Genomic DNA, 72,089 nt, shown 5'->3' with positions numbered 1-72,089 from the left:
ACACAAAAACTTAACACTGAGCAATGAACCGTGAAAATGAGGTCAAGGTCAAATAAAACTTGCGCGACTGACATATTGATCATAAAATATTTCCATACACCAAATATAGTTGACCTATGGCATATAGTATTAGATAAAAAGACCAAAACTCGCAAACTTAACTTTGACCACTGTACCATGAAAATGAGGTCAAGGTCAGATGACATCTGCCTGCTAGACACGTACACCTTACAATCATTCCATACAAAAAATATAGTAGAACTATTGCATAAAGTATGACTATAACCACTGAACCATAAAAATGAGGTCAGCCGCCGTGGTGTAGTGGTTAGTGCATCGGACTACTAACATAAAGGTTCCTGGTTCGATTCCCGTCTGGGATGAAAATTTCAGGGACTGAATTTTCGGCGCTACCTTGACACCATTTGCGAGTATGGTCTTTAGGAAACGATGATAGTCCATCAGAAGGGGACGATAAATGGCTGACCCGTGTTAAGTGAGAGCCATATCTCTTGCACGTTAAAGACACCCTTGTAGATTTCGAAAAAGAGCAGGCTAATGCCGCTACAAGGCAGCACTCGCACCCGCAAAGTGGAAAGGGATTAATATAAGTTGCAAAACTTGTTTCCCAATCCACTATAATTAAATATGTTTAAACTAAACTAAGGTCAAGGTCAGATGACACCTGCCAGTTGGACATGTACACCTTACAGTCCTTCCATACACCAAATATACTAGACCTAATGCTTATAGTATCTGAGATATGGGATTGAGCACCAAAACTTAACCTAGTTCACTGATCCATGAAATGAGGTCGAGGTCAAGTTGGTTTATACAGTATATACTCACGTCCAGATATTTTTGCGCCTTCATTTCTTAGTTCTACAAATTCAGCGTAGAGGTCTTTCATCTGTTTTCCAGTAGCATTCCTCCATCCTTTCCATCCTGCCACTAATTCATCATAATTACGACTTTTTGCCATGAGAGCTGTAAGCCCTGGTTCCATCTGTAAGCAACCATGGCCAGGGATGTTACACACCTCTCCTGAACTGTAAATTTTCTGTAACTCTGCTTGAACATTATTGAGCTGAAAATAGAATAATCCTGTTTAAATTCTATGCACATTTACTTATATATTTCATTTTTTTTCAAACCTTAGATCTAAGTAATCTTTTATCCTAACTACATGTTATGTTTTGCATAATTTTATACCTTATCAATGAATGAACCACAGCACACAAGCACATACACAAGACATGCATACAGAACTTACCAAGGATCTTCTAGCAATAAAGAATCCAAAGATTTAAATAATTTTGAAACATGATTATGACAGTTCATTCAGCAGTTTCTGTGATTACTTTTAAATAAAGTATATTTTACATGTATAAATCCAGTTCTACACAGAATGGACCTATACATACATGTGTATATTGGAATTGCAGTCTCAGCACCCTAGTTAAGTGGTGTTGAAAAATATTCTGAATTAGATGCATACTATTTGATAATTAGACTTGATAAAAGGCAAAAAACACAAACTGCATCAGTATCTCAGCCTGATTCATCCTATCATATTTGTTTACAGTTTGATTAAAAGTTCTTTAGGAGGTCTAGCTTTTCTGGTTTTCCTTATTCAAACATGCAGTTCTTGGCATGTATGTCATCTTCAGCATTATGATTATACATGTATAAAGGTTGCCTTACTACTCCAAACTTTCTTTCAACATAATATTCAATAGCAAACAAAATGAAAGAGGTAAGAAAATGTTATGTTTAAGTTAATCAGTACCTTACTGATAGTAAACTGACAGTAAAGCATTTTAGGTTCTTTATTATTGAGAGGTGTAGATCATAATAAGCTGCAACTGATATCGATAAATAACTTTGCATCTCTGAGGCCAAGTGAGCTAAACTGGGCAGTTTTTCTTCCATTACAGGGAACACTTTATAGTTATACTACCGGTTGCCAATTATGAGTTTTACAAGGACACAAGCATGGATTTTGATACACAACACTACATAGCCTTGACCAATATCCTCGATATGGAATCTAGGGGTATTGAAGGATAATATATTATTGCTGTTTTGTTACTGAGGTATAATTAAAGTTTACATAGTGAGATATGGTAAGATTTAAATGCACATGTACTTCTAATGGGATTTAGAGGCTTTAAATTTCACCAATATAACAAAAAATACATAAATCTAATGATAAGGGTATTTTATAGAAGTGATTATCCTAATTATACTACAATCTTTCAACACCCATTGGGAAACAGACAAACAACTGATATTTTTCATCTGTATACTATTATCAAACATATGATAGAACAAGATAAATATTTAACATTTATGTTTCTTCTATCAGATCATGTTATCAAAATAAACTTTGATTTCTAAAGCAAGAGTGAGAGAATCAATCAAAAATATGGCAGCAGAATAGTTCACACATTCTTTGTTGCTGCAAATGATTTCATCTACAATGTTAGAAAATCATTTTCATCTTTAAAGTATAAAAATACAAAGATTAGTTAGTTTTTTTTCATATCAGCATAAGGTTGAGTTAAAATTTTCTTACTGAATTAGGCTTTTAATTTTCTCCTGGAAAACATCTGTCCTTTTTTAATAAAGTCAAGGGTATGTTCTAGGTTGTCTTATGGGCACAAATTGTACTCCTTTAATAGCAGACTTGTTTCAGGTGTTTTATGTCTTGATTCATTTCAAGCCATATCTAGTTGAGCATGGCACTTAGCATTTTTCTTTTAGTCAACATCAAAAACATTCTAGCAAACCTCTTTGAAACATATTTATCTATTTTCAAAGTTAATTTTTCAAATTTGAACTAATCTTTTGAATGGGTAAATATTGCAGTCAACAATTTGGTGTGGTAGAAACTAATTTCTCTAATTGTTGGTACATTTTAACTGGTTCTAATCTGTTTAACAAATTTTAAAATCTTTACTTAATCACACACTGATTAAATTGCAATGTGTTTTTTCCCACCTAATATATATAATATAGTTTCATTAAATCATGACAAAAACATATCTAACCACCTTACCCTAAATCATTCTCTCTAAAATAAAATTTTGAGAGCTAGAATAGATATCATAATCAAAAGGGGAATTTTGGTAGAATATATGATTTCTGTAAAAATCTATAATTTGTTTCTTAATTTCTGTGAATACAGTTTAAAGAAAGGACAAATTACAAAGAATCAAAACACTGTAAATTTGGAGAATTGACAAAAAAGTGATTTTAAATATTACTATTTCAGGCAAATCTGCATAATAATGTTTGTATCATATATTGCATGGAATATGAGTTCTAATTCGCCGGTTCAGAATCTATTGCATTCAGGGTAATATTTTCAAAAGCATACACCAAAACGTTGTGGTTGGTTTAAAACAGGATAAACAATAGAAATTCAACCAATGACGTAACGTTATTTTCATTTTGGTGTACAAACAAATAACTATTTCACAGTAGATAGAACCTTTCACAAGAAACAGTATAACAATGTATAAAGAAGACTTTAACAAACAAAAAACGCTCAAATTTACCATGTTAAAAAGGGGCATAACTTTAGAAAAGCAAATGACTCACTAATGGTTCTTAGCATTGTGTATGAGTGCACCAAATTTGGATGTGGAAACGGAAAAAATTGCAATTTTCCAAGCTATAAAGGGCATAACTCTAGAACTGAAAGTGGCTGACTGTCCAAATTTGAACTCTGTTTGCAAATATTGGGTTCTTGGTTCTTAGCTATGTGTATGATTTTGATAAAACTTGGATGAGAAACACACTTAAGTAAGAGTGTGGAAATTAAAACATTACCAATTTTCCAAGTTATAAAGTGACAAATCTAAAGAATGTTAAGCAACTCATTGCCCAAATTCTAACTCTGTCAGCAAGTTATGGTTATGTATGAGTCGTGAAATGTGCATGAGGCAAACTTAGGCCATAAAAAAGAAAAGGTTTGTTTGCCCTAAACCTACCTACCCAGAAAATAGCTGCCTACTCAAAATCTTTTATTGTCCTGATGTGAAAATATTTTGTTTTATTCAAAAAGGCATGAAGTCTAATGAACATCTGATACTTAAATTTCTCTTTGCCAAAAAAGAAAAGAAAATGCCTGCCTGCCTACCCACTATCTTAATGTTGGGTAGGGTTTGGGCAAACCAAAATATTTTTAAGTGTGTCCTTATGTTAGAGTTCTAAAACAGAAATGGTATGGATGAAAGGACAGAGAGAAGGTTGGAAGCATGGATGGAAGGAAGAACAGACAAAAGGATGGAAAGACAGACGGTAGGAAGGATAGACAAAAGGACAGAAAGATGCATGAAGGACATTGATAATAGCATGGAGAGTATAATAAGGTAAAAATAATGTAACCTTAAAGTAATGAAACAGCCAATTTTTTGTAGTTTCCATAATAACTGAACATGCTGAAGGGAATATATGCAGGTTGAAGAAAATCTGACCCATTATAGATAACTCATTCCATAGATTTCATCACTTGTTTATCACACTTGTAAGTTATAAATTGTATTATATTTAGAACTTTAAATTATCTCTTATTAATACTGTGAAAACAAAATAAGAAAGTCAAAAGTTCATAACCATAGAATGGTTTGACAGTTTTAAGATTTTCAGTGAAAAAGATAATGCTTTTCATTTAATGTATAAATGGGCCAAAGAATTAACTCCATTTGGAGGTTAGACAAAATATAGATACATGTAAACTAATGAACTATGGGAAAGGCATTGATTTGTTATGTTTGTCAAACTGACTAAAAATCTAATTGTGTTTTGATAAAGATAACACCAATACATTATATTTTCAATGATATATATTTACATGAAAACAATGATACTTATATCAGCTTGTATTTAAACATAGTGTTATATCCAAGTTATATTACCATTTAACCTTACATTGAATTGTTGACTAGGATCTTCTTATTAACATATTCGACAATCCTAGTGATTAGTGAATTGCAGATGACTATGTTTATTCAAACCAATCTTAAAATGTTCAGACTGTCTTCAAATTTGCAACCTAAAATCTAAGTACATTTGTACATGTATAATGACATACATAGATTTTTTACTTTGATAAAACTTTGGTCTTTTCATTTTTTTAAGGATTCAATTACTGTAAATTCAGAAATTATTAATATTTGTGTGCATTTATTATTGCAATTTTTCAAGAATGGACAAAAATGTCAGTTGAATCATTGCGATTTCAAAAAAAAAATGCACACAGATGTTTGTTTCATTTATCAGAATGTGTGTTCTTATTATTGCGATACCCATTCAATTGCATTATTAGCATTAATAAAAACCTTGCAATTGTTTCAGAATTTACAGTAATTTTGTTTCAGGAAAAGATATAACATATCCCTTCCTTCTTTTAAATTTAGGATATCTACATGTACTGAATACATTTTTGTATCATGCAATTACTATTGCTATTTTGTCTGAAAGATTACAGAACAGTTGATCTTTTCTTGTTTTTTTATTTTCCATGTAAATAATGTTAGGACTGGGTGTGACACAGCGGTGATGGCCGATCAAGGATCTTTAGAATCTCATGAAAACTTTTATATCTTGTAAAATAGGAAGTTTGTCAGCACCAGGTAATTTCTAAGATCAAAAGTGTTGTATTCTATATAATCAATTCAATTGAGCAATCTTTACATGGAATTGCTTTGATTTAATTAAACCTTCTTTTATATGCATGTATTCAGCACTTTAGCTAAAAATGGTGATTTTCTCCAAAAACAACTGATTACTATTTAATTCATAAAATCTGCTTTTAATATGGTTGTTTAAATTAATAAGATTAATCATATAGTCCTTTTCTGTGTTGGATCATAAAAGGTGGGCGAGAAAAATCAATATAATTCATTTCAATTTTTTATTTGAAAATTATGGTTCTATCCCAAAAATTTAATCTTTGGCTGCTAAAATGTGACAATATCTCTTATCTTCCGAGGAGTATAACATGCATGAGGGTGGTAATGGGGGTACCTTCATGAGGAATGACGGTAAACTTTCTTGCAAAATGACATTGACGATAATATTTGGTGCATGAGGCCACACTTAAAAATATTTTGGTTTGCCCAAACATTACCCAAAGGTTGAGACAGTGGGTAGGTAGGTGGGAATTTTCTTCTTTTTTTTTCAAAAAAAGAAATTGAAGTATCAGATGTTTATTAGTCTTCATGCCTATTTGATCATAAAAAAAAATTCTTCAAATCAGGACAATAAAAGAATTTGAGAAGGCAGCTTTTTTTCTGGGTAGGTAGCGTTTGGGCAAACAAACCTATTATCTATTAAGGCCCGAAGATAAAATGAGCACTTTTTTTCTATGATAAAATTATCAAAAGATTTTGATAAATTACGTTAAGTTTTTCCCAAAAGTAATACTTACAACAATTATTTGAGACCTCTGACGAATCACGATAAGGATATTTTGACAAATCACGGTACAATTTTAACCAATTTGACGCTAACAGTAGCTGAAAATGACTGTTTAATGCCTGACAGTAAAGGGCATTACTAAAGTCATGTATGACTGTAATAATAAAATCAAAGATTTTCCATGTTATGCATAATGTTATATTCAAAAGGCATGGTTTTACACAAAAATATCAATTTTTGCAATCAATGACAAGCAATAAAGTTCAGATCAATTGTAGACATGTTCACTACCTCAGAAAATAATTAAAATTATACATTTATTCAAATTCCATTTTAGTAATGTTACATAACAAAAACAATTCATCAGAACATATCTATTTTCAAAATAATCAATCTGTAGGTATGCACCCATCAAATCATCATCATCATAGGTGCCAGTCTGGAAATATTTGACTCTGGTTAAAATGGCTGCATTTGATTTTATTTATCTAGGGCATGCTATGCCTTAAAACTCTTCCAGATGCACAGATTTATCTGTTCTCAGAGTAAATTTTGCGGTAAAACGCATCCATTTTAGCTGTTTAGCCCCTGAGACTACTGTGTTATAGTAGTCTCAGTTAGCCCTTAGAATCCACATTAGTCCGAGATTACTCTGACGTCCAACGGCTGTTTTTTGTCTGGCAAAACAGCCGTTGGACGTCAGAGTAATCTCGGACTAGATCCACATGAACCTTAATTGTATAAATCAAAACCCTTCTTGAAATGAGATTGGTACTTACACATAGGATTTTTAATAGTACTAATCGTTTGCTAAAAGGCGTTAACTATAAACAGAGACATAGTATTGTATGTCTCAGACTCTCTGCTATAAATGAATCGCTGTGAAATGCATGGCAATACAAGCCGGGGATCTTTGTGTAAGGGAAGTGAAACATATAAATCATCGTGAAAGCATCTCTAATGGTAGTCAAAAAGAAACAAACAGAAGGTAGTAAGTTACTGTTTGAACTTTCCGCCAGAATAAAAAAAAAAAACTTTACAAATGCAAATTACTGGTAAAAAAATGTTTAACCTATCGAATATAACCCTATTTTTTCATATAAAAACACATTTTTAAATAAAACTTAATAATACCGTGACGAATTTCTTGTAGATACAAACTAATGAAAGTATTGTTGATCATTGTTCCCTTATGAGAAAAATCTGGACTTAATAACAAAATAACTGTTATAGCAGAGACATGTCTCTGGTTATAGTAATCTCAGGGTTATCTTTTATATAGTCAGAGACATAAATTATGATTGCGTAGATGTATATTTCGGAATTAAGGTTAGAGGTAAAAAAGAAAAGTTCGTGCAAGTCTATTCATGTAACCGTTATATCAGTAAAGTATGTTTACCCTCTCTAGCTTTGATTTGTCCAGAGCACTTGTTTCAAGATCCGTGACCATATTAAACTGGCGTTTCACATCTTCATCATTAAAGTCTTCCCAGTGGTATTTGGACGCGTTTTCTGCAGCCATCTGCGTAAACTTCGACGATTCTAATGATACATGAACCTGTAATAAAGTATAGATGCAAATGAAATGTCACGTATAAACAACAACAAATGATATGCAGATGTCAAGGAGCACAGGCGCGGATCCAGAGGGGGGGGGGGGTTCCGGTGGTTGGAACCTCCCCCCTTTTTTTTGGCCGATCAATGCATTTGAATGGGAGCTTATAGCTGGAACCCCCCCCTTTTACTCTGGGTTGGGAACCCCCCTTTTTAAAATGGCTGGAGCAATAACAACATAGGCGGATCCAGGGGGCCTGGGGGCCCGCCCCCGCCCCCCCCCCCCTTTTCGTGGGAAAAATTTGGTTGATTATATAGGGAATCATTGTAGCATGACTGGAGCGCCCCCCCCCCTTTTTAGGTCAGTCAGTGCCCCCCCCCCCCCCCCCCCCCCCCTTTAGGAAAAGTTCTGGATCCGCCACTGAACAAATTGGTCACACACCATCACGTGACCAGGAGAAAACTGAGAGACGAGGTTAAAACAAACAATCATCCATAAAACAGATCAACTGTCTTTGAACATTAAACCAGATGCTCCGCAGGGCGCAGCTTTATACGACCGCAGAGGTTGAACCCTGAACGGTTGGGGCAAGTATGACACAACATTCAAGCTGGATTCAACTCTAAATTTGGATTGTGATTAAATAGTTGACACAGCATAGGTTTCTGACACAGAATGAATGTGTTCTAATGAACTTAAAATTTTTGTTTTGCCTTTGAGCAATTCACTATGCTGTTGAATATATTTTTCACATCCCCCTTTCCCTTATTCCAAAACTGATCTCAATTCAAATTTCTAATGGAGTTTGCAACAATAACTACTAATTTAAATACATCATAAAATATTAAAATGTAAAAAAAGTGCTTGTTATCACTGATTGTTTTAATTTATCAGTTGGTAGTAAAAGTGAATATACATTGTATATTGTATAAAACAATGATTTAAGTTGATTCAACTACTATTCTGGACAAAGAAAGATAACTCCAATTAAAAAATTTCTTGCTATTGCACAATATTGTGCAATTAGATATTTCTTGCTATTGCGCAATACTGTGCAATTGAAAATACTTGCTATTGCACAATACTGTGCAATTGAAGATTTCTTGCTATTGCGCAATACTATGCAATGGAAAATTTCTTGCTATTGCACAATACTGTGCAATTGAAGATTTCTTGCTATTGCTGAATACTGTGCAATTGAAAATTTCTTGCTATTGCACAATACTTAATATAATAATTTTGGATCCTGATTTGGACCAACTTGAAAACTGGGCCCATAATAAAAAATCAAAGTACATGTTCAGATTCAGCATATCAAAGAAGCCCAAGAATTAAATTTTTGTAAAAATCAAACTTAGTTTAATTTTGGACCCTTTGGACTTTAATGTAGACCAATTTGAAAACGGGACCAAAAATTAAGAATCTACATACACAGTTAGATTTGGCATATCAAAGAACCCCAATTATTCAATTTTTGATGAAATCAAACAAAGTTAAATTCTGGACCCCGATTTGGACCAACTTGAAAACTGGGCCAATAATTAAAAATCTAAGTACATTTTTAGATTCAGCATATCAAAGAACCCCAAGGATTCAATTTTTGTTAAAATCAAACTAAGTTTCATTTTGGACCCTTTGGACCTTAATGTAGACCACTTTGAAAACGGGACCAAAAATTAAGAATCTACATACACAGTTAGATTCAGCATATCAAAGAACCCCAATTATTCAATTTTTGATTAAATCAAACAAAGTTTAATGTTGAACCCTTTGGGCCCCTTATTCCTAAACTGTTGGGACCAAAACTCCCAAAATCAATCCCAACCTTCCTTTTATGGTTATAAACCTTGTGTTTAAATTTCATAGATTTCTATTTACTTATACTAAAGTTATGGTGCGAAAACCAAGAAAAATGCTTATTTGGGCCCCTTTTTGGCCCCTTATTCCTAAACTGTTTGGACCTCAACTCCCAAAATCAATCCCAATCTTCCTTTTGTGGTCATAGACCTTGTGTTTAAATTTCATTGATTTCTATTAACTTATACTAAAGTTATTGTGCGAAAACCAAGAATAATGCTTATTTTGGCCCTTTTTTGGCCCCTAATACTTAAACTGTTGGAACCAAAACTCCCAAAATCAATCCCAACCTTTCTTTTGTGGTCATAAACCTTGTGTCAAAATTTCAAAGATTTCTATTTACTTAAACTAAAGTTATAGTGCGAAAACCAAGAAAATGCTTATTTGGGCCCTTTTTGGCCCCTAATTCCTAAACTGTTGGGACCAAAACTCCCAAAATCAATCCCAACCTTGCTTTTGTGGTCATAAACCTTATGTTAAAATTTCATAGATTTCTATTCACTTTTACTAAAGTTAGAGTGCGAAAACTAAAAGTATTCGGACGACGACGACGACGACGACGACGACGACGCAGACGACGACGCCAACGTGATAGCAATATACGACGAAATTTTTTTCAAATTTTGCGGTCGTATAAAAAGTAAAAAGATTAATATAAAAAATAAGTCTCCGACAGAGTGACCAGATTGACGTACAAGTAAGCTAGTTTCTAAAATAAGAAACTTCGACTGGTTTGAATTAACATTTAATAGTGGTGGGGTATTGTTATGGTAATAGTATTAATTGGGGGTTTCTTCATCATTGCAACGAGGTATAGCTCTGTCATAGTCTTTCATTATACAGTGAGTCAAAATGGTTAACGCTCAGTAACTGTCATTTTTACAGTATTTTAAAAAAATAAACGGAGGCATGGATACAACGGATTGTTTAACAGAGAACAATTCTTTTGACTACACTGTACATGTATTGCGAAGGAAAATTTACAGATCTAACATTGTTGGGTTGATGTTTAGACGAGTTGTATATATATTTTATACATATATACATCCCGTCTAAACATCAACCCAACAATGTTAGATCTGTTTTGTTCTGAAGACTTCCCTCGCCAGATTCGAGATTCTGAGATATCCGGCGTGGCAGTGTGGCACCAAATCGCATTTTGAATTTCCAGACCTTTACTGATTTTTTGTAGTTTTCGAAGTCTTAAAGAATATTTGATGTGGTCACTTGCTTCGGACATTTTATAGAAACTCAAATTATAGATTTGTCCTCAGCCTGTTTCACTACTCAGCTCTTCATAAAATTTCACGTCAAACCGTAGAGGAAAAAAAGGAAAACTATTGATTCTATCATGAAAACAAAAAAAATTTTACACGCTGCACACACTCAAAAAACGCTTATTTTTTTAAATAAATTGTACAGTAACCGAATAATTGGCACATAAATACATGAAACTGTGACATAATGGATTCAACCAATTAAAAGTTTAATGGCTCTGAAAATATCACAGGTGTTAAAATGAACTCAGGAAAAATTGGCAATACTTCTGTAATTGTTATTCAATGAGTAAGATAATAGATATTAATGTCATTGGAAGTATGTTGATATCATAGTTAAATACCCTTCCTAGTCATGTGTTCAATGCATAAACACTTGTTTAATTTGGCGACATGCATAAAAACGAAAATATTTTGAATTGTTATTTATAAAATACTTGACTGCATAATTTAATAGAACGACAACCAGAAACTTCGAATAAAATCTTGTCAAACAGTTACTACATATGAACGTTTATCTTAACATGATGTAAGATATTCTACAACTTTAAAATAAAGGAAGATTAAGAATACTATTTTCTAATTTATTAATGCAAATCGAGGGAAAAAATCTAACTTACAGATACATTTTGGTTGTAGTCAGTTATATTGGTATTCCAATTCCAAGCTGCAACAGAGTCACGGTAATAAATTTCAGATGCCCTTTTATTATACTCCACTAGCCATAATTTAGCTTGTTTTTCGTCATCTGAAGAATCTGATGGGGCACCTGAACACACAGCAATTAAGTATACGCCTAGGGCCAGAAGACGTGCGAAATTCATAGCATCTCGCAATTGGAACAAGTTATATAGAGACATTGTTGAATGAAACTAAACTCCGATTTTCTTCACAAAAACATAACTATATTCCCTTTGTTGATAAACTTTTAGCGATATACCCAATAAAGCACTACAATCAATTCTGAACACGTTGCGTAAAAGTTCAGTCCAGTCGAAAGTTCTGTCAGTAATATTCAACCCGAAGCTAAGATGTGATAACAGAAACCGTGATACAAAACACATCAGAGTATAGTAGATAATAAACTTAGTAACCAACGATAAGATCTTTTTATTTCTTTTGACAAGATATTTACTATAGGATAGTACTAGTCAAGTCTGATTTACACTCGGGTATTCTGTTGTACTATTAATATTGTAAATTCAGTTTATAGAATTTTTACCCGACACTAGATTTTTTTCTTAATTGTTAACAGTTACATTCAGTATTCGACAGGTATACGAAGTTTGTTCTTCTGCGCACCACCCGATACGATTTGATATGGTAGTTAATTTCACAAGACGTTGAACAATAATCTACACATTTTACTGTATTTTAATATTTCTCAAATTCTATCAACAAAAGGTTTCCCTCTCGGTCCCTCACAACTAGATAAGATTATAACTGAAATATTAATTTAAAGTGATTTTTAATCGTATAGACATCATAAAATGTTTCTTTAATTTTCGTAAAAACCGCAGTGCTATAAAAACTGACTTCGAGTTTCTAATTATGACTGACTTAACATAATTTTATCTTTTTAAATCATTCACAAAAAAACGCGTTCATGTGGTATCGTCTAGCAAAGCACATATTGCGCTTTGATAACTTTGGAATTGATACGGAAATTTTTACACAGTAAAAAAGTACAATTGTTCTAAAGATTTATTCACATTTGAGGTAATTAAAAAGTCCTACTTGTTAAAAAAAAAAACAAAACCCGTAGCAACAACCTTGGATTATATTATATCCCAGCCACGACAAAATAGGCACCAAAGAGAGATGTGGTTAAGGTCAATGTCGTCAAGTCTAACTGACTATTTTAAAAACAGCATGCACACTATTGTACGTAAGGGCATAATAATACGAACACGGGTTATCTCAACTCAACACAGTTGCTTAATACAGCACATTTTCTCTTTAAAATGATCATTGTCCCGTCATCATGGTGCTCATTGTTTGAAAAATACGGCTTGTTCATACAATATCAAAATGAAATCAGTTCGTCTTTTTTTTCTATGATATTGATCTGCGAACACAAAAGGTTTTTTTCAGCTCATACATTCACACAACACTGCAATAAAATTGAGATTGGAAATGGGGAATGAATCAGAGATAACAACCTGACCAAAGAGCAGACAACAGCCGAAGGCCACCAATGGGCCTTCAAAGCATCCAGAAAATCCAGTACCCAAAGGTGTGCTTCAGATGACCCCTAAATAAAAATGTATAAATGTACTTGTTCAGTGATAATGGACGTCATACTAAATCTCCGAAATATACAAAAGAAACTAAAATTAAAAATCAAACAAGACTAACAAAGGCCAGAGGCTCCTAACATGGAATAGGCGCAAAAATGCGGTGGGGTTTAAACATGTTTTCTGAGATCTCAACCCTCCCCTATAACTCTAGCCAATGTAGAAAAAACAAACACACAACAATACGCACAGTAAAACTCAGTTCAAAAGAAGTCAGAGTCCGATGTCAGAATAGATTAAACAGAAGAAACTAAGCAAAAAGACAATGATACATAAAGCCTGGTTAAGACTGGAAATGTTTTAAAAATTGTCATGATTTTTTGTTGATGATGACGATGATGATGATGGAGTTGTGCATAGCACCAAGCGGCAAATATTACATGTGTGCAGAACAATAACGTGTTAAAAAGTGTTATGAATATGAACCTTGATTTGTACTTGACCAACTGAGTCTGTTTGATAGTGCTAGTTCCCACGAAAAAGTCTGCGGGAAGACATGCCATCATATCCGGTCACATTTTTAGACTCCGAGCAGACCAGTTCTAGATGCCGCGTGCTTACAAGAAAAACAGAAAATACTGACTTAAAGCCTTTATAGTTTGGCTCTGCCTATGAACGAATCCGCGACTTTCCACACTTGACTCGATCATGTAATACCACGAGACCAGCGAGGTGAAATAGCAGATTAAATAGGGGGGACTGTTTACAAAATCAACGTCCTTTATTATTTATATATAAAAGATAAGTGAAATAAACAACAACTTAAATATTTGCCAATTTAAATGAAGATGAGAAACCCCCAAAATAAAAAAAATATACTATGTTAAAGATCATTGAGTTTTCAAAAGAAGAAATCCAAGGTATGGTATTCGTATTCGGCAGCATTTCAATTAGTAATTAACTATTCATTGAATTAGTTGGGAATTTCTATTTTCTTGTTTAAAGGAGAAAACATCTCGTCACTCTGACGATAGCTTTTCCGGAATAAAAAGAAAAATGTCCGTTCTCATCGATTGGAGTCAATCTTTCACTTTTCAGAGAAAGTTAGTTTACAAAGCAATAAATGAAAGATATACATTGGTTAATTATGATGTTGCAAATGCATTTGTTATCATTTACTAATTATATATCCTTTCAGTATCTTAAACAATCTGTTTAATTATCGTCCAAAATAATCTTTAGATATACAGCTCAACAGCTGTAATTGTAGAATAATCTGATTTATTTATACTGATATATATAAGATTTATGGGTGGAGTTTCTAAGAAAATAAATACTTATCAAATTCACCATTGATATCACTGTAATGGGCAGTTGGTCTAATTGTTTTACGCTGTTATCGTGAAATTATTGTATTCCAGATATAAAATTAATTCATTTAGATTATTCATTTGATTCACTGAAATATTACCAAAAAAAACCATAATGAATCAAAATGCATCGAACAGCATGAGTTGCATGAAAACAAAAAAAAGTCGTGAGTTTGTAACAAAGTTCTCTTTAAGAGATCTATGTAGCATTTGGCAGATAAAAATATCTAGAGATCTTCAAATTGTTGGTAAAGACAAACTTTGATTTAATTTTGAATTCTCCAAATCTGAATCAAATGCTCCAGTTATAAAATTTTGCTCTAGACCTCTTATGGAGCTCCTATTTTAATTGTGGAAGAATTTGCCAAACCATATAACCTCTTTCGATATAAAAGACCAATACCAAGCTGAGAAACATGATTCCGAATACAAAACGGACAACATATAAATATGACAAAAATACAAGCTTTGCTTTATTAAACCATCAATTGTGAAAGGTCTTTTTTTTATCAAACTTTTATAAATATTTAAGCATCTCCTTTTTTTCAATTAATTTGATATGCGGAATGATGTGATGATGCTGTGAATCGTAACCAGTCTTTCCGTTGTTTTCTCGTTTAAATTGTTTCATATTTTGTCATATCGAAACCTTTTTATTATAGTTACTGGTATTGTTTATTATAACCTAACGGGGAAATATAGTTGTTTACATCCACGGCATTTTTTATCTGGTGGATAGTTATATAAAAAAAGTCTATCGGTTGTTGCCAATGAATTGAATTTTGTGTCTCGCGTTGATTTCAGTGGCATCAATTTGGCTTAAATAACCTGCTTTAGGGTTGTTGATGCTCATGTATACACAATTATAGCTTTACGACACTGATTTCGTAGATTGACAACAAACTGTCTTAAAAGTACGAATTATAAAGTTGAATCCTTTTTTTTTTTTACGTTTGATGGATCAGGACAAATGACAATGAACTTTGGGTATACAAACCTTGCGCAATTCTTTTCCTAATGTTATTTTAATTGTATAATTTTCAAAATAGGTTTATGTATTTATACCGCAGAACTGACTGGGAAAATTGCAATTAACATCTTATTAAAATCAAATCTTTATATACTATAATTATAACGTTACTGATCCAATACGACGATCCAATCGGGCCGATCATTTGAATACATCCCTGTTGTATAACGTCATAGAGATCTTCGAAGAACAAACGTCGTCAACGGTGATAGTCTAATTACAAAGAACAGTGAAAGAGGTAAGATGGAGTTTAGTACAGAGAAGAATTTTCTTCGTTTCTTTCTTCATAAATCTCAGTAAAATTGTCATTCTAACATGTAGCAATAAGGAAATGTTTGTTTTTTATATGTTCTTCAGTTCTCCCTGCCAATTTTGGATAAGCAGGCAAATAATATAAATGTACTTTTGCAGTGTCATTTTTCAAACCCTGTCAAATCTCTTGCGTATCTTATTGTGAACAAAATTGTTATTTGACTAAGCGTGTAATATATAGTCAGTTAAATCAGTTAGTATGTCTCAAAAGTAGTTTAATAGTCAATAACCCTTATGGCAGTACAAATGACAACTAACAACATGAACAAAGATAAACATATGATGGTTGCTAAAAAGTTGTGTAATTTTGTTTCCAATTTCTGTACATGGATAACCTAACGAACAAAAAAGTTCAATTTACTACTTTGTTTAACCTTGAATAACTCACTATACACGGAAAATAAAATGGAATTCCACTGACTTTTGTTAGAACAGTTTTATTTAGATATCGGTCATACAAAATCAAAGAAATACGGTTATCAAAATATCAACTTACTGTTAACTCAAACTTGTAGCAGAGTTCCTTGGTCTTTCGTGGGCATTGTGATATATTTCTCTGTAGAAAAGCCCTGGTGTTGTTGGCTTTTCTTACTACTTGGTCTATGTGAGTAGTCCAGTTTAGTTTGTGGTGGATGTTGGCCCCCAGATATTTTGCACATTCTACTTCCTCTAAGACGTGACCATGGATGATATATGGCTGTCTGATTGGTTTCCTCTTGTTGGTAATGTGAATGACTTGGCACTTTTTGGGATGAAATTCCATGAGCCAATCATTCTCCCATTCTTGTAGGGTTTCCAGATCTTGTTGAAGTAGTTCTGCATCTTTGGTGTTTTTTATTTCCCTGTACAATACGCAGTCATCGGCAAAGAGTCTAACTGATGATTTGTTGACTGTGTAATCTGGTAGGTCGTTAATGTAAAGTAGAAAAAGGATGGGTCCAAGGACACTGCCCTGAGGAACTCCTGATTGGACAGGTGCAGTATTGGATTTACCGTTTTCGAGAACGACATGTTGTGTTCTTTCGTTGAGAAAGTCTTCAATCCAGCTATGGAGACTACCCCGTATTCCGTAGTGATGTAGCTAATGCATAAGTCGCTTATGAGGAACCTTGTCGAAAGCCTTGGAGAAGTCCAGGAGGATGACATCTGTTTGTCCGGTGTTATCGACTGTTTTGGCTAGATCCTGGATAGTGATTATAAGTTGAGATTCACAGGATCTGTGTTTACGGAAGCCATGCTGTGCGTCTGTTAGTATGGTGTGTTTCTCTAGGTGTTTCATTATGCTGCTCGTGATTATATGCTCCAGCATTTTACAGGTGATGGATGTGAGCGAGACAGGTCTGTAGTTTTCAGGGCGGTTCTTAGCACCTTTCTTAAATATAGGAACTACGTCTGCCTTCTTCCATTCCTTTGGGATCGCTCCTTGGTTAATGGATGCCTGGAAAAAGACTGTGAAGACTGGTGCTATTTCAGAGCCTACGAACTTCAACAGTCTAGCTGACAATCCATCTGGCCCAGTAGCTTTGTGGATTTTAAGGCCTTGTAGTAGTTTTAATACTCCTGGTTCTGTGATGTTAATGTTAAACATATTCGGGAACTTCTGTTTACCCATTGGTTTGATGTTGTCTTCTGGTTCGTTGGAATTAAATACCGATGAAAATTGGTTGTTCAGGATGTTCGCTTTTGCCGTTGGTTCTGAATATGTAAGGCCATCTGTTGCTTTAAGAGGTGCCACTCCACTGCTGTCCTTGTTTTTACTGTTAATAAAACTCGTTCACTTTTAGAAAAAAAATACATGATTTGCTTTTCGATAATAAGTAAATCTATATCATCTTTTATTTTATTAGTTTGTATAACTAAAGTGACACTCATTACAAAGAAGGAAAAAAAACTAACAAGTATAAAACAATATATCTGATTTCTTTTCAGATTCATTCCTTAGATATGTCAGATTTTGACTTTGAATTAGAAAACATCAATGCCTCTTCAGATTTAGTAACCTTTCGACCAGTAAGGGATTGTTATTCGAACGATTACAGAATAAGATTACAGTGGGATATTGGAGATTGTTTTGATCCAGAAGAATTGGATTATGTAGGACTTTTTAATACCGAGTGGAATTCAGTAGATGATTTCTTGGCATATAAATGGGCACCCCTTATTCCCCGACATGCTTACACACTCAGGCGAAGAAGTGTCCAATTTACGGATGCTGATCTTGATGTAAGTATCAAATTGACTTTATTATTTAGTATATTCAGTTTTATTTGTTCAAGAAAAAGTACATCATATATCATGTTTTAGTGTTGTTACGTCTCTCGTCAGATTTTAATTCCTCAGTCTTCTCCTGTATTCAAATGGACAAGATGAACACATTTCGTCCGATACTAGATCTATTCTGCCATTAGACTTAATGTATAAATGATAAATTTATTTATGTATGATACACTTTAATATAAAAAGAATGAGCTTTTGGGTATAAACGTCAGTCAATATAACAGCAAACCATCGACACATAAACGAAAGCATCTACGCATTACCATACTGAACAACAATCGTATGTCTATAATAGCTCTGATCTATAGAAACAGATACTACAGAAGAGCATCGATATATACATAAGACTTTTACGGACTAGGTTTCTGACTTCTAGGACACAATGAAATCAGTACAGAATAATACTCAAATTTTATTAAGGTTCAATAGACCAAAAACATAAGTACAAATTAAGGGGGGAGAGAACCATTACCGTATATGAACTGATGTTTACACGTATGACAAGCAGGCTCGACATGCTCAAAGTACTTCAAACTACTTATATGAAGTCTTCTTCTTCCCGGTTCCAGTCGAACTCTATTAAAGTGTAATTGACTCGGGCGCATCTCAAACAGAAAGATAAAGTTGCTGACTTTAATTGGTTATATAAACTTCATAAATTAGACTGTTAGTTTTCTCGTTTGAATTATTTTACATTGTCATTTAGGGGCCTTTTACAGCTGACTATGCGGTATGGGCTTTGATCATTGTTGAAGGCCATACGTTGACATATAGTTGTTAATTTCTGTGTATTTTGGTCTCTTTTAGAGAGTTGTCTCATTGCCAATCATACCACATCTTCTTATTTATATTCATGATGAGTACACGACACAATCTAGGCTCAAAACAAACAAGGCATTTGATAGTTAAGTCTTGTTTCAAATAATAACGTTAATACATGTATACAAGAGTCAAGACGCAAATATTGAACAGCATACACAGCCAATAACAATTGACGATTCTTAGACTTGTTAGTCTTTTAAATGATACAAAAGCAAAATGCTTTGCATGAATCAAATTCCTACAGATGGAATCATACTAATAATTACTATAACAAATAAGTCTATAAAATATATATAAATATTTCTCAATATTTATATATGGGGTAGTAAAGCATAAATATTAGAGAAATCAAAATTGTCAACAGGGACAACCTTACTGAGAACTTTCAACGTATCGTATCCAAGACTTCAAAGACCTTTTCGCACACATTCGGTATTGTTTTTCTTCAGCTGATACAAAAACTTACCAGGAGTAATGCGTATGTAATTTTTATCTGTATAAATATGTAATAGAGTATTTTCTTCTTTCTTCTGTATTTTACTTCATATACTCTCTTGGTCTTTAATAATGTAACTGCATTTTACTTGTTTACTAATTATTGAAAGTTCAACCACCTTTATAGAGCTGAGTCAACATTATGAAGCAAATTAATTTCCAAAAGTTCAATAGACCAAAAACATAAGTACAAATTAAGGGGGGAGAGAACCAGTACCGTATATGAACTGATGTTTACACGTATGACAAGCAGGCTCGACATGCTCGAAGTACTTCAAACTACTTATATGAAGTCTTCTTCTTCCCGGTTACCAGTCGAACTCTATTAAAGTGTAATTGACTCGGGCGCATCTCAAACAGAAAGATAAAGTTGCTGACTTTAATTGGTTATATAAACTTCATAAATTATACCGTTAGTTTTCTCGTTTGAATTATTTTACATTGTCATTTCGGGGCCTTTTACAGCTGACTATGCGGTATGGGCTTTGATCATTGTTGAAGGCCATACGTTGACATATAGTTGTTAATTTCTGTGTATTTTGGTCTCTTTTAGAGAGTTGTCTCATTGCCAATCATACCACATCTTCTTATTTATATTCATGATGAGTACACGACACAATCTAGGCTCAAAACAAACAAGGCATTTGATAGTTAAGTCTTATTTTAAATAATAACGTTAATACATGTATACAAAAGTCTTATTTCAAATAATAACGTTAATACATGTATACAAAAGTCAAGACGCAAATATTGAACAGCATACACAGCCAATAACAATTGACGATTCTTAGATTTGTTAGTCTTTTAAATGATACAAAAGCAAAATGCTTTGCATGAATCAAATTCCTACAGATGGAATCGTACTAATAATTACTATAACAAATAAGTCTATAAATATGAAAAAATATTTCTCAATATTTATATATGGGGTAGTAAAGCATAAATATTAGAGAAATCAAAATTGTCAACAGGGACAACCTTACTGAGGACTTTCAACGTATCGTATCCAAGACTTCAAAGACCTTTTCGCACACATTCGGTATTGTTTTTCTTCAGCTGATACAAAAACTTACCAGGAGTAATGCGTATGTAATTTTTATCTGTATAAATATGTAATAGAGTATTTTCTTCTTTCTTCTGTATTTTACTTCATACTCTCTTGGTCTTTAATAATGTAACTGCATTTTACTTGTTTACTAATTATTGAAAGTTCAACAACCTTTATAAAGCTGAGTAAACATTATGAAGCAAATTAATTTCCAAAAGTTTTTTGTCAAAATGTTTATGAAGATAATGTAAATATATGATATCTGTTAGTGGCACGTGACACGTGTCAGGTATGCACGAGAATATATAAATCTCTAAGAATTCAATGTAACAACAAAACGTCCTCTGCAGAGCAGTCAAAATAATCTAAGGTCAAATTTTCCTGAAGAATTGTAACCTTTTTTTAGTACAGTTTGGAATGTAATTCGTAAACTGAAAGTGACCAACAGAATACTTTAATCAATTAAGAGTTTTTCAAACTGACGAAAACTCTATACATAAAATTATAATCAAGCAGCTCAATGTCTTGACCGCAACGAAAAGGACTCAAATAATTGAAATGTTACACCAGATTTTCTGCCACTTATAATGAATTCTGTTAATTCATATTTGCATGTTTTTTTTTTAAATCTAAAAATAATTTTGTTAAATTAGCATGTGAGGATGCCTGGAGTAGATTTTGTGTTTCTGTATGTGGCTAAAGGGGACCACGTGGTTGGCATCAGTAACACATTCCAGTTCCGTGGAGTGGCTGGCTATGATGAAGACTTCTGCTTTGATACATTAGAGAAATCAGCAGGTGCAAATTCAACAACAGAATCAAGGAAACGACGTATGTAATACAGGAATTCATATTCAATATCACGATTTCATTTAACGGTAGTTTTACTTTTTTCCACAAAATGATGTGCGCAAAAAAGGGTAAACATCTGATATTATCTATACTATATATAGAAGACCTTATTTTGTGTGTCGCTTCTCTTCCTTCCACGATAAATTAATCACCATGTGTCTGTGTTCTAAAATTTATGTAACATGCATAGTCGCATTTGTCATCCATTCTTATGATTATTCAGATTGAGTTATTTTAGGAGAAAAACGATAAAAAGGTGTCAGACCACCAATTAAAAATCCCTATCTGTTCAACCAAATTTTGCAATTTTCACAGCTTTCTAAATATTTTACCTTAAGTTTAACTTCAAGGAAACCAGGTATATCCTGAATTGTACATGTATCACCTTCCTACATGCCAATTTTCAACCAATGTTTAAAGTCTTGTAACAAATTTCTGATTTTGAAAAGACAGGTACTACCAAAATAGCTCCCGGTTAATTAGTGTACTATGTAGCGCATTAATCCTGAATTTTTAATGCAAACTCATAGACAAGTGAATTTTGGCTCAAAATGGTCTAAATATATTTTCCTTTCACCAAAAGTTTCATTTCTGCAAATTTGTTGGTTAGTTTAAGTAAACAATGACATCAAAAGCACTATTTTGTGTCAAAGTAGGACTACTTTTACATACGTTCTAAATTGGAGGGAGTAATTGGTGGTCTGACACCAAAAGTAGCCTGGATATTAGTTCCGTCATCAGACTGACTTTAAGTCATAGATAAGACTTCCGGTTTGAAACATGCACAAATACAACCAATCGTATGATAGATAACAAAAATGAAAAATAAATAAGCCAATCAGAGCGTTCTCCATATTATGGTGTTTAGGTCGCAAGAACCACAACTATTATACCTCCTTAGAGAGGACAATTATTTTTCGCGTTTATCTACATATGCCTTCGAGTAGAGAGGACAGTTATTTTTCGCGTTTATCTACATATGCATGTTAACTACGATTATACTACTTTAATATATAGAGACGTTCTCTATTCTGTCTACTGTTTTCTTTGAAATATTTACTATTTAAGGGGTCATACCAGTTGCATATATATTAAAATAAGTAAAACATGTGAAAACAATTAAGAATGTGTCCATAGTACACGGATGCCACATCGGCATTATATTTACTAAGTTTCGAGTTGATTGGACTTCAACTTCACCAAAAACTTTAACCTGAAGCGGGACAGACGGACGAACGAACGCACGGATGCACAGACTAGAAAACATAATGCCCATAAATGGGAGGGGCATAACAATTTATTGTTGAAAGTGAAAGTAGTGATTTGGCAAAAATAAAAGTAGGGTAGAGATTAGAGGGAGGGAAGACCTTTTTCGGGACGTCGGGGTCGGGTATTTTTAACGCACGGATGCACAGACTAGAAAACATAATGCCCATAAATGGGGCATATAAATCTATTGTTGAAAATAGTGATTTGGCAAAAATGAAGTAGGGTGGAGATTAGAGGGAGGCAGGACCTTTTTCGGGACGTCGGGATCGGGTATTTTTAAGCTCGGGATTTGGGGATTGATACTTACGGTATCCGGGAATATATTTTTCAATTTCGGGATTTCGCGATATGAATTTCTTTTAATTCTGCATCTCAGGATTTCATGTTTTAAGTCCGGGATTTCGGGATCAGGACCCCTCCGACCACCCCTCAAATAAGCCTGAGTCGGTCTTAGTCATTAATATAAGATTAATATCTTACCAATGGCATGTTAATAAGGCTCTCAAAAGAAAAGGCACTGATGGATTGTCCTAAAACCATTTTTTATTATACTAATAATGGTCTACAGATAAGCAGTTACATTTATTTCATGTTTGAAGCGGTGCGGCAAATTTTTAATTTAAATTGACTTTTAACAAAAGTTGCATTGTAGCAAAGAAGAAAAATAATTGTGGTCTGAGGCCAGAAACACGAAAATAGTTGAATTTAACAGAAAGGAAACACATATCTGACTTTGGAAAAAGGGAGAGGGCTTTTGATACCTTTTATGAAATTCCCCATACATAATTTCTATTACCAAAAATTCATCCTACAACAGTTCACAAGATGTTTATGCCCGCGATTTCGCGGGTGTGTTCTAGTAATATATTAAAGTACTTCCCCATATTTTTTTTATAAAAAAGAATCAAATAAGGTGGTATTTCTAAGACTTTTAGAGGATTATGATGAATCGAGCGGTAAATTAAAAGCATATTCAGGACGTGAACATGTAACGGTAATATAAATATTATCCCTGCTTTGTACTAGACCGACATGTTGAGTTGAATTTTGAACGTAACAAGGTATTAGTCCACAGAAAGACATGTCACCACTCGGGACACATTATTCTGACTCAGACCAATCTATGTTCTTCCGCCTTCATGCCGCTTGCTTAGCAAAGAAGCAGCAAATACCAATTGTCCAGTCTTTGGCTTAACCGCAAGGTATTGAATTAACGATCACCCGCACTCGAAGGGAACACGTGACCTAGAGACAACCGCGGCCATGGAGGCGATATTAAAACAAACAGGAATGGTCGATAAAAAGAAAATCTTTCGTTCAAATGGTCATTGTTAAGAACCTTCCAGCAAAAATATATATTTAAAACAATAACACATTAAACAATCGTTGTACTATATTGAAAACTTCCCAGTATAAGTGTAATTGTTCGTCATATATAAGTTCATCCTTATTTTATTTTTTATGATTTTTTTACAAAGATTTTGGTTGGCTTATTAGAGACCGTACAACAAAAACAATAATAAATTCTGTCTCTCCTTCAAATTTTCAGAAACCACTGTCAGTTTACCTCCAGGATTACCATTGTGTTCACCATCAAAACGAAGAGTTTTCAAAGAAAGAATATTAACAGTGTACAAAGATCACAACACCTTGGCGTCAGACTTTAATCCTGCTCAAGCTTGGACCGAAACTTTTAACATTGTAAAGCAGCCCGTTGTTAAAGAGTACAATGACAATGAACAAGCTGTTGTTTCTTATGTCCCAATTGTTCCCCTACCGAAAAATGACAACAAAGCTACCTATGCACAGGTTGCTGTAGCTGGAAAGAACAAATCCTCCAAGAAAAAGCTGATATATGACATTAAAACTCAGAATGCTAAATGGATAACGGAAGAACTGGTGAGTGTTGTTTCCAAAGGCATGGTCATTTTCTCAGATCCATTATATAAAATATACATCTTTTAGGTTGATTTTATTGAACGTCTTTGTATATTTGTTTATCCTATCAAACTTATCGACATAAAATATATAATACATGATTACATTTACAAATGGGTCAAGATGCGTATTAGTTTCTCTATGGGCGGTAATGGTAACGTTTTCTTCATTTGCTCAGTCCATGTTGTTAACTTGGATATGTGTGATGGCTCGTTTCGAAGCTGAGACATTTTGACATATGTGGTTAAATTTTCGGGGTACGAAGTGAGATTACCTTTTCCGTAAATTAGCAAACCCGAGTATCCTTTTGTGATGCGGCTCCTCGTGGTAAAAAATCCCATTTTTAACACAATAAGTTCTTTGAAAATTTAATACTTTGAACACATTTAATAACTCCATATATTTTACACATTTATTCTGTGTTCCCCTTCTTTCTCAATTAACTCAAATGGTTAAGCTCAGTCACTTGTTTATCATAGAAAAGTGTCAAATATCACTACACAGAGATTTTTTTGTTTACACGTGACTTTTGAGTTCCTCATTTCAAGGCGCATTAGGGATATTGTCCCAAATAAGGTCATGATAAATGTGGAAACGATTAAAAATTCATGATTTTTATTTCTTTCCAGCGGCCAGACTATTTACCATTCCGTCGCGATGAAATAAAATTATCATGTTCCATATAACAGTGATACCTGGTTGCGCTCTTTCCTTTCAGGCATTGATACCGTACCCACTGTCTCCTCGGTGTATTGAATTTCCAATAAGGCTACCATCTTTCCTTTCCAGGCATTGATACCGGTTCCACCGTCTCCTCACTGTATTAAAATTGAATTTCCCATAAGATTACCATCTTTCCTTTTCAGGCATTGATACCGTACCCACTGTCTCCTCGCTGTATTGAATTTCCCATAAGACTACCATTACTTCCGGGACCACAAGGTCTTCTGGAGATAATTACAGCAGGAGCTGGGTCGTGTGCGTTCTGTAGTCTCAGCAAGGTCGTCATATCAGAATTAGCACACCGTGAACAAATGCATGAAACAACAATCAAGAGCTTGAAGTCAGATCTTGGAGCTGTGAAAGTAAAGGTACAACTCCTCGTTCATATCTTAGTTGTGTATCTTCAATAAAACAAACTTTTATTCTAGGAGTTTTTAAAATAAAAGATAGACGTTATTCTTGCGTTGGTGCATCTTGACATTTTAGATTAAAATTTGATATGAGAAGAAAATTTTTTCTACCGCGATCTTTATATTAAGTTTACTTAGAATTTATTTTTTCACAAACTTCTAGCTTGTTCCCTTATGTTTAATTCGCCGCAATAAAGTTGATGTTACTGTATTCACAGCGCTTTCGTGCGTGTGCGTCTCCGCGGTACAAAATGACATACAATCATATAACTAAAAGAGAGACAAAAGATACCAAAGGTACAGTCAAACTCATAATTTAATAGCTCCCTTGTGAGCAGTAACCCTCTATCTAAAAAATCATGATAGGAAATACAAGCACAGAAATATCGTATATAACTTGGTATACGGATACATCATTTACAACGAAGCAAATTTATAATTGCTTCGTTGTTAATACAGTTATAAAAAAATGAAACTTTTTAAAACCTATTTAGGAAGTGATTGTGAAGAAGAAGGAAAGGAGACATTACAAACCATTCCAAGGATCGAAAGAAGAACTGTTCTTTAAGAAGAAAATAGGGGATCTTTTGAGGAAGAACAGTGGTCTGTTAAAACAGGCTAAACATTGGAAGAACGAATGTTTGATTAGTCAACGAGAGGCAAAAAACCTCAAGTTGACTGAGAATATTCAGGTATAATAATCTTCTTTTGGTATTTTAGAGGTATTTTCTTAACGAATGAATGAATAGAAGAAAGAAAAGGCTTGGATTTTTGAATGAGTTTATTTGGTTCATTTTTACAAATATACATAAAAAAATGTTAAGCCCAGTAACATATGTATGTGCTCATCCGAAGTCATGGCAAATTCAAGTCATATTTTAATCATAGAACCCTGTCAATTGTTGAAGACAGTATTTGCCATGAAGATGTATTTTGTGTAATTATGTATCGTTGTGTTACTATCTCTGTGACGCTTTTTTCCCATAACTTGCCTCTGTGACGTCTACCCCCAAAACAGTTTAGAAGCAATCCCTAAAAGATTTGGTTTTAAATTTGTATTGTTCTAAAAAAGAAAAAAAATCCTTTAATATAAAAAGTGTAAGCAGTAATGCAGTAAAAGTTGTTATAAAGATAAAATGTTCATGTTCGTCTATAAAAAATGCTGATGTTATAAAAACGAAGATAATATAACTTAGCAGAAACTTGTTCAAATTATGTAACCCCTCTTTGAAATTCTAACAGATAAGATATATGATATTGTTTACAGATTATACATGATGATAATACACAGGGAACACAAACTACAGACCATCTAATCAAAGAAGCTGTTAAAGCTTTGACGGAGAAAGAAACAACAGATAGCGGTATGTTGCATTATCTATATCGTAATACATTTCGTCGGGTGAGTTTTAAAGTGTTATGGATCGACTTTTGATAAAAATGGAGATAGCTATATATTTGATATCCAAAATACCCTATAAAACTATAAATACGAGATTTCTACACCTAACGAGTTTTTTTTTTTTAGGAACTAGCTTGTTCTATCTCCACACTCCCATTGGATAATATTAGCACATTCATCTTGTTCAGACACAGATATTTGTATTGTGTTTGTATCTCCACTATGTTCAAGAATTTTTGCTTTAAAAATAATTGTTCAGTAAAAATGTAGTTCCATGCTTAAGTTAGTTTGAACTCAATCGCTAAGCAGTTCTTAGCAAATCTTTGGGTCCAGAGTTGGGCTGCGCGCATTCGTGAATTAATGTGTTGTTCGGTCACTCGTTGAATATTTTTCTCTATTTGAATTCTTCGATTAATTATTCTATAATTATTGACTTTGAAATATTTCGGCGATTTCAGAAAAGCGCTCCGGACGTATGTTAGTTATAACGCTTTGTTTTACAGTTTTTTTATTTCTTAATACAGTGATATTTTTTTTTAATTTATTGATACTTACTTTCAGGTTGCAACACTATTTCATCGGATACAAACTCTGATGCAGATAAAGAGAAAAATGGATGGAAAATACAAAAACCAAAACGCATGCGTATGTATTTACACTCCTTTTGTTTTTTTTTATTTGTTCTTTGACATAAATTGCTGTTAACACCATGGATGTTTTGTTTAAACTCTGGTTTAAATCTGAGGCAACAGTAGCTTACCGATGTTCAAGTTAAGAAAATACAAAAAAAAAACCCCGCATGAACTTCAAAATGAGCAAAACCGTGTGCATCTTTAGCTTTGCATACATTCTCTCAATAAGAAACCAAATTCATTCAAAGATTCACAATCTGGAGTCAGATACATTTGTACACACCAGACGACTATTCTGGTATATAAGACCGTGGTAACCTGTTGCAATTGAGGTGAGACACAGACACACCATATCGGACAACCAATTTTGATGATGACCGTAAAAATCATGAGATGTCGAATTCATTCGTTCTACATCAAGACTGTTGGGACAGTATTTGTGGTAGGTGCACACCCCTGTTATACAATGTAAACACACATGTATTAATTGAGATACGATGTAACAGAGGGCATGTTACTGGGTATAGTATATAACTTTAGGAATGTTTTTTTTTGTTTCAAGTTCGCCTCCAGAAAGTGATATCTCAACAAAGCCAAACCATTCAAACAGTTAACAGAAATGTAGCCGTTCAACGTGCTGTCATTGACAAACAGGAAAAGGAAATCAAGGAACTTAAGAAAGCACTATCGGTAAGATAAATTATATGTCATACCAATTGAAACAATTAATAAGGAGTCTTAACAATGTTATGAGTGGTATTTCGGAAAACTACATAATTGTCACACTTATATAGTGACGGCTGTGAATTTACATAACCCAAATAGCCAAACGCCGACCCGTCTTTGTATCTACTTTTTCTATTTTTCTCTGTGTGCGAATTTGTCCCAAGTACATTTACTACATATCCTTTTATTTTCTTTTGATAACACTATTTGTTCCGGTGAATGACATCATGTAAATGCTAGATGCAGCGATTTCATTTCTACATGGTAAACGACTAAATGCCTTTTAGTAATTTGATTTGAAAGAATACAATTCACCATATACAATTAATGACTTGTCAGTTGTGTCATGACCACTATCACGGTGGGTATGGTTGTCCTGCGAGAGAACGTACTGTGCTGGTGATTTGGTCCTGACGGGTGCTGGTGATCAATGAAAAAATGTAAACAAAGACGAAAATAATGATTTTTGACGTTTTCACTCATAAAAAATGGAAGAAAACGGTTGAGATTTTTCAATTTTGTTTCTTATGGGTTCATATGTAAACCATTAAAAAGTTGACCCTCTAAACTTTTTCAGTAAGCGTAACACAGAAATGCTCATTTTCAGAAAATCTCGAACTGAAAAAATAAAACAAAAATGCTCATAGAGTCCGCTTTCTATACCGCAATCCACGCGACAAAACTATTTTGTGAAAAAACATCGCAATTTATTAACATTTAGCATTTTCTCAATTTATTCATGTCCTGATACTGTGCTGGTGGGTCCTGTCATTGTGCTGGTGGGTCCTGATACGGTGCTGGTGATTTTGGATAAGAAGTTGGTCATATTTGAAACAAATGTTACAAAATCAATAAAATTGGGCAGATAATTGTTGTCAATAGGATCTATGACTCCTATTTTGGCTCTTGTGCATCCATTTGGCTGTTTAATATGTGTTTTGAAATGATCGTAACTTGTATTAAATAATTACATAAAAGGGCAACATCTTTCGTCCAATATCAGATAACAATATATAGTATCTAAAATAAGAATAGTTTTATTAAGATATTTTAAATGCCCCTTACATTGATGCTTCAACAATGATCAAAGCCAATGCCGCAGAGACATGTTTGTTAGCGCTCCGCATACCCCTCCCCACTTCCACCCAACCAACCCTCCTCATTTCCTCCTTCATTGTTACAGTGGTGTACCAAAACAACAATTTATTACATAAAATAATAACACAAAGACACACATTATTGAATAACGAATGCTTGCAGGTACTGAAAGCTAGTTCAAAGCCGCATTTTCAACTAATAGATAAAACATGTTCTCATATACAAAAATCCCAATCGTGTAGATTAAACAAGTCTCAAAACTTAAGTTCATGTTTTAATGTTTGATGAAGCAGAACATTAAAAGTGTGCAGTGAATCTTGTTCTCACAACAGTTATTGTCATAATTATGTTTACATAAGACTCATAAAGGAATTAAGAAGGTACCAAGCAATATTTTACAGTTCAATTTAATGATCATGAATGGAAGGAAATGGTACGTAAGTTTACATACGACAAAAAGAAATTGATAGTATTTTTTGGCGAAAGACTTAAACGCTTCCTTGCATTATATAGTACAGCTCTTCTATAAAAGCATGCAAAAAAAAATTTGATTGACTTGCTTGCTATGTTTGCTTGGATGTTTTCAAACAATAGGTAGGCGGAGTTTCAATACATACTGGGATTTGATTGGACAAATACAAACTGACAGGAATTGAAGTTAATGTTTATTTTCCAAATAAATTGTAGTATATAGTAAACAGACTACTTACCTGTCGTTTACAAACATCCAAACAATCATAGCAAGCAATTTAATCAATGGTTTGCTTTGCATATATTTATAGAAAAGCTGTAAATTCTAAAAAAAAAAAAGAAATTTTGTTGACGTAGATGGTTAAATCCTCAACAAAATCACAATATCTTTGTTGGAACGAATAAAGGTTTTAAATCATATTTTCGTGGACTTTTTAGCTTCCACCCTGACGAGACATGTTAGCTGTTCGTATGCTGTTGCACCTGACGCACGGAAACTTTCACATTTCCATCTTCTTTTCTGAAATATTTTACCCAGCTCATACTTGACAGGACTGTTATCCTAGTAAAAGGTGTAACCAACGAATTGAACACAAGTTAAAAATTCCATAATACTATATAATTCATTTTATGTGTCAATTTGTTCGAAAAAAGTCGAAAAGAAGAGAGTTTTTTTAATGCCATGATTATCTGCCGCTTTCTAGATCTATGCTTAGCATTTATTTCAGATGACATGGACTCCTCACCCTGGTGACCCTGCTGCCTTTCATAACTTTATCCGTATACATATATTAATAGATAAACAAAAGGCTGCAACTGGTATTTGATTCGTTGTAACGAGAATATTTGTGGTGAATGGAAACTGTGAGGGTCAAAATCTTAAATTGCTTATAAATGTTGCTGGACCCAGTTGCGTTATCTGATCTGAATTTTCTGAAATGTGCAAGGTGATAGACATTTTGATTTTTTTTACTCGGTAAGTTTTGCCCTAATTGCTTGAACATTTGCAATATTAAAGCCGATTTCAATGAGTGTGTAGACAAAGGGAATATCTTTGGTTATCTTGCTTGCTGAACAGAAAAGTCATTGTTAGGTTATGTAAACTACCCTACTTTAAGAGTAGACTAGTCCGACAAATGACACATCTTTCTGTCTGTAGGACCAGGCTAATTCGAAAGGAGGGTATAGACCTTACCTAACAATGACTTCACGGTTTAGCTAACAAGCAAGCTAACCAAAGATATAACATTTGCCTACATACTCAATGGAATCGGCTGTAACTAAAAACTCGAATACATTTTAACAGACAGTGGTCTGGTTTGTTGATGAATATTGTTTTTCCTAGATTCACTCTTGAAAAAATCATTTGGTAACATTTGGTCATTGTAATACGGACGCAAAGACAATAAATGAACCTCACACGATCCCTCGACACAGTTGAGCTTATATATGATCTTATAGCGATTCGGGTTGAAAATCAGTTGAAATTAAGCCAGTTATTTGTGTGTGTAGATTTGTATTGTTTTAAACTGTTATGACTTTTTAAAGTTAAATCTAGGTGTTTAATCTAAGAGTTTCTTTTTTAAACTTATTTACTTGTTTTATACTCAATTGGTAGTATGAAGTTACGAGATATTTTAATTTTTGAAATTGAAGGCACAATTAACAAAGCAAACGTTAGTTTAAGGATAATGTACCCTTGTGTTGATCCCATGCTAAACATAACAAACATTTCTGTACAAAGGTCTGTGAATTTTCTACAAAAATAGTGATTTTATTTTCACCAAATTCTCTTTTTCTACTAAATACAATAATGAACTATAAATAATAATGCTTTGCAAGAAGTTTCCCCTTGATACATGTATATGTACAAAATTATATCTCTATTATTCATTGTCTGTGCTGTTTTGATACTATTGCAGTTTGCACATTTTCGTAATTGACAGGCCACAGGAGGGCGTGATAAACCATACTCGAAAATATAAAATATTGATCTAAGTACTTAATTTGCATCTCTGAACCCCCACCCCGGCTTGTTTTTTAGGAGGGTGTCTAAAAATGGTCGATTACAGACAGCCGAGTACGCATTTTACTTTCCAGGCGTGTTTACGTTGATTGTTAAAGTCCTGAAAACGGATAGATAGAAACAAAAATGTTTGATTTATCTGGCTTTAGATTCAGTTTTTTTAAATATAAATTAAGTCTACATTTTAATATAATAATACTAAGAATTCACAATATAAAAAAATGCAGAAAAAAAATGGAGATGTGAAATATCTTAATAAGGAGTCATTACTACAGAGATGGTGTGTTTGACACACAAAACTTAAAAGCTTAGTGATATTACCAATATTAAAATAAAAATGTATTTTAGTTTGGTAGTTTTTCCATTTACTCATTTTCAATCATAATTAAGGCACATTTGATTTTTTATTCATAAAAATATTTAAATATAGAAAAGTAGGACACATTGTTCACTTCCTCCCCTGTAATTCTTTATCAAAAATATTTATTTATTTTGGAATTTTGAAATGAAAAAGCTAAGAAATCTTAGTTTTGTTAATGTTCTCTAGGTTATCTCGTCTTCATTCTCTGACATATTCTCTGACATATTCTAGTCTGCCCTTTCATAAAATAGTGATTTTTTTAGTGTTCTATCGAACTTTCGAAAAAAATACCTGATAACCGTTCAGACAAAAAAAATATGTTGAAAAAATCTTACAGATACAGCAAGTGATTCTTAATAGCTGTAAGATACATTTTTCTTTTAAAATACAGCTTTTAAATCTTACGGGAAACTATTCCAAGCTTAACACTTTCACTGTAACCTCGCTCTAACTTATCCCCCATCCCCCCAAAAAAAACCAAACAAACAAACCCGCAATACTATTGTCATTCTTATAGTCACCACTCAATTTTTCACAAACAAATGTGTTTTAAGCTGCTAAAGACATATGATTCAAACGCGCTCAGAAAGTCCTTTCTTCTATATTTTTGCTCTCCATTTTTATACAAAACCTTTTACATTTTTATTTTATGGGTTATTGTTGAAGGTCGTACAATGACGTATGGTTGTTAACACATACTTTCTTTGGTTTCTTATGGAAATTTGTCCATTGACAACAAACATACAACATCATCTACTTTATATAAGTATTGTATAAATTACAACGTATTTTGTTGATCTTGCAAAATGATCGTAATCCCGAAAATCGTAAACATATTTTCTTATCTTAAAAGTGGGCAAGAAGGGTTCCATTAACAGATTATAAAAAGAATAAAAAATAGGTTTTTTTTTTCTCTCATAATAACAGTAAACAGATTCATAACAATGTCAATTTCAAGAAAGCAGACAACAGTTAATTACTAGTAGTCAATAACAGTACAGCATCAATGATCTCGACTGAATATTTGCCACTTTTAACTAAAATATAAAGGCACAGAACCAGGACATAGGAGCACAGAACCAGGACCGTTTTTCTTATCACCAGCACATCGTCAGGACAATTCCGTTTAACGAACTTGCACGACTTTTGCAATTGTATATTGTTGTAATATACTTTGCATGGTACTTATGACGAATCAGAGAAAAATTAAGCAACAAAACAGTCGTTTTATTGCCGTTCTGATACAATGTAAACAAACCCACCAGCACAGAATCAGGACCCACCAGCACCCGTCAGGACCAAATCACCAGCACAGTACGTTCTCTCGCAGGACAACCATACCCACCGTGACTATAACTATTTGTCAACAAAGCTATGATAAATAAATAAAACGTTGTCTGAATTTTCATTGATACGATCATATTTATAATATAACTCTTTACAACACTTAGAATATTTCAAAATATTAGGATTTTCTACCCAAGGTATAGATTTCCTAAACTATATTTGACACAACCTTTTTGAAAATCAAGTTCTCAATGCTAAGGTTGTCAATTTCATATCACCCTAAATTCATATTCAAATTACAATGTAGTACCATGAATTATTTGTACAAATTACATTCAAATCACTCGGTAGGTCGGTCACTTTTACAACTATATAGTTGGTGTCACTATGTTTCAAGTTTCCCTAGGATTGAATTTATGTTTTGGTAATTCTAAGTCCATGACTTCTTCTTGAAAAGTGTAACGAAATACATAAGTTGTCTTTCTTTTAACACTGGAATACTGTCTATATGTTAACTGCAATGTCTCAGTTGTTTTTCAACCTTGCAAATACTTAACCGTTTTGGATTACATGTATTTACTCCAGGAGCACATAATATCGCCCCAAGTTTTTGGTGGGATTTGTGTTGCTTAGTCTTTAGAATTTGAATGATGACCTCATCGACTTTTAAAGTATTTTTTGGAAGGAAATTTAAGTCGATAGAGATGACTATAAATGACCAAAATGTTAGGACAATATCATATGTCAATATTGCCGAAATCGTTAGTCGATTCCTTATAGGAGTTCTTGCCCTTGGTTGTTTATTTTGTTTTGTTGAAACCGATAGTAGAAAGCTTAAGAGAGAAACAATAAAAGGCAAAAATAGACATCAGGACAAGATAAAAACAAACCAGGTCAATGAGGCCAAAATCGTCAATCAACTCCTTATCATGCTTATAGCAGTTATTGTCCTTGAATGATGGTTTCTACATAAGAAAATGAATGTACCAAGTCAGGAATATGACAGTTGTTATCCATTCTTTTGATGTGTTTGAGCTTTTGTTTTTGCCATGTGATTAGCGACTTTCCGTTTTAATTTCCTCAGAGTTCAGTATTTTTGTGATTTTACTTTTTCGTTTTTTTTCATTTTTTTTGTATGGCAAATATAGTCGAACGAGACAAACTGTTAACAGCCATAACGATGGGGCAAGATCAAATAAGGAATTATTGCCGAAATTTTTAGTCGGTTTCCCAAAGGAGTAGTGTTCTTAGTTGAATAGTTTTTTCTATTGAGACCGATAGTAGACAGTTTAAGAGAGAATCTATGAGAGATAAGCATGGACATCAGGACAAGACAAAAAATAAAGTTGATACGGCTGAAATCGTGAGTCGATGCCACAAAAGAGTTATTGAATGATGGTTTACCTTTCAGTGTTTGCGTTTTTTACAAAATACTTACGACAACATACTTAATGAATTGTATCAATTCTATGCAAAAATGCCAAGTCAGCGACACAGGATAATTGAAACTTCTAGACTAGTTAAACAGGGAATATATCAAAACAAGTTGCAAATAATATTTAGTTTAGATTTTTAAACTATCCATCTCAATACACTTTATTTATTTGATATGTTTCTTAAAGAAACAAGACAAGGCAAAGACAACGGCTGATAGAAAGCTAACAGAAATGACAGAAAGAGTCAGAAGTATCTTACGTGGACGCTTTAAAGAAAAGCAAGGAGAATGGAGACAATTTGCCAGAAAGATCAATGTAAGTACTAATTTTTTATGATTTTGAAATATATAATCTGTATTAATTTACTTGATATTCGATTTCCTTGTGGGGTATTTACAGGTCCTTACATGAACTCTGGTCTGTTGCAAGTTTATCTGTTTGTATTAGGATAGATATGTTTGGTCAAGTGAATTTCAAGTTCCTTTCATTGATTAAAAATAATCATTATTTCATGGTTTTTCAACAACAACAAAATAACAATTAGTCATGACGCCATAAATCCAGTCTTTTAATGCTGTAAAGACTAAGGGCATTTTGTATATCATATATATTCTTTGAATAATATGCACATTTAACCCTCTCTCTATTTCAACCAGAACGGACCAATCCAAGAAATCAGACCTATGGGAGCAACAGGAGCGGCTACACAAAAACAGGAGGCCATAACAAAGCAACTACGACCTTATTTTGGAATAAACTCTGATTATTTACAAGGATTACCACAGCGTAGACCAGGCAAATCGGAACGTATATGTCCAACTTGTAAAATGGTGTTTTCTTCAAATGTCGACCCCCATGTCATAGAGGAACATATAGTTTTTCATCAGGTGTATAGTAAAAAAGTCCATGCTGACTAAATGTGTTTATACCAATTCTACCTTTCCTACATTGTTTTTATTTTTGCATTTAAAATAAAAATACATCACATAATTTATAACAGAAATATTTTACTTGGAAGAATTTAAAAAAAAAAACAGAGAAGCAGTCTTCAATTGTAACAACACGTTACAACATTAAAAGGAGAAAGCACGGGGTAACCGTGGATATCAATAACTCACACGGTTTTGTCGTCTGCCGAACATTTTCTAACATGAGTTTTACTACAACTGAAAATAAATATTCTTGTATAGCAATATAATATTTCCAACAGAAAGTAACCAAAAGTTAGCGTGCAATAAATTCTAATATTGCACTAGTGGAATAAATCTTCAAAATTCATGACGTCATCAACGACAAAATCATAGTTTAAAACAATTTTTACTTTTCAAATATTATATTGCTATACAATAAAAGGGTTATTGCATGAATATTGGGGAATATTGTCCCGCGTAGAACATATATTGAACTCGCAAGCTCGTGCAATATAAAATTCTACTGCGGACAATGTTAAAATAAGTTGTAATTTAATTAAAAAATAAGTTGTGATATGATTAAAAAGAAGCTAAAAAATGGAAAACAACACGTTTAATAATTTCATGCGTCCGAAGCGCTTTTCTGGATTTACCTTCATCAGGAACGCTCAAAGCCAAACATTTGAACTCCGAAGATTTATATTAAAGTACCGAAGACGTTGGAGAGCTATATGACAAAAAAAAAAATACTTAAAATAAATAGCCAAATTCATCTAAAGTCAACTTTTAAAGGTTACTGTATGATGAGCAAGGTTAATCGTGTTGTTTAACTTTACAATTTTAATTTTCGGTTGTATATTTTAAGGGCATACGATACAGTTTTGATCCCATATTGAGTTTTTTTTGACAATTTGCATATAGGCTATTTTTTGCCTGATTAAATCAAATATGTAATAAAAAATGTAACTTCATGTGCTTCGTTTTGAGTTAAATGAGGTCCACATTTTATATATTTGCTCAAAATTCGGATTTGTGGGGGTATTTTTCCTTTCGTCAGAAATACATAACCTTTTTTGTTTTTAAGATAAACACAAGCTTTTTTTTGTCAAATTATTTGTTAATTCTGTTTTATATAAATGTCCTTTAAATTTGTGCAATTTGTTTTTCAAATAACTAATATTTTATCAAATGTACACGAATGTAGTAAAAAATCGTAATTTTTTGCCGCATATTTATCAAATTAAAAAAAATTGCACTATTTACGTTTTCATGAAATTTGGCACACATAATCTTCTTACGTTATCAAACCAAATGGCATTTTTAAAAAAAGAGGTCCATAAACTCGTTTCAAGTTAGATAAATTTTATTTTAAATTAAATTTTAAGGGAACAAACCATTTTATTTTTATTTTGGGCGAACGACGTAAAAACTCCGCGACTCTGCACTTTAAATGACGTCATAATTTAAAACCCTACAAAAACTTATTATGAACGTCAAAAACAGGCCGTTATACGGTCACTGACTGTACTATACCATAAATGATTATACGGTTAATGTAATTTGTCAACGCAAATAACACAGCTGCAGTATTTATTCGAAATAATTTACATAAAGGATCAATTAGTTTGTGGAAACGAAACCCCTGAATAAATAACGATTATACTGAAATTTTAATTGTGACTTATATGCTACGATTATTATGTTGTCTGTATTCTTTGCATTATAGAAACAAGTGTTTTCTTTATTTCGCTCGCAAAATGGAAGATGATACGATAACTTTAGTGAAACATTGCAAACTAGGTTTTTTTTAATATGACAATATACATTTATTTCCCATGTCTGAGGGAGATATGAAGATTTGTTCACCGAAGAAGAGTAGAGCCCTCGTGAAATACGATATTTCGTGGGTAAACAAATCTTCATATCTCCCGAGGCCAAGGGAAATGAATGTTTTATTCCACTGCCTAAGCTTTGTATATTATCTAAACTTCACATATTAGTTTGCATACCGGCATTTTTCTTATCCGCTTGTATTTATTACTAAACACGATAACATATAGATAAACAGTACGGATAAACATTTTAAAATTATTTAATTAGTCTTTTTGTTTTAACGTCTGAAATAAATTTAAGGATGTCTGCTGCTCTAACTTAAAATAACAAGGATTTCATGTGGTTGCTTAAAATGAAAACAACTTTGATATTTAAACAAAACAAAGTAATAAAATCATTAGTCTCGTGTGTAGTTTTCAAAATACGAGACATTTAGAAAATGGCGGGAAAAGGGTTTTCTTCAGACTTTACTATTTGTTAACATTGGAATTGTTTTTTACCCTTTAAACCAAGAAAAAATAACAAGGATTTCATGCCGCCGGATCACTAAATTTTAAATGATCTATTGAACAGATTTATGAAGACAAAAGTGGGGTGTCGTGTAAAAAAAAATTTAATACATTTGGATGGATAAAACCTGAGAAAATCGAAAATATGACAAGAATTCAAAAAACATGACCAGCAGACATCCTTAAATACAACAATGATACTTGCTAAAGCTATTTAGAAGATAAGAAGTTCAAAACGCTATGTACATAAACCGCGCGCAACGTCGTATGATTCGTTCCCGACGTTTCAGAGGGGATTATGACACTCAGAGGTGAATATGAAATTTTGTTCGACGTTACGTGTGAAATTTTCAAACAAACAAATGTTGATTTCGCTATCAAAATCAGCATGCAGTGGAATAATATTGTTTGAAGCCTTGTCTTTTGGAACAACAACTTATGTGTCGTAAAGTGAGGACAAAGCATCGGGTCCACAACTACATCTATCAGTAACCTGCAGTTCTGCTTCGAGTAGATGGGATGGGTAATTTAATAGTTCGCGTCTTTGGCTAACATACTAAGTATTTCAATGTTTATGATTTCCATATCTTTAGTTAAACTATGACCAGCGTCTGTTTCTAAGTCTTGCATCCCATATAGTATCAGCTACTGCAACGAATATAGATATAGAAATGTCATTGATAATGATTTTAAAATTGCTTATAGTAGGTAATTCTTTTCTGTTTATAAAACTTTGAATTTTTCGACAAAATAAGTATTTTCTACCCCCAAGAACGCACTATTTGAAAAAAAAAAACAATTCGGAATTTGAGACTCCCAATACTCTTCAACTTCTTATTTATCTGGATCTGGCTTGTTTAACTCTTTTGATTCGATTGTCATTAGTGACTTTCGTAAACAAAACTCGTGTCTTGCTTAAAAAAGTCAAATCCTGGTATATAAAGGACGAGATTATTTACAACCATCAGGTCGATGTCACTGCTAGTGGAAGTTTCCTCACCGAGGGTATCACCAACCCGTGAGTTATCTATATGGTCATTATTATAAATTAACTGTTTGCTAAACTTTGCAATCTAAAAAAATAAGCACTTTCTACTCCATGATTAAATGCTTAAACTGCATTTGGAAAATAATTTTATATTCTTGAGAGAATATGTTTGTCTGCTATTAAAATTATTGCAAATCTTCTCACCGTCTTGAAAGAATTTTATATCGGTCAAAATTATCGCTACGATCATCATTCGGTACATTATAAATTTTGCAGTATTTGTTTAATTTCTCAGTAGTGTGAATAATTGCACATGCGACATATCTAAACGCATTGATCCTAATTCCACCACTACCAGGGTTAATAAGTCACAATCACCATTTATCCCAATCTACTTTAACTTGATATTTTCTAAGTAATGTTGATGCTTTGACAGAAAGCATTTTATGAGTATTGCAGAATTTTTAGCCGTAACTAAAGACTATAGTAGTATACCGCTGTTCAAAAGTCAAAAATTGATTAAGCGAAAACAAATACGGGTTACAAACTAAAACCGAGTGAATTACATCAACTATAAGAGGAGAACAATGGGATAACAGAAACACTGAAGCGCAACAAAAACAAAAGGGAATATACATAAAAATGGACTATTTGACAACAACTGCCATATTCCTGCCTTAGAGCAGGAAGTTTTTAGAAAAATGGTGGGTTGAACCTAATTTAATGGCTAGCCTAACCTCCCGCTATTATGGCAATGTTACAAATACTGCTAAAATAACAACATTACGTGACAGGGATGCAGTACACATAAACATAAGAATTACTGATGTCAATCATATTTTCGTCAAAAAAATCTAGTTTGGTGCGTCATTCGGAATATGTATTTGACATCATTCGTTTGTATTTGCCGGAAGCTTTGGTTAATCCCTGAATGGTCAGTGTACGATTTAATCTGATATAGGGTTTCTCTGGGAGTTTGATCGCAATGCTGTCACCAATTACGGTCATCGATTGTGGTCATTTATAATGAAAGTAAAGCAACAATATTGACATCCTTATCGTCAATTATCTGTCGCTTCAGGTAAGAACACACAATAGCAATGTTGTTGAATCTTCGTTTATGGCCCCTATGTTTAACTCTTTGGTAAACAATTTCCATGTTTTCCGCAATGAGGGATAGTAGCGATTCCATCAGTATAAGACTGTGTGTACCAATTTTGAAATGTAAATCCGCCTTTCTTTGTGTTTTGCTACTTCTTTACATGATTCTTTGAATGAAGTTGGTCAACAGTACTTTGTAAAAAGTAAAATCACAAGATCCTAAACTCCGAGGAAAACTCCAAAACGGAAAGTCCCTAATCAAATGGCAAAATCAAAAGCTCAAACAAATTAAATGAATGAATAACAACTGTCATATTCCTGACTTGGTACATGCATTTTTGTATGTAGGAAATGGTAGATTCTATTATCGTCAACCAGTATAATCGCAATTTATACTGCAATCAGCTATTTTACTATACAGATAAAGCTATACGTATAAACGTTAGCTTTATACGTCAATGACCCCAACTAACCTATTAGCCCCGCCTACTTACCGGAACTACCGTATTTCATCAACAACGTCACGTCAAAACCATGACAACGTGTAGTAACAATGGTCAAACTTTTATGAATTTAAACTTGTTATGTCTTCAAATTGGTAATTTATATATACCGTGTTTATCAAATGTTATTAATAAGTTTATTTTCCCTTTCTAATTCCTTAAAATGTCAATGTCTTACCACCTGGACTACGCTCATAGTGAAATACCCCAAAATAGTACCCCAAGAGGGAAATTCCAAACACTTTATTTTTTAACAATATTTGTTACATTTTTTAATTTTTAAAATTTTTTTTTTATCGATTTCAGTATAAAAACAATATACGTATAGTGTCTTGAAATATGAAATTCATTTGTATTCGGCACGAAACGGGAAAATACTCGGTAAAACCTCGCATTTTCCCGTTTTTAAGCCTCATACAAATAAATTTCATATTTCAAGACACTATACGTTTATTGTCTTAATATCTACCTTTACGGTTGTTCCACGTTACGACCAACTTATTTATACTGCCAGTTATTCTCTATTTTCGACGTCAAAATCCCCCGTTTACGAAGGCCAAGATTCAGATACAATATATCTATCTCTATTCTACAGCAAAATAAACAAATCAGTACATTTCAATTTATTTATCATGGTAAAATTTCATAAAGCGAAAATTCCGCGAAATGATGTTATTGTCTTGGTATGGCAACGAAACAACAACAAATGGAAGTTTTTAACAACCTTGACTGGCTATACAGCCCTCTCACGGTCGGCTCGGTGCCCGAAGGCGATTGATGAGCGTTAAAATAATAATTGTGCCATCGGTCAGAAACAGGTGATGGACGCCATTTTAGAGGTCGCCATCTTGTGAGTTCTTTTTGGTTTGTTGACTATTTTGATGTTATTTCTTCACAACGGCTGCTTTAAGGACCAGTTTGGTCAGCTTGGCAGCCCGCTTACCTCGATGATGGAATACTGGTAGATGAGTCTAGGACGTAGTGCTAAAGATGACAGGAAGCATTATCAGGCCCAAAGCCGTGAGGCAGTGAAATGAAGGTCAATCATCGAACACCTAGAATACAGCCCTCGGACGTCAATCGGCATAACACTCCCCCATCTACAATGGGTTTTGGAGTGCATGTTAACGCGGGAATACGCCAACTTCAACGTTTACTGTACAGCGTTGGATTGGTTTCTGTCATCTAAAGTAGTAAGTGGTTGATCATCTAAAAGTATACCCTCATCGAAGATAGAGGGTAAAGGAGAGCTGGCCCTGCACGTTCGTTCAGATGTAATGACTGAGACGTGACTGCGAATGTAATGGTAATGAGATTGAACGAAACAATGTAACATCACAAATATGTTTCCGTAAACAAACAAAAAACAAATGTAAATCCCAGGCGTTTTAAGCTTCTTGTTGCCTCAAAACGAATAAAAATACATTGGAAGAAAATATATAAGTGAAAAATGCGATTAAAAAAAATCATTAAATTATATAAGATTACTAATATTATCAAAATTGGGTAAAACGGAACAGCCAAAACAGTATCGTATGTTACTTCATAGTTAACAAAATTACCGAATTTGTCCTATTAGAATCAAAATAATTTTTCTTCACGTGAAAGGGTTCTGTTAAAAGTTTACATATCAACGTTTTTAATTAAGGCCAGGTTGCGATACATAAGTTATGTCATAAATTTGGTAAAATTTTGGATACAAAATCATTGTCTTGTTGGAATTTAACTGTAAACCCCAAAAAGTATTGTATTGAATTCTTTTATTTTCTGAGATATTACTGATAGATTTCTTTTAAAATAGATAAATATTTGTATAGCAAGAACATACAATCGGCGAAACACGTATTAAAACTCGTCTTAAAATCATAAAATCTCATATTTCAAGTCCATAATTTTCTTAAAAAACTATATCTTGTTACATGAATTTCCGTTTTAATGATGTAAAATAATAACAGGGGCACCGACTATTTTGATTTGGTCAAATGGTATTTATTTTCTTTGTTTGTACTTGATCCAACAAAATACATTATCTATTGATACAGACCTATTGTATTTGACATTTATTGGTCCAATAATTTTGTACCGTCAATGTTAATACACACTTATCAACTCATTGTTATATATTTGCAAAAATGATAAAATAAGATATTAGGAACAGCATGTAAATATTTAACATGTATTAAAATGAGGGAAACATATATCATACAAGTTTGAGAGTCGAAGTGGAATATGGAGTGGCAATAGTTGAATAAATAGAATAATGAGGGACACAAAAATTAAATAGTCCGTACTATAAAATATATAGAAGTTGATCACAACAAATTTGTTAACATATATATTCAATAGATTTGTGTTTCAATGTACATTTATAAATATGATATGTCATGACTAAAACCTATATGTTCTTTTAAAAAAATCTCCTAATCTGAAACTACTGGGCCACATTTAATCAACCTTGATCACAATCATCATTAGCGTATCTAGTTTAAAATTGTGTCCGATGATCCTGCTTGCCAACCAAACAGGCCGACATGGTTAAAAATGATTTAAAAAAAATACCTCTGGTTTTGTCTATTTTTTTGAAATAGCTTGTAATAGAAAAATTCTAATACTAGAAGAACTGTTCCGAATGTTGAGCTCTACCTATGTATTGTCTATTGACGTCTAAATTTGCAGTCGACTTCATGTTATTGAATTGATCTTCAAGTGATGAACTTTACCATTTTTGTTTAAAGGAGTAGGTCCGGTAAGGACCGATTTTGGCCTCAAATTTCAGGTTCATCTGACGAAAGATTTTGACCACTTTTTTAACACTTAAGTGTCTATTTCATTTGAATCAATTAGTTTATGTGAACGATTGTAACTGATGTAATCATTAAAAACGATCCGATTCAAGCTCAAATATGAAAAATCTACCAAATATGCCGAAAAATGTCACTTTTCAGATGGTTTTTGTCAAAAATGAAAGTGGCCGCATCCGTGTTCATCCTCAACCTTCATATATGTTATGTATTATCATAAAATACAACTTACATTTCAATATTAAGGATGAACACGAATGCGACCACTTTCGTTTTACACGAAAACCGTCTTAGACTTAACTAAAATGCTAAAATTGTGAAGATGTCAGTAATTAAGCCTGACTTAATGGTGCTAGTACCCGATATATGTGCATTGTATTGTCAAAAACAGCCCATATTTATGTAGCAGAAGCATTCTTCTGTCTAATAAATAACTAAAAGTTTATATTTTAACAATTTTGTAAAACTGCTATATTTTGGGGCCAAAAGGGGGTCTTACTGGACCTACTCCTTTTGTCTCTTATATTAAAAAATATAGAGGGAAAAAAAATAGAGAAAAACTTTTTATTTTGAATGAAAGTATCTACGAATAGCTCCATACCGTCGATTTTTACCAATTGTTCTTAGATATCTTGAGATTTATAATAGATAGATAGACAAGATCTACAAATAACTTTATTGTCCGAAATTATCAGTCAGCTCATTACTTGAGTTCTTGCTCTTTTAATTGTAACTTTTACCAATGTTTAGTGTTTTGTCTATAATCCTGAAAACTATAATAAATAGATAGACAGACACATTAAATAGCAAAATTGATCAGCAAGACAGGATCTACAAATGAGATAATGGACCTTATTTCTTCAAAGACAAGCTCTATGTAATTACATGCATGAACAAGGAGTTTTTTTAATCTCACTGTCTTTCTTAAACAAATGTTATGTCTTGTTTCCATTAAATTTATTAATAAACAGTAAAAAAAAATCGACATCTGATAAGATTTAGATATGTATGATATTCAGCAAACATATTATCTGGCTATAGTTTCTCGACCACATCATATACCACGAAGCAAAACATAGCGAGTAATTCCAGCAGTTAATTCTCTCAATATTAATTGAACCCTCGAGCGCTCAAGTAATTTTTACGACCTCTCATAGAAATTTGATTCATACTTGATAACCCGAAATATATTCAGAAAATAAAGCTCATTAGGATTGAAAGTGCAACCCCGTTAAGGACTTTATAAGTATTTGTTTAGGGAATGAAAAACTAGATACATTCGTTTATTGCAATATGGCATTGTAAATAAATGTTAGGCACACATGTGGTGAATTGTGAAGTGTGCTTGTTTGTAAACCTTTGCGGTTAATGAATCCTGAGGTGGCATGTTATAATTCAAAATTGATAAATCAATTGAACAGAAATGGATTCTTTTAAAAGATAAAAGATTTATAACAATAACTGTGTGTATTTAATCATAGAAAGTGGAGATTAAAGTGTAAATTTTCAAGTCATAAATGATGATTGCTAATTCAGGCTTAGGCCATAGGCATTTGTTTTTAGATTATATTCCCTCGATTTCCTTTTTCTTCAAATTCATGATTAAAAACTTTTCCTTAAGGATAAATGCAACAGTGTACATATCGTCTGCAGTGAATACAAACAGCAGGATGCATGCTGTGTTGGATACCTGTAACAGGTTATTGGCTGTGATGAACAAATGCAGCAGGGTGTCAACTGCAATAGAAACTTACAACAGGGTGTCGAATGCGATTGAACCTACAACAGGGTATCGACTGCAATAGATACCTGCAACGGGGTGTTGGCTGTGATGAATACCTGCAGCAGGGTATAGACTGCAGCTGGGGTTCTGCAACGGTGAATACCAGCAGCAGGGTCTACATGGTATATGCTGCAGATGAACCAAATGCTTACTTATTAACTTGGTTTCCTTTCCAAAATTATTCTTTCATTAATACAGAACTTGAATCACAAAGAAACTAAGGTTTCAACTTTTATAGGCAATGTTGGCCTCAGATTGTGGCTTTTTTGTTAAATAGGTCATGAATTGTTTTGGTTCTTATACATACATAGCTTTCAAATATTTAATCATTATAAGCGTTCCTGGTAAAGATAAGCCAAGAAAAGCGCTTCCGATACATGCCATTTAAATAAAGAGTTGATTTCGTTTGTTTATTAACTTGGGTTACACAATAATTTTCCGAATTAATCATACTAAAACACAAGAATCCTCAATATTGTTTGATTAATTAATCTATGGGTTTACCACTTTTCAACTACAAAAACGATCTGATTAACGCTTTTCGTATATCTGCTACATTTTCTATCTAATTGGCTAAAGGTGTCCTATCTAGGTTTCGAGAAAATTTCTGTTCGCTCAATTTTATTTGTAAAAGAGGGGCAAAAGATACCAAATCGACAGTCAAACTCGTACATCGAAAATAAACTGGCAACATTATGGCTAAAAAAAGAAAAAGACAAACAGACAAATAATAGTACACAAGACAAAAAAACAGAAAACTAGAGACTAAGCAACACGAACCCCACTAAACATTTGGGGTGATCTCAGGTGCTCCGGAAAGGTAAGCAGATTCTGTTCCCCACGTGGCACCCGTCGTGTTGTTCTCATTTAGTGACATTGTAAGTTAATAATTATTGAAGCAGATTATTTCATATTTGTCAAAATATTGAATTACTGATTGCCTATTGTAAATTGGGCAATGAAAAAGGTATTTTTGCTTTATGTAAATACACTTCTATTGTTGATAATTGTTTTATCACCTGAATATTTACCTTATCTAACAATATTTGAAGTATAACCTTTTGTACATAAGTGATGTGCACAATGCCTTGCAAGTTGAATTTATGTGTAAATTGGTTGATGTGGATAAATGTATCACCTCTGGTGAATCCAGTATTGTTATAAAATCTGTGTTGGATAGTAAAAACCTTCAGCAGTCTTTGACTGACTGTTTGAATGATGACATTATTGTATGTTATTGTAAATAAAGTTTCAATTGACAGTTTAATTGAGGAATGTCATGATTTATTTTATTCAAGTTGCTTCTGAACATGATGTGTTCATAATGTTGACAGAAATGTTGTTTACCATAATTGTAATAGAAGTATTAAAAGAATTGTAATGTCAATAAACCATGGTTTAATCAAGAGTGTTATACAAAAAGGAGAGAATATTATAAAGCTTAAAGTTACAATTGGAGTAAGAACAATTTGATTTCATGTAGTTAAGCATATAAACAAGCGTGTAATTCTGAAGGTGATAAATAAAGAAAGACGTCGTCAAGAAGTTAAGAAAGTTTAGTCCAAAAGATACTAAATATTATTGGTCATTATTTAACAAATCAAGTAATACAAAGACAAATTCCCGAAGAAGATATCACTTGATTGATTTGTGGTCATTTTATGAAACTGGGTAATATTCAACATTAATAAGGTGGTGATTTTACAGACGATATTGCGTGTAATACTGTAACTAATTTGAAAGTTGAATTGAATTATGTCATTACTGAAGCTGAGATGGTCAAAGCAATTAAAGAAGTGAAAAATAACTATAACTGTTTCTCGGTTCTCGTTTTTTATATAGATTAGATTGTTGGTTGTCCCGTTTCAATGGTTTTACACTAGTAATTTTTGGGGCCATTTATAGCTTGCTGTTCAGTGTAAGCCAAGTCTAAGTGTCGAAGACCGTACTTTGATCTATAATGTTTTACTTTTATAAATCTTGACTTGGATGGAGAGTTGTTTCATTGGCACTCATACGACATCTTAGTTCAATCTTTAAAAACAAAAATTATACGGCCGACTATAGAAGACTATATCCAATGTGAGATGTTATGGTAATTTTTTTACAGCTGAACTGGAAAACAGATTAAATTGTGACCGAGAAAATATAAATATTCTCTGCTATAAGAACAGGCAGACTTTTGAAAAAAAAAATGATACTTATAATCACATTTTCAATCTTCAATACAAAGTTTTCACACGTATTTGTGAACTTTTAGGCTGACTTCATAATTGATTCTTTCTTAAAATACCGGCAAATTTGTAATTTCTCTAGACCAGAAGTTCAAATACCTGTGTTAACCGTCGAATATAGTGACCAATGAAGTGCATGGCTTCACTTGACAGCTTTGGTGTCGAACACACTGTTAATTTACACCAATTACCGGTCATAAATAACTTGTCTATTTCAAAATTGTTTGACAATAAATTTGAGTTACTTCCCCTTTTGTCACTTTCATTACCTTAGCTGTATTTGGCAAAACTTTTAGGAATTTTGGTCCTCAATGCTCTTCAACTTCGTACTTTATTTGGCCTTCTTAACTTTTTTGGATTCGGGCGTCACTGATGAGTCTTTTGTAGACGAAACGCGCGTCTAGCGTATATACTAAATTTAGTCTTGGTATCTATGATCTATATATCTGAAATTTCACTAGCTCAGTCCAATATTTTAAATTTGAGACACAAAAGAGAAATCATCATGGGGCTTGGTACTCACTCCAGGAGTTTGTATGAATAAAATGTAAAAGAAGGCATCGGTACAATCTATGTTCCTTTGAGATGATATTCTAATTGGAACATTACTAATTCAAACAATGACCCAGAGTAAACATTTACATTAAGTTATTTAAAAATTTTGAACAACTTTTTATCTATTTCCTGACATGCACCAAAATTATTCTGCATTCAACGATAACCCTTATAACATTATCTCCAAGTATACAGGACAGCAATAAAGACGGTGATAGCCTATGCCAATGCAAATGTAAATATCAATTCAAATTCTGAATAGGCGAATAAGAAAAGACATTATCATACTCCTTGGACCTTTTAACTACCAATTCTTCCTTACTTTTGTTTCATTTTTGACACTTTCATTACCTTAGCTGTATTTGGCAAAACTTTTAGGAATTTTGGTCCTCAATGCTCTTCAACTTCGTACTTTATTTGGCCTTCTTAACTTTTTTGGATTCGAGCGTCACTGATGAGTCTTTTGTAGACGAAACGCGCGTCTAGCGTATATACTAAATTTAGTCCTGGTATTTATGATGAGTTTATTCACATTATATTCCTTAATTTTCGGTTTATTTTTTGTAAAAAAGATTCAATATATAAACGAATTGAATGCAAATACATATTTGAATTTTACTTTCTTTTATTTTTCTACCATAGAACTATTAAATTAGAAATGATTTGTCATGATTTTTAAGGAAACTTTGACCAAATGTTTTTTTTTAATTTAATTAAAATTTACAAAATAATATACTTCATTCACTCGACTTTTTTAATTATCATTTTGTATTAATAGTTGACTGCCTTATTTACATATATCCTAAATGTCTTTATCGTATATAGAAAAGATAATTGTGTCTTATTGAAAGGCCTTTTATCATTTTTACTGTCCCCCCTTGTTCTATCAATTGGCATTCAACTCCCTTTAGAAAATACTTAATCGGATATAAGGTGCATGCACGAAGACGTTTGTCAGACGTGAAAATATGTAGTCCAAAATATCACGGCTTCATTAACACGGATAAAACAGAACTCCGAAACAGCGGTTACGTCCTCTTTACTACGCTACGTTCACTTTAAAGAAGCAACGTCACCACTGTTTTGGAGTTTGGCATAAAACACTAATTATCTTGAACATTTTTACGAAATTATTCCAAGAAAAAACTAAATTACAATAAGAATATTCAGAGTACTTCGACATGCCGCTGATTGATAATCATCATTTTATGAAGGCTTATCAAAGTGTCACTATTATCAGAATTCCTAGAAATGGACTTCTGCTAGTATCCAATCAAATGTTATATCGCACATATATTAAAGCACGGTGGTTGCTCAGTATTTATGTTGATTCGTAGTTTTCCTCTTATAGTTGATATGTTCCCCTCGGTTTTAGTTCCTAACTCGTTTTTCTCTCGCGTTAAGGAGTCAAGCCTATTGGAAAGCGGTTTCTACTGTTGCCTTAACTCATATAATCACACGAATGTACTATTCATGTGTGAGTTGTGGACCTATGGTTCAAAACAAAGTTGAATTTGAAAACCTGCTTTGTAACCGCGGAGAAAAGGTTCAGTTTAAATTGTCCATTTGAAATTTACTGTTTCCCTTAATACACATAACTTTTTCACATGAATATAGGATCCTGTTTATAATGTTCGCTGTATTACTTTGTTACAAAATTATTATGAATACTTACATTTTTTTTTTGAACTGTTGTTTATATATACCCCTGTTGGGGTCCTTATAAGAAAACAAAAGCTTGAAATTTGCAACTTAAAACTTGATTTGGCAGAAATGATGTCATTATATACACTCTTATTTAAATCGTACAATTTATATTAAGTGGTTAATTTAATTGTACAACAATTCAATGTGAAAAAAAACAAGATTTTAAACCGTTAAACCGTTACGAAGTAATTAACAAATTTAAAAAAAATAATAAATTAGTGTCTATTTTTCATTTCCATAATTCCATTCTACACAATCCATCGATCAGTATACACTGCCTAAGATTATACGTGTGCAATATTTGTACTTGACCTTCCCTTCTATCATATGTTCACAAGGTAAGGAAAACTTTTTACAATATTTTGCCAGGTAATATTGTTTACATTTTGTTGTATTTTCATATCTATAGATTGATTTCTGATAAGATGTTATGAGAAAGTCATTACTTGTGTTAAAGCTATTTCAAATTTCAGACAACTGAGTTTTGCAAATCAATTATTAAATTGTACATTCAAGATCAATAGCTCTAGTACATATTTGTTTACATTGTCAACCACTTGTTTTTAAAAACTATGTATATGTATGCGTTGTTAACATTATAAACATTAAACATATTTTAAGTAAAACATTCACATATATATATATACATTTGTATGTAATGATCAAAATAAAGAGAGCAATAAGATAAACTATGTTTGACGCCGTGACATGATAATATTGAAAGGTTATTGTCTAAATATTTTGAATCACTATCTGGATCTACATGGTTACAGAGTTTACAGTGTTTTATAAAAATTGGTTAATATTCAATGAAGCTACATGCCATTGGTTAACCTGGAACCCAGTTCGACTAGTATAGAGTGGAGAGTGACATAGGAGAAAAGTCCGACAATCTCAGTAGTATGATCTCATTATCTTGATTTATTGCCATTCTAAAAGTATTCGAATTTGCTCAATGTCTTTAGGACTGAAATATACAGATGGTAAAATAATAGAGATTTGGGTATATCACTAGCTCAGTCCAATATTTTAAATTTGAGACACAAAAGAGAAATCATCATGGGGCTTGGTACTCACTCCAGGAGTTTGTATGAATAAAATGTAAAAGAAGGCATCGGTACAATCTATGTTCCTTTGAGATGATATTCTAATTGGAACCTTACTAATTCAAACCATGACCCAGAGTAAACATTACATTATGTTATTTAAAAATTTTGAACAACTTTTTATCTATTTCCTGACATGCACCAAAATTATTCTGCATTCAACGATAACTCTTATAACATTATCTCCAAGTACACAGGACAGCAATATACACGGTGATAGCCTATGCCAATGCAAATGTAAATATCAATTCAAATTCTGAATAGGCGAATAAGAAAAGACATTATCATACTCCTTGGACCTTTTAACTACCAATTCTTCCTTACTTTTGTTTCATTTTTGAAGTTGACATGAAGTGGGATAAATCAAACAGGAAATCCATTTAATACACTTACATCTTCCATTGATGTACTCACGTAAACAAATCTAAAGTTTTTATTATGGAATTTAATGCATATTACCTTGATTATAGTCTAGATACTATGTTTTCATTATATAGAACAAACTTCTTGTCCGAGCTTCTAACATTAATCGGAACTATTTTAAAGGGCATACATGTGTTGATAAATGAAAAAAAAACTTTTTTAGTGTAATCGATAATTGTTTCCTATATTCACAACTTCAAACACGCGAAAAAAGAATTTGGTTTATCAAATTATCAAATTTTGAAGTTTACAAATTATTTATGGAGTGCGTGAGTGAAGGGTAAAATTTAATCTACTCATTAAGGAACTTTTTTAATCTACTCATTAAGGAACTTTTTTTCTTCATGAACATTATAATTTGCATTATTTTTATATCAGGCCAGTATTTACATGCAAAGGTAATACACTACATTCTTAAACTTTGTATTTGTTTTGGCTCTCTAACTATTTTGATCTGAGCGTCACTGATCCCAGGCATTGATTACCTTAGCCGTATCTGGCACTTTTTGTTTGGAATTTTGGGTCCTCAATGCTCTTCAACTTTGTATTTGTTTTGGCTTTCTAACTATGTTTATCTGAGCGTCACTGATGAGTCTTATGAAGACGAAGCGCGCTTCTGGCGTATCAAATTTTAAGCCTGATACCTTTGATAACTATTAAGTACGTTTTTCACTGTTTAATTCAGATTTAATTATTATTTTCCAGTTTTTTCAGCATTTTATTTTCCAAAAATAACACACTCTCTGCTCTTGAATTTACCGTAATTATTTTGGTAAACTATATTGTTAAATACTCAAAATTATTTGCAAACTAGACAAAATGAATTCGGGACAATTAAACAGTTCTACAAAATTAGCACCAAACATTTTTTTCTTCAAATTGCCCTCTTACTTAATCAACGGACTTTACGAATGTAACTTCATACAAACGTATATCAACGAACTGAGTCTTCGATAATAAGAACGACGTCCATGATATCATATAAAACCCTGATCTTATTTTTTTTAAACATCCGAACTGAAAAAGGCAAAGTAATTAATGAAGTCAGATTGTGTATTGAACAAATATACTGCGTTATCTAGTCCGTGAGTCAAAGCAAATACTTGTAAAATTTGAATTTAACGCAATGAATTAAAGATTAGGATACATACAAAAACAATTTGTATCAACACTTATTCTTTTCTTCTTAAACATAGATAAAGGAAATATGGGATGAACATCCGAGACATGTTATAGCAGATAATAAGGAAGATTGATAGATGGTCAACAGTGATGGACGAACTCTCATGTCGAACACAAAGTGGGTTCGTCGTGTATAGAAAGGAGCCTTTCATGTGCCTTGTTGACTGAAGGTATTAAAAAAATAATTAGACAAGTTGCTTTAATATCTAAAAAAAAAAAGCCGTACTCATCCATCTTGTATAAGTCTATGATATCGCTTTAAAGTTGTTCTAAAGCAGGAATATGGTACTATGGCAACTGGAATGTTCTTTAAATGCAGTAAACAACTTGAAATACCTTCCAGAAAAAAAATGAACATGAGTATATCTTATCCTGTATTCATCCAATATTACTGCTAAACTATTTCACATTATTGCATTGTTTTTATCTGTAAACCTTAAAACCACATCTCGCATATTATAATTCATAGAGTACACGAATATTAAGCCCTTTTTTAAAGATTTTTTAATAGACCCACCGGTTTAAGATGACAAAATTTTAAAAGAATTTACAAACTTTTATCAAAGACAAAGGGCACCAAGTAATTGTTATGGGAAGGTTGAATGAATTGCCAAATGGTTCGCCTTTGCATCTTTTCCTGTACATGTTGTATTTATATACTAGTATATATATAAATATATACTTATATTAAAACAAGTCTAAATTAAAAAAACTACGTTCAATCCTATGATTGCGTTGAATAAAAACCGCAATTTATATACGTGTGCATGTAAAACAAATTTCATTGTAGAAGGGTCTAAATACAAAAAAGTGAAAAAGTATATTTAAACAAAACGCATTTGACTAACAGGTCGAACAACTGATGTTCTTTAACCTTCCTGACTGCAAATGGCGATTGCCAAATAAAATTGATCACAAGATGTAACAAAATGGATCTTAATGTAAATCTAATACTAAACAGAAAACAATTAACTCGTGGCCACGATGTTATGCCACAAACATAAGGTGTCAATATTTTGTTTGTACACCAGATCCGGATTTCGACAATAAATGTCTCTTCAGTGATGTAAGAGATCTAAACGGTATTTGGAAGGCCATATATGTTATCCTCATTTTTAGATAGACTCTTGAATTTAAGAGTCAATATAGGATGAACGGATCATATAAACCGGAGGGAAAATATGATACAAGCCCAAACGAAAAAATATAAACAAGTCTAAATTGAAAACTACTTTCAATCCTATGATTGCGTTGGATAAAACCGCAATTTTTATACGTGTGCATGTAAAACAAATTTCGTTGTAGCAGGGTCTAAATACAGCACAAACAACATTTTTCAAAAGACCAAAAAAGTGAAAAAGTATATTTAAACAAAACGCATTTGACTAACAGGTCGAACAACTGATGTTCTTTAACCTTCCTGACTGCAAATGGCGATTGCCAAATAAAATTGATCACAAGATGTAACAAAATGGATCTTAATGTAAATTTAATACTAAACAGAAAACAATTAACTCGTGGCCACGATGTTATGCCACAAACATAAGGTGTCAATATTTTGTTTGTACACCAGATCCGGATTTCGACAATAAATGTCTCTTCAGTGATGTAAGAGATCTAAACGGTATTTGGAAGGCCATATATGTTATCCTCATTTTTAGATAGACTCTTGAATTTAAGAGTCAATATAGGATGAACGGATCATATAAACCGGAGGGAAAATATGATACAAGCCCAAACGAAAAAATATAAACAAGTCTAATTGAAAACTACTTTCAATCCTATGATTGCGTTGGATAAAACCGCAATTTTTATACGTGTGCATGTAAAACAAATTTCGTTGTAGCAGGGTCTAAATACAGCACAAACAACATTTTTCAAAAGACCAAAAAAGTGAAAAAGTATATTTAAACAAAACGCATTTGACTAACAGGTCGAACAACTGATGTTCTTTAACCCTGCTGACTGCCATTGGCGATTGCCAAATAAAATTGATCACTAGATGTAACAAAATGGATCTTAATGTAAATTTAATATTAAACAGAAAACAATTAACCAATGGCCACGATGTTATGCCACAAATATAATGTGTCAATATTTTGTTTGTACTCCAGATCCGGATTTCGACAATAAATGTCTCTTCACTGATGTTAGAGATCTAAACGGTATTTGAAAGGCCATAAATAATTTATCCTCATTTTTAGATAGACTCTTGAATTTTAAGAGTCAATATAGGATGAACGGATTATATAAACCGGAGGGAAAATATGATACAAGCCCAAACGAAAAAATATAAACAAGTCTAAATTGAAAACTACGTTCAATCCTATGATTGCGTTGGATTAAAAACCACAATTTTAATACGTGTGCATGTAAAACAAATTTCGTTGTAGAAAGGTCTAAATACAGCACAAACAACATTTTCCAAAAGACCAAAAAAGTGAAAAAGTATATTTAAACAAAACGCATTTGACTAACAGGTCGAACAACTGATGTTCTTTAACCCTGCTGACTGCCAATGGCGATTGCCAAATAAAATTAATCACAAGATGTAACAAAATGGATCTTAATGTAAATTTAATACTAAACAGAAAACAATTAACTCGTGGCCACGATGTTATGCCACAAACATAAGGTGTCAATATTTTGTTTGTACACCAGATCCGGATTTCGACAATAAATGTCTCTTCAGTGATGTAAGAGATCTAAACGGTATTTGGAAGGCCATATATGTTATCCTCATTTTTAGATAGACTCTTGAATTTAAGAGTCAATATAGGATGAACGGATCATATAAACCGGAGGGAAAATATGATACAAGCCCAAACGAAAAAATATAAACAAGTCTAAATTGAAAACTACTTTCAATCCTATGATTGCGTTGGATAAAACCGCAATTTTTATACGTGTGCATGTAAAACAAATTTCGTTGTAGCAGGGTCTAAATACAGCACAAACAACATTTTCCAAAAGACCAAAAAAGTGAAAAAGTATATTAAAACAAAACGCATTTGACTAACAGGTCGAACAACTGATGTTCTTTAACCCTGCTGACTGTCATTGGCGATTGCCAAATAAAATTGATCACGAGATGTAACAAAATGGATCTTAATGTAAATTTAATACTAAACAGAAAACAGTTAACTTGTAGCCACGATGTTATGCCACAAACATAAGGTGTCAATATTTTGTTTGTACACCAGATCCGGATTTCGACAATAAATGTCTCTTCAGTGATGTTAGAGATCTAAACGGTATTTGGAAGGCCATATATTTTATCCTCATTTTTAGACAGACTCTTGAATTTTAAGGGTCAATATAGGATGAACGGATCATATAAACCGGAGGGAAAATATAATACAAGCCCAAACGAAAAAATATAAACAAGTCTAAATTGAAAACTACGTTCAATCCTATGATTGCGTATATATATATATATATATTTCTCATATACTTATCATTGATATGATAGCCTTTGCGTATGTGTAATGAACGGAAGTACACTAGCCATAATTATTTCCCACCCGGGCTGATAACCCATATCAGAAGCATATCAGAAGCATCTCGTGCACAAAACTCATAGCAGTGCCTCTCGTGCAAGTTACTTCCGGTATTTTCGGTATAGTCTAGTCACTTATCCATTATGACGTCAACGTATTTAAGGGAACTTTTGTGATGTCCATTAATGGCGGACAAATAGCCATAAGGTGTATTGGATTCAGTGGCAAATCTGTTTGTACAGAACCAGCTGTTATTGAAAAAATAAAAAAGATGTATACATGGCTAAATCAAATGATATAGATTTTCAAAATGATTATAGTTTATCGTGGATTTACAGGATCTACAGGATCTATTTTACCATAAATATATATGGAGGTAGTGATGCTATTGTTGGACAATTATAATGCATCTTACGTTGGATGCATAATTAAATTCTTTGTAATGTTTTTATACGACTGCAAAATTTTTAATTTTTTGGTCGTATATTGCTATCACGATGGCGTCGTCGTCCTGCGTTGTCGTCGTCGTCCGAATACTTTTTCGCACTCTAACTTTAGTAAAAGTGAATAGAAATTAATGAAATTTAAACACAAGGTTTATGACCACATAAGGAAGGTTGGGATTGATTTTGGGAGTTTTGGTCCCAACATTTTAGGAATTAGGGGCCAAAAAGGGCCCAAATAAGCATTTTCTTGGTTTTCGCACTATAACTTTAGTTTAAATGAATAGAAATCTATGAAATTTTGACACAAGGTTTATGACCACATAAGGAAGGTTGGGATTGATTTTGGGAGTTTTGGTTCCAACAGTTTAGGAATTAAGGGCCAAAAAAGGGCCCAAATAAGCATTATTCCTTGTTTTCGCACAATAACTTTAGTATAAGTAAATAGAAATCAATGAATATTTTAACACAAGGTTTATGACCACAAAAGGAAGGTTGGGATTGATTTTGGGAGTTTTGGTTCCAACAGTTTAGGAATTAAGGGCCAAAAAAGGGCCCAAATAAGCATTATTCCTTGTTTTTGCACCATAACTTTAGTATAAGTAAATAGAAATCTATGAAATTTAAACACAAGGTTTATGACCATAAAAGGAAGGTTGGGTTTGATTTTGAGAGTTTTGGTCCTAACAGTTTAGGAAAAAGGGGCCCAAAAATTGAATAATTGGGGTTCTTTGATATGCCGAATCTAACTATGTATGTAGATTCTTAATTTTTGGTCGCGTTTTGAAATTGGTCTACATTAAGGTTCAAAGGGTCCAAAATTAAACTTAGTTTGATTTTAACAAAAATTGAATCCTTGGGGTTCTTTGATATGCTGAATTTAAAAATGTACTTAGATTTTTAATTATTGGCCTAGTTTTCAAGTTGGTCCAAATGGGGGTCCAAAATTAAACGTTGTTTGATTTCATCAAAAATTGAATAAATGGGTTCTTTGATATGCCAAATCTAACTGTGTATGTAGATTCTTAATTTTTGGTCCAGTTTTCAAATTGGTCTACATTAAGGACTAAAGGGTCCAAAATTTTTGATTTTAACAAAAATTAAATTCTTGGGCTTATTTGATATGCTTTATCTAAATATGTACTTTGATTTTTGATTATGGGCCCAGTTTTCAAGTTGGTCCAAATCAGGATTCCATATCAAGTATTGTGCAATAGCAAGAAATTTTCAATTGCACAGTATTGCACAATAGCAAGAAATATCTAATTGCACAATATTGTGCAATAGCAATTAATTTTCAATTGGAGTTATCTTTCTTTGTATAGAATAGTAGTTGATAATATATGTTGGAAATTTGCCAGACATGACTATGATGTCATTTTCTATTTTTATTTGCCAATAACTTTATGTAAATAACTTCATTGGAAATTTGCCAGTATAAAATGTTGCTGATGAAGCTTTTTTCCCTTATCTTATCAAAAATGTTTTTACAGTGGGAAAGCCAGTGACATTGAAGAGCTCCTTCCGGTGGTCACGCGGGAAAGGGGAGATAATCTAAAAATTTCGTGGTGGCGCTGTAACCAGCGTGTAAACAAAAACATAGCCTGTGCTTCAGACAATAAATTTATTAAAACAACTAAACATCCATCAGTATTTGAGGTTAATTTTTCATTAGAATAGATTTTGTCACACGACTGCCTAAATAGGTATTAAAATAAGTGCTGCGTTACTGAAATATGATAAATCAAAAGACGCCCTCCGTAGATTTCCAAAAAACCGCGGGTAATCCCCCTGTTTGCTAGGAACTGACACAAATGCATCCTAAAGCTTTTCATTGGTCGAGATATAAATAAATGTGACCCAGAAACATATGGGCACATGACTATGTATAGGATTCCCCGTCACTCTGAGTCTTGTTTACATAATAAATACTTCAACCGGAGGTCAAAATTCAACATTTTTCTAACGTTTTTGGAGTTACTTCGGCGCAAAATTAAGCCAATTATGTCATATTTAACAGTTTTTAACCACGAAACTGATTGAGACAATGAAGGGTGATGATGTTTCCAGGATTTTAAATATATTTTACTTAAAAATTATGATAGGTTGAAGCCTTCACACCGTCATTTGTTGATGTTTTTCATGTTGCTCAGACTGCTCAAACTCCTCGCAGTATTACATTTTCTGTAGTTATTTAATTATGCTGCGTGTTATGGTTGTGTGTAACAGATGTATGTAGTACATTGAAACTAGGTTAATATATGAACGAATTTGTCCATATAAATGACTTCAGTTGTCTGGAAGTACCCCCCTTTTTTTCCCAACTTTTCAAAAATTTCAGCAAGGGGTAAGTCAAAAGTTATTCTCTGGATAAAAATCCTACGCATGTGCAAAGTGTAAGCACTCAGTTAATCTTTGTTTTAAGCCATTTTTTGTAGGGTAATGGTTAGTCATTCTTTGATTCAGTAAAACTAAATATTAATCTGAAATCAACTTGTCTAAAAAAGTACCAATCAACAAATATTAATCTGATGCATCTATAATTTTCACTTGATTTTTAGTATTCGTTCTTGTTGTTTATATAAAAAAAAACTAAGCAAGTTGGAAGTTGACACTCACACATGTTTATAAATGTCTGTCCTGTCCTTATCATGCATATCAAGCAACATGGTGTACACTAACCATTCATGTTTGAGTGTGTCTGGACCGTGGGGCATGTTTAACTCTTGAGAACTTGAGTTCAACATTCAATAGGAATGCACAATGCCTAGTACATCCAATTCTTAATACATGTCAGAGCTATATGACCATTTAAAGCATTAACAAAATGCTGTATCACTTCTAAGGTCTACTTTGAAATTGGCATATGAAAGTCTCACTCTGATTTTGGGGATCCTGTTTTGTTGCATTGATATTAATGCTTGACCCACATTTTCATTTTACACCAATCTACAAGAAAACAAAGCTTGGACACAGGATCTATAGTTTAATCAGAATGATACCATTGCTATATCTGTGTGCTGATTTTTATGCAAAATAATACTTTTTCACACATTTTTCTCCATTCTCAAAAAGCACACAATTGCAATAATTTGCAAAATCATGTGATAACATATAGGAAAAGGGCACCAGGACATCTCATTCCTAATACTACACAAGGAGCAGGATCTACTTACTCTTCCAGAACACCTGATATCAATTGTATGTTGTGGGTTCAAGTTGCTCAGTTTTCTTTTTTCTAATTTGAATATTAGTTTATACTTTTCATCAAAAAAGTATGAAAAAAAGAGAGACTACTGAAAATGATTAATTTAGGTGCAGGCTTTACCACACTTCAGAAAAACAGTGAAAAGTTGTCATGATAGGCCATTTAAGAGACCTCAAGGATACCTCACATTATGTCTAGGAGAAATGAACGATTTTAAAACCTTTCTATTTCAGTCCTTCACACCTAATCAATCATTAAAGACCATCAAGTTTACTTTTTATATCTTTGATTTTTTTTATGTCTCAAATACTACAGTACATACATGTATATGCCTGATATCAGTGACGGATCCAGAACTTTTTCTAGGGGGCTGCTGACTGACTTAAGAGGGGCCGGCTCCAGTGATTCCCTATTTAATCAACTACAAAAGGGGACCCCTAATGAATATGCTAGCTTTGCATCTATGAATCTCAGGTTTTTCAATGACAATAAGTTTTATTGTATTGCAACAGCATTATTGTCTCATGTACATTTACCCCACGTTATCAATATAAAATGGTTGAGTGTTTCACATTGTATATTTAAAAATATAAAAATGTTTAGAAATAAACGTTTATTAAATGATAAATAAATACAGTCATAAAAATAATGTTAAAATGAAACATACGTATAAAATATTTTAAATAATTTAAGAGTATTATTGTTAAAAAGTTAAAAGTAAAATCAAGTCAAATAGTCCTCTGTCCCATACATGTAAATCCTCAAAATAGAAATCCTGCTCTTCTTATTCCTATTGTTATCTGAAAATATATAATATATGCAGATGATGTTATCAAATGAAAATAATTTCAAACTTTTCTACAGTTATATGAAATTATAATATATTTTAATTGTCTACAAATTTCTATGTGGTCCAAGAATGAGAAGGTTCACATTTAAATTGGAATTGAATGTTTTTTATTTGAATTTTACTAATGGAAAACTAATCAGATGTGAATAATTGCCAATGAGACAACTATCCCAAAATACTCATTTGGAGTGGATATATAGGCATTTGTTTGCTACATGAAAGCCTTTAAACATGAGAAAATCTCATAATGTATATACTATGATTGTTTTCAGATGTTTGTTATCATTTCATTTAAATTGAAATCCTTCTTATTTTAATCTTAAATAATCAAAAGGAGGTTTATATGATTCAACAAAAATAAAGAAATTATTTTAGAATTTTGATGTAAATAATTGATATATTTTTAATGACTTTATATTATATGTCAAAGAAGGAGGTGGGGGATGTTGCAGGGGTCCTAATCCCAAAATCCCGGGCTAAAAACATGATCTTCTGAGGTCCCAAATTTTAAAAATAAAATCACGAAAGAAAATCCTGAGCTTAAAAACACCCAATCCAAATGTCCCGAAAAAGTCCTGCCCTCCATCAAGAAAAGTTAATAATCATATACAGCAACACAAATTTTCTATTTATTTTTTCATTAACTTCAATATCTTAAATCCATCAACATAATAACATATCAATCTTTTTAATAGGTATATTAAATAATGTTTAAATTATCTTACATGTATCTGTTATTTAAAAGGTAACTTTTCATTCAATCATTCATATCTTAAATTCATCATACCAGTAATAGATATTAATTGTATCCACCACCAATAAAACCTGGCCACAACACCTAGCCAATACTGAATGTGGCAATAAAATTCAACAATAAATCACATAATTTGGTTTTTTTTTTGCATGGAAGGAGGGACAAAATTTATACTGTCCTATCGGTTAATATTTCATATACCTGAAATCTTTAAAAGATATTTTACATAGATATAGGAAGATGTGGTGTTAGTGCCAATGAGACAACTCTCCATCCAAATAACAGATTATAAAAGTAAACTATGGCCATTATAGGTCAATGTACGGCCTTCAACACGGAGCCTTGGCTCACACCGACCAACAAGCTAAAAAGGGCCCTAAAATTACTACTGTTAAACCATTCAAATGGGAAATGCCTATATGCACTATTCAGCAAAAATAATAGTACTGTTGTTCAGATAAACAAGGGTTTTTTAGACTTTTTGTCCATCATTTCTCTTTTCTCAATATATAAATTAGCACATCAATAGTTCAAATAATTATGACGTCTGGCTAGGATATTTTATAATTTTTTTCTGGGATGCGTAGGAAGGCGTCCCAGATAAAAAAAAATAGCCTTGTCAGACGTCATATTATTTTGACTAGCATTCTATTCCTTATTACAGTCAATTTTCTCTATTCTTTGTTCCTTTAGTCATAGTTCTCCATTTTTTTTTTACACTTTTAGCCATAGTTCCCAGTGGCGGATCAAGGGATAGGGTTCCGGGATTGGAATCTCCCCTTTTTATGGACAATCAATGCATTTAAAAGGGGACATTTAGTTGAACCCCCCTTTATCCTGGGTAGGGAACCCCTTTTCAAAATGGCTGTATCCACCCCTGGTTCCCTATTTTGTGAACCCTCACCCTGTACTATCTGTAAGAAATGATGGATAGAGGTTTAGGATAAAATTAAACTATACTTATGTAGTTGTTATATTTTTCCTATAATTTTATTTTGTTTGTTTATGTTTTTTGTCACACACTTTTTGGGCACAAATAATAATATAAAACCATTTAATAACCTTTATACTATTCGAGACAACCAAACAAATCAGCACAAATGCTTAACACAACCGTAATAATTTAATTAAAATTATAAATGCTATCATTGACATGTCAAAATTCAAGTTTTATAGTAGTCTCAGTTTTAATCAAAATTGTCTCGGGCTGAGAAAGGGGCGTTTATTTCGTGTGGTCTGGGGAATTTAATGGATTTCAGCATCCTTAAAGAGCACTTTATTTTACATTTTAATATTTTATGATGTATTTAAAAGAGTAGTTATTGTTGCAAACTCTATTAGAAATTTGAATTGATATCAGTTTTGGAAAAAGGGAAACGGGGATGTGAAAAAAAGGGGGGAGGGGGGGTTAAATTTTTCTCATTTCAGATTTCATAAATAAAAAGAAAATTTCTTCAAACATTTTTTTGAGAGGATTAATATTCAACAGCATAGTGAATTGCTCAAAGGCAAAAAAAAACTTTTAAGTTCATTAGACCACATTCATTCTGTGTCAGAAACCTATGCTGTGTCAACTATTTAATTTTAGATTTAAAAAGTTTGAAGAAGAAATCTTTAATTGATTTGTAAAATCTTGACATTTGTTTTGTGTTAAAAAAAAACCCATGTAATGTCAAAAATTTGATCACAATCCAAATTCAGAGCTGTATCACGCTTGAATGTTTTGTCCATACTTGCCCCAACTGTTCACGGTTCGACCTCTGCGGTCGTATAAAGCTGCGCCCTGCGGAGCACCTGTTTTTTTACTGTTTTAGTTATTTCTTTTGTTTATTTGCCTTTCGTGAAACAATTGTCGGAAGTATATGATAAAGAGATTAATACATGGCATTTTCTATATCGTCCTGGGGATGATACCCGGGCCGATGTGGAAAAGGCCATGTATTAATCTCTATATATTTACACCTTTGAGATATGATTACAGAAATAGTTTTGTTTTGTTCATTAGCTTATATTTTGATTGATATGCATTGTCCTCGTAAATTCTCACAATTTTCTATAGATATCTCCTAAGTACTTTTTAATTATGTCAGGTGTTTAATATCTTAAACTAAAGGACAGGAAATAAAAACAACAGTAAGAAAACCAACGTGGGTCTTTGTTCTTTTGGTCATGCATGCACAAAAAGTCGCAAAGGCGAGACATTAAGCCATCCAACAATCCCTCAGCTCGTTTTCTGGTTGTTCGTGTTTTCGTGGCAACATCTAAGTTCTGTATGATCAAAAATTGAAACAATTGCATTAGTAAATTGGATTAATATAAGTAAACAGCTTGTTTCCAGATCTTATTAACAAATCAATTAATACCAAATTGTGAAAATGATTTTACTTGAATTTAATTTCCAAGTATGTTTACACTGGAACAATGGAATCGAAGGTACGGTCTGTATACAATTAAAAATTATCTTGGACAGATGTTTTTTTTATAATCCAAATAACGCCCCTCTCAGTTTTTCTATATTTGACTAAGGATTTGTATACTTTCGGGTTTTTCTTCTATATTTGATTTGTATATAAATACTATAATAATTTCCAAATATGTTTACACTGGAACAATGGAATCGAAGGTACGGTCTGTATACAATTAAAAATTATCTTGGACAGATGTTTTTTTTATAATCCAATAACGCCCCTCTCAGTTTTTCTATATTTGACTAAGGATTTGTATACTTTCGGGTTTTTCTTCTTTATTTGATTGGTATATAAATACTATAAAAATTTGATGCTAAATAAATGAAACGATATAGATAAATAAAAAATGACAAATTTACAACAATTCAAACTATAAAAAATACGTTATGGTTTATGAACAAAACAATTAAGTAAAAACATAAAAAAGATATAGCAGAAAACGACAACCACTTACTTACATTTCCCCGACTTAGGACAAGCACATGCAGAATATGGCGGGGTTAAACATTTTTGTTGACGCCAAACAGTACAAACTATATATTTCAGTATAAAAGGGCTAATTCATCATATCGATAAAAAACAACAAAAAATCTTACAAAAAATGAAACATATCTGTGTACATTTCATAAAAGATACAGACCCCCAAAATGACAAATTTATAACAATTCAAACTATAAAAGTTACATTATGATTTATGAACAAAATAATTAAGTAAAAACAAAAAGAGATACAGCAAAAAACGACAACCGCTGACCTACCTTTTCCCGACTTAAGACAAGCACGTGCAGAAGATGGCGGGGTTAAACATTTTGTTGACGCCAAACAGTACAAACTATAAAAATCAGTATAAAAGGGCTAACTCATCATATTGACAAAAAGCAACAAAAAATCTTACAAAAAATGAAACATACCTGTTTACATTTCAACAAAGATATAGATCAAGTTATCAGAATCCAAACTTAATCCTTATTATTTGAGACACATCTGAATGCAATGATGACAAGAAATACTGGTTTTACTCTATTTGAATTTTCATTACCGCTGACTTGACCCCCAGTATCTATGAGTTTGACTATCCCTCTGGTATATTTGGTCCCTCTTTCAAATACACCACATTGTCATATATCCCATGCACAATATACATAAATAAAAATTGAAAATCAACCTCATTGTTATTTAATATAAAAATTCATCTTTTAAGATTGATTTTATAGCTCAACTGTATGTCAATATCCTAGGAGCAAAGCTAAACGGTTCGTTAATGAGAAATTGAAAAATAGTAATTTTGAAGTCTTTTAAATTAGACCATTCTTGGCAGAGTTTTTTTACAAGTTATGTTCCCAAATTACTGTACAGTAGTCCCAGGGATGTGATGTCTTAAGCATCTCACATATTTTGTCAGTTAATTGACAGATTTTTGCTGTTATTTCTATATTTCTGACTTTATATGTTTGTAAATTAATCATAATTTTCAGAACAAGTGACAGGTATATCAATTAACAGATTCTTTCCTAAAAATTACAGATACATACAACAAGTTGTAAAAGACGACACTAAAATGAGTAGATTGTCATTTTCTAAAGTACAGTTTTCCTTAACCAATGAACAGGAGGATGAGGGTGCAAAAGAGATTGCTGATTTTGACAATGACCAATTAAGAGAAAGCAACGACCCCAACAACAGCATCAAGAGTGAGGATAATGATGTTGAAAAAGGAACCAACGTGAATAGGAGGTAAAGTAAACAAGTAAACGTTTTAGAAAAGTTGTTGTATGCATATATAAAATGTATCAGGTAATACTGAATGAGAAGTAGTTTTCTAATTCTTAATCCATTTATAATTAACCCATCGGTTGATTTTATTATTTAAACTCTTCATTTGGATTATTGTTTTCAGTTCTTTAATCTTAATTATTCAACGTAAAGTCGAATTTTCTTGCTTTCCTCTAAATTGGCTATAAAGGCGTCACACATACGGCAATTATACTTGATCACGGCCGAAGACGACAGATAAACAGATTTACAACTATTTTCTTTCCAGATCATTATTGAGTTTGTCTACACATAGTTTTATATTCTAAAAACGGATTCAATACCAAATCCGCCAGGTAGATTTTTTTGCACTTTCAAAATTTAAATAGAGAAATCATTGAACGATTATACACTAGTAAGCAAAACACTTGTATATTGCTATTTAAAGACAATAGTAGTATACTGCTGTTCAAAATTATTAAATAGATAGAGAAAAAAATCAGGGTTACAAACTAAAACTGAGGGAAACGTATAAGAGAACTACGACACAACAGAGACATAACACCGAAATGTAACACACACAGAAACGAACTGTAATGTAACAATGGCCATTTTTCCTGACTTGGTACAGTGCATTTTATGAAAAAATGGTGGGTTGAACCTGGTTTTGTGGCATGCCAAACCTCCCGCTTTAATGGCAGTGTTAATTATAACATTAAAATGACAACATTACACGACATGGTTACAATAAATAAACAGATAAATGGGAGAAAATATAGGACAGAGAAACAAACGAATAATAGCCATCAAAAGGTAACAGGTTAAAAAATATTTTTATACGCGAGACGCGCGCTACGTCCATACAAAACTATCATCAGATGTAAAAATTTTGAAAGACATAACAACTACAAAGTTGAAGAACGCCGAGGACCAAAATTTCAAAAAGTTGTGACGCCAGGGTTATCCGTCTGGGACAAAAACATCATTATTATCAAGAATAATACATAGTTTTGCAAACAGTAAATTTTATAAAATGACTATATAATAGATATACATGATTAAACTGTAGTGGTGACTAGCTATAAAATAAAAACGAATACATTACAAAATCACAACCCTGTTAGCCATAGTCAATGCAATGCCCAAAGTGACGTCACATCGCTATACCACTGACTGCCGACTTAAAAAGAACTAGGGGGTCACCAACGATTTCTCATCACCAACGAACGACGGTTATTCGGAGTATAATATAGAAACACACCTTGTCTTTTGATGCACGTAATTGATCATTACAAAACCATTTAGTTTGCGGTATTTTAACATGAATAAAGGTAACAGTAGTATACCGCTGTTCAAAATTCATCAATCGATAGAGAAAAAAAAAACCAAATCCGGGTTACAAACTGAAACTGAGGAAAATAGTTATCAAAGGTACCAGGATTATAATTTAGTACGCCAGACACGCGATTCGTCTCGTAAGACTCATCAGTGACGCTCATATTAAAAGAGGGACGAAAGATACCAAAGGGACAGTCAAACTCATAAATCCAAAACAAACTGACAACGCCATGGCTAAAAATGAAAAAGACAAACAGAAAAACAATAGTACACACGACACAACATAGAAAACTAAAGAATAAACAACACGAACCCCACCAAAAACTAGGGGTGATCTCAGGTGCTCTGGAAGGGTAAGCAGATCCTGCTCCACATGTGGCACCCGTCGTGTTGTAAAATATTTATAAAGCCAAACAAGTACAAAGTTGAAGAGCATATTGTTAAAATTTAAAGTTAAAATATTGTTATTCTTAGGTCTCGCAAAGTAAACACATCAACTATAAGAAGAGAACTACTACACAACAGAAACACAACATTAAAATGTAAAACACACAGAAACGAACTATAAGAACAATGGCCATTTTCCTGACTTGGTAGAGTCTATTCAAAATTGGCGGGTTTAACCCGGTTTTGTGGCATGCCAAACCTCCTGCTTTTATAGCAATGTTAAATATAACATGAAAATTACGACATTACATGACAGGCCTACAATACAAATAGAATGGAGAACATATAGGACAGAGAAACACACGAATAATAGCTAACAAAAAGTATCAGATTTAAAACTTAATACGCCAGACGCGCGTTTCGTCCACACAAGACTAACCAGTGACGCTCAGATGAAAAAAGTTCGAAAGCCAAAACAAGTACAAAGTTGAAGAGCATTGAGGACCAAAAGTCCTTATTAATTAGAATAATTCATACTTTTACAGACAGTAAAATTTTATAATAGTTATCAAAGGTACCAGAATTATAATTTAGTACGCCAGACGCGCGTTTCGTCTACATAAGGCTCATCAGTGACGCTCAGATCAAAATATTTATAAAGCCAAACTTGTACAAAGTTGAAGAGCATTGAGGATCCAAAATTCCAAAAAGGTGTGCCAAATACAGCTAAGGTAATCTATGCCTTGGATAAGAAAATTCTTAGTTTTTCGAAAAATTCAAAGTTTTGTAAACAGGAAATTTATAAAAATGACCACATTATTGATATTCATGTCAACACCGAAGTGTTGACTACTGGGCTGGTGATACCCTCGGGGACGAAACGTCCACCAGCACTGGCATCGACCCAGTGGTGTAAATAGTTATCAAAGGTACCAGGATTATAATTTAGTACGCCAGACGCGCGTTTCGTCTACATAAGACACATCAGTGACTCATCATAAAATGACTATATAATAGATATACATGATAAAACTGAAGTGGTGACTAACTACAGAATAAAAACGAATACATTACATAAAACAACCTAAACCAGCATATAAAAATTCACTGCAGAGTTAGCCAAAGCCACTAAAGCCACCAAAACCACCAACGCACAAAGTGACGTCACACTTGAATTTATAAAAACATTTGAAAACAGGAAACAAAATATTGTTATTCTTAGGTCTCGCAATTAAGGGTGAATTTAAAAACACAACACATGCGTTGCTTTTTATCCAAAACGGCTGATCTATCGTTTAGGAAACAGTTATATATTCCTCTTGAATCAGTTAGAATTGTTTCTAGACTTCTGACACCTTTAGAATAATTTCTGACATAACTTGTTTTTATCTTGCACAGTGTTGGACTTTTCTTCACTTGAATGGAATATTAATTTCGGGTCATCAATACTTTTCAACTTCGTACTTTATTTTGCCTTAGAAGGTCTCCTATTCAAGCACCATTGTTGGGTCTTTTGAAAACTACGACAGAAAAACAAAAAGGTGTATATATTATATCTGATTATTGAACAGGACATTTTTTCATATGAAATCATAGCAAATATATGTTGATAGGTTTAAACTTTAAACCCATGTTTTATCAAATATACAGATAAAATATACATGGGTTTAGCTACCATATGAAAGCGTGCAAAAGAAACAAAACGCACAAATGGATTTTTGAAGATTTCATATAACAGTAATGGGCGCAATTCGATGCACCGCAAAGCACAGAAAAACAAATGAATATCTGAAAAATTAAGCCTTAACACGTTAGGGAATTATTGTTTGGTTTTGTTTATTCCTAGTTGTCATTGTAGCGATGAACAAGAAATTGAAAAAATGGATCAGACGTTTAACCTACCTTCAGATTTTTTGCAAAGATCTCCATCAGCTAGTACGATTCGGAAAATGACTATGCAAAAAGATTTTAATAAGGAAAAGCGCATTAGGGGATACCACACACAAGCTAGTGCTCCCGTTAGAGCAGACCCCGATTTAAACAATAGTGCTGACATCAACATTTTTGAAAAGGATGGTTTATCATTAACACTTTGTAACAAAAATGACGAAACAGATGCTAACCTGAAGCCGTTGTCTTTAAAACAGCATGTTGTAGATATCTCAGAGGAAGAATTTTTTGATGCGGTTGAATCGTTAGATGGTGGTGGTCATAATGAGGAAAAGGATGAAAACAAACCAATTTCAGAAGCTCATGTCGCAAATGAAAGTCTTTGTATGGAATGTGTAAAGCCGTTACAAGTCAATTCAAAGAAAGATGTACAAGCAGGAGATCACATAGCATATCCTGGAAGAATATATGATCACCATGCAATTGTTGTAGATGTGTACCCTTATACAGCGACAGATGATGAAATTGAAATAGAAATTGTACATGCTACAAACACTGCTGCTAAAGCCACTTTCGCTAGTTTTCAGCCTTTCGGTAACAAAGCGAGACTAAAGAAAGTAAAAGTAAGGGTGAATTTTAAAGACAAGAAAGTGGTGGTTTACAAATATAGCCGTAAGATTGGAATATTTCTTCCACACATAATTGTGGAAAGAGCCAAATCAGAAGCAAATGCAGATTTGAAGGGAGGAAAAGGAGAATTTAAATATAACTTGTTCAAAAATAATTGCGAGCATTTTGCAACATGGTGTGTTACGGGTAGAAAACGAAGTCTCCAGGAACGTAAATTTAGTATGGTATTCTGGATGTTCCTTCGTTCTGGGTTTCAAGGAATAAGTGACGAAAATGAAAGGAACGAAAAAGAATATGAACATGGAATGCTTTGTTTCTCTTGTTATAAAAGAAACAAGAGATTGTTAGGCGTTGAAAAAAGACAAATTTTTCAAAAGAGTGATGTCAAAATTGGCGATATCATTACGTACAGCTATTATAATTTATGGCATAACGCTGTAGTTCTTGATGTTAATGGAATTGAAGATCATTACACAACATGTGATATAGCACATTATGCTTATTGTGGTCCATTTAAGCATCACACAATCGTAAAAGAAAAACTACTTATTCCTTTTGATGGATCAATCAAAGTTATTATTTATCCAAGTAACTTCAATACATATACCGCACAGGAGGTAGTGAAAAGAGCTGAAGAAAGACTTAATGAACAAGAATTTGCTTACTTTTCAAATGACTCAAGCCAGTTTGCTCGCTGGTGTAAATTTAAGCTTTACAAAAAAGGTTATTTTCTTTACGATTAACTAATAATTTGTATTGTTCTGATACACTGATGTCGATTAAAACGGCGGTCATGTTGGCAGATTCATTTTGTAGAAAACAGACGGGACATAAAACCATATTTCCTGTAGATTGTTTATAGTTGAGTTTTTTTGACGTATTCATGTCAATTGTCTTTGTTCTCATTTTCAGTGACTACATTTAGTAACAGATATGTCTTAATAAGTTACGGATTTTTATAAAAAGTTGTCTGTGAGGGCAATTTGATTAGTCCTTCACTGAAACTTCTAGCCAGGATTTGTTTATAACAGAATCGTGTTGAAATCTGACATGTCTCATTGAAGGATTGAAAATGTCATCAAATATACCAGGTATATAATTTGAACGCCAGCCGTGCGTTTCGTCTACATTGGAATCAACATTGGCGCGTGAATAAATAGTGAGAGACAAAAAAAATCAAATGCGAAACATCCATCAACAGTTGCAACTATCTCAATAGTTTTGGTTCGAATACACTAGTGCAACACGTCAACACGAACAGTTGGTTCACGTACCAGCGAGTAACGCATTACATTAAGTTCATCTATCATTCAGTTAAAATAATCTATATCCCTTACATTTGTAATTAGGTCGTCTAAATTTAGGATTGAAATATATATGGTATGCTGGTTCGTGACACTGACCAAATTTTCATGTTTATTTATTCATATAGGTTCGATTGTATAAATGCGGATATGACAGAAATATTTTGCCTTGTCGATCTCATTATAATGTTCAGTGATTCAAGCTATTTATAAGTTTTTCTTTATCTTCTTCAGTATTACTATTATATGTATTTTACCGTATCGCATATAAAATACATAAATATAAGAGAACGTAGGATGATTTCAAATAAGACAACTATCCACTGAATGGCGAATCGGAACATACCCATACAAGTATTCATGTACTTTCTCAAAAAGTTCGGTGGTGAAAAGACCTAACGTTAGTCTGCAACTGAAAACATGTATGTATTATGTATTAGCCTCACGCAGGAGCGGGTTTACATAATACCGCTCGTATTTATTTCAACAGAAATTAAAAATAAACAAATAAACTAGTAACAATTCTGCTTCTAGTCGCTAGTCGTATTATACTCGTTAAAATAAAACCATAACCGACCCACAACATTAT

The 72,089-nt window shown here is 32.8% G+C and overlaps 3 protein-coding genes across 8 annotated transcripts in view; 2 read left to right on the top strand and 1 right to left on the bottom strand.

Moving 5' to 3' along the window:
- The window catches only part of LOC139512766 (uncharacterized), a 107,841-nt gene extending 95,730 nt beyond the window's left edge, over window positions 1-12,111 (bottom strand). For 2 of the 3 annotated variants that reach the window (XM_071300653.1, XM_071300654.1), the window contains exons 1-3: window positions 11,739-12,111; window positions 7,829-7,987; window positions 850-1,087 (exon numbers count right to left, since the gene is read on the bottom strand). In XM_071300653.1, the coding sequence (XP_071156754.1) occupies window positions 850-1,087; window positions 7,829-7,987; window positions 11,739-11,978 (637 nt within the window). In that variant the 5' untranslated portion in view covers window positions 11,979-12,111. Of the gene's footprint in view, window positions 1-849; window positions 1,088-7,208; window positions 7,338-7,828; window positions 7,988-11,738 lie in introns of those variants that run through there. The other variant, XM_071300656.1, reaches the window with a different exon arrangement.
- Window positions 12,112-17,978: 5,867 nt separating this feature from the next.
- On the top strand, window positions 17,979-36,330 carry LOC139512769 (uncharacterized). The gene is made up of 10 exons (XM_071300667.1): window positions 17,979-18,290; window positions 21,363-21,540; window positions 24,380-24,729; window positions 25,635-25,859; window positions 26,396-26,593; window positions 27,169-27,265; window positions 27,865-27,948; window positions 28,498-28,625; window positions 35,527-35,655; window positions 35,997-36,330. Exons 1-10 carry the CDS (start codon window positions 18,012-18,014, stop codon window positions 36,255-36,257), a joined length of 1,929 nt encoding a protein of 642 aa, XP_071156768.1. The 5' UTR covers window positions 17,979-18,011; the 3' UTR covers window positions 36,258-36,330.
- Window positions 36,331-50,506: 14,176 nt separating this feature from the next.
- On the top strand, window positions 50,507-71,298 carry LOC139512770 (uncharacterized). Of its 4 annotated transcripts, none has more exons than XM_071300671.1 (4): window positions 50,507-50,603; window positions 52,991-53,146; window positions 65,724-65,933; window positions 69,535-71,298. In XM_071300671.1, the coding sequence occupies exons 3-4, from the start codon at window positions 65,758-65,760 to the stop codon at window positions 70,937-70,939; spliced, it is 1,581 nt and encodes a 526-aa protein (XP_071156772.1). In that variant the 5' UTR covers window positions 50,507-50,603; window positions 52,991-53,146; window positions 65,724-65,757; the 3' UTR covers window positions 70,940-71,298. The 4 variants fall into 4 exon arrangements, with proteins under 4 accessions (XP_071156772.1, XP_071156773.1, XP_071156771.1 ...); XM_071300672.1 differs by having other exon boundaries at window positions 65,675-65,818; XM_071300670.1 differs by having other exon boundaries at window positions 65,675-65,933.
- Window positions 71,299-72,089: the final 791 nt, after the last annotated feature.

Source organism: Mytilus edulis, chromosome 2 (assembly GCF_963676685.1).
Source record: "Mytilus edulis chromosome 2, xbMytEdul2.2, whole genome shotgun sequence".
Classification (NCBI taxonomy): domain Eukaryota; kingdom Metazoa; phylum Mollusca; class Bivalvia; order Mytilida; family Mytilidae; genus Mytilus; species Mytilus edulis.
Note: the sequence above shows the minus strand (reverse complement) of the source record. Positions and strands in the feature narration are given on the sequence as shown.

Excerpts from the sequence above, each read along its gene's own strand:
- LOC139512769 (XM_071300667.1), top strand. The coding sequence starts at position 18,012 with ATGTCAGATTTTGACTTTGAATTAGAAAACATCAATGCCTCTTCAGAT. Across the intron at positions 25,860-26,395 it reads TTGGAGCTGTGAAAGTAAAG|GAAGTGATTGTGAAGAAGAA; the intron begins GTACAACTCCTC and ends AAACCTATTTAG. Across the intron at positions 27,949-28,497 it reads ACAAAAACCAAAACGCATGC|TTCGCCTCCAGAAAGTGATA; the intron begins GTATGTATTTAC and ends TTTTGTTTCAAG.
- LOC139512770 (XM_071300671.1), top strand. The coding sequence starts at position 65,758 with ATGAGTAGATTGTCATTTTCTAAAGTACAGTTTTCCTTAACCAATGAA. Across the intron at positions 65,934-69,534 it reads GGAACCAACGTGAATAGGAG|CGATGAACAAGAAATTGAAA; the intron begins GTAAAGTAAACA and ends TTGTCATTGTAG.